This window comes from Silurus aristotelis (assembly GCF_946808225.1).
Source record: "Silurus aristotelis genome assembly, chromosome: 17".
Classification (NCBI taxonomy): Eukaryota; Metazoa; Chordata; class Actinopteri; order Siluriformes; family Siluridae; genus Silurus; species Silurus aristotelis.
Genome location: NC_139590.1, coordinates 3,742,900 through 3,814,988, shown reverse-complemented (window position 1 = coordinate 3,814,988; position 72,089 = coordinate 3,742,900). Strand labels below are relative to the sequence as shown.

The 72,089-nt window shown below is 39.3% G+C and overlaps 3 protein-coding genes across 3 annotated transcripts; 2 read left to right on the top strand and 1 right to left on the bottom strand.

Annotated features, from left to right (window-relative positions):
* Positions 1 to 15,097: 15,097 nt before the first annotated feature.
* On the top strand, positions 15,098 to 40,132 carry mylk5 (myosin, light chain kinase 5). Its single transcript, XM_083566871.1, has 17 exons — positions 15,098 to 15,575; positions 18,693 to 18,824; positions 21,288 to 21,440; positions 21,638 to 21,799; positions 23,588 to 23,623; positions 26,182 to 26,312; positions 28,178 to 28,331; positions 29,061 to 29,375; positions 29,698 to 29,797; positions 31,016 to 31,219; positions 31,526 to 31,743; positions 32,993 to 33,116; positions 35,533 to 35,685; positions 35,778 to 35,907; positions 36,867 to 36,954; positions 38,165 to 38,287; positions 39,539 to 40,132. Exons 1-17 carry the CDS (start codon positions 15,440 to 15,442, stop codon positions 39,751 to 39,753), a joined length of 2,574 nt encoding a protein of 857 aa, XP_083422997.1. The 5' UTR covers positions 15,098 to 15,439; the 3' UTR covers positions 39,754 to 40,132.
* Positions 40,133 to 52,798: 12,666 nt separating this feature from the next.
* Positions 52,799 to 61,370, bottom strand: ccdc47 (coiled-coil domain containing 47). Its single transcript, XM_083567001.1, has 13 exons — positions 60,881 to 61,370; positions 59,189 to 59,498; positions 58,169 to 58,261; positions 57,920 to 58,094; positions 57,717 to 57,838; positions 57,213 to 57,278; positions 56,980 to 57,081; positions 56,785 to 56,895; positions 56,563 to 56,648; positions 55,614 to 55,672; positions 54,421 to 54,530; positions 54,147 to 54,314; positions 52,799 to 53,882 (listed from the first exon to the last, which is right to left on the bottom strand). The coding sequence occupies exons 2-13, from the start codon at positions 59,471 to 59,473 to the stop codon at positions 53,802 to 53,804; spliced, it is 1,458 nt and encodes a 485-aa protein (XP_083423127.1). The 5' UTR covers positions 59,474 to 59,498; positions 60,881 to 61,370; the 3' UTR covers positions 52,799 to 53,801.
* A 2,620-nt stretch (positions 61,371 to 63,990) lies between these two features.
* On the top strand, positions 63,991 to 70,448 carry dcaf7 (ddb1 and cul4 associated factor 7). The gene is made up of 7 exons (XM_083566796.1): positions 63,991 to 64,540; positions 65,831 to 65,989; positions 66,091 to 66,202; positions 66,417 to 66,535; positions 67,507 to 67,716; positions 67,813 to 67,930; positions 69,076 to 70,448. Exons 1-7 carry the CDS (start codon positions 64,403 to 64,405, stop codon positions 69,246 to 69,248), a joined length of 1,029 nt encoding a protein of 342 aa, XP_083422922.1. The 5' UTR covers positions 63,991 to 64,402; the 3' UTR covers positions 69,249 to 70,448.
* The last annotated feature ends 1,641 nt before the right edge of the window (positions 70,449 to 72,089 follow it).

The following is a 72,089-nucleotide window of genomic DNA, read 5'->3' as shown; positions in this document are numbered from 1 at the left end:
TCAGAAGATTAAAAATAATTAAATATGTTTCATGGATGTTCCCAGACTTTATTATGGAAAAAAGTATCTTTTTTCAACCAAATGTGGTTCTTCCACAAACCGCTACAACAAACTTGGAGGTACACAACTGAAAACATGATAATGCCCCTGTGCACAAAGCACGCTCCAAAAAAAATATGATTTACATAGTTTGGAGTGGAAGATCTCCTGCTATAGATCTCTGAGCCTCAACCATATTGAGCACATTTGGGCTGAACTTTTCACACTGACTGCACCCCAGGCCTCCTCACCTTACCCAAATTACTACCTGACTTTGCAAAACTCTTCACACACAAATCTCCACGAGCACACAGAATCTAGTAGATCATCTTCTCAGAAGAGTGGAGGCTGTTATAACAACAAATCAGAATCAGGTTTATTGACACAAGGAATTTGGTTCCGGCTGTTGGTGTCTCTCAAAAGTACAGACATAAATGACATTATACATTTGGCTTATAGACAAGACAATACAAGACTTTACACACAATACAGATTAAATAAGCATGTAGCACAATGTACAGAGTGTATGCCAGATCAGTAATGTATATAAAGTGCGAGAGTGCATGGTAGTGCAAACAGCAGTATTTTGCATCACATAAGGTAAAGAATGTACTTTAGGACTTTTGTGCAATATACAGCAGCAATAGTGTGTGTAACGTACAGTATGAAGATGAAGTAATGAGTGGCTGCTCTTGAAATGCAGCACTTATAGATATGAAGCAGGGCATAAAATTAAGGTCAGTTTTCACTTGGTGATCACAGTAATTGCCTGAGGAATGAAACTGTCTCTGAGCCTGGAAGTTTTAGTGATCAAAGTTCTGTAGCGCCTGCCAGAAGTGAGGAGTTGAAAGAGGTTGTGTCCAGGGTGTGAAGGGTCAGTAGTGATTTTTCCTGCTCATTTCCTGGTTCTTGCATAGTACAAGTCATGGACAGTTGGCAGGGGAACACCAACGAGTTTTTGTTCCTGTTCTGTTTTGTGGCTGCTCCAAACCAGGCGATGATGAATGTGCACAGGACGGATTCAATGACTGCATTGTAGAACTTTATCAACATCTCTTGGACACAAAATGTGGAATGGGATGTCCAAAAAGCAATCTTTTTTGATTTGCTAGCCTGACCTGGCGTTAGCGAATAAAACATGCTAATTATCTTATATAAATATTATATTAGAAAATTACACAAGCTTACCTACACATGCTTTTTTTATATAATAAGATGCCATTCATGCTTTCTAGTCTTTTAAGGAGTTTTTCAGTCTTTGCTTACTTGAGCATAAGTTCATCCTGTAATTCAAATGCTGACAAATAGCTATAGCGCTAACCAGGCATGGGCAGTGTATAAATTTGATGGGGTTGATGAAAATGGCTTCATATTTTGTATCAAAATACCTGTGTTTTGTGATTTTTGTAGTTTTTAAATACTGTAAAATACGTTGTAAGAAGTTCTACATGATGACATCATAAAAATGCGGCCTCTGATTGGTTAATACTAAGTATTTTGCCCAGACATGTTGAGATCAGAACAGCAGATGCAGCTGCCAGCTTTCAAATAGGTGTCCAGTGATCGATAAATACATATTTGATTGCCGAATATTGTACCTTAATTGAAGTAGATGTTTAGTAGGACCATGATTTTGCAAACCACTGCATGAATGACTGTATGACACACAATATATTATTATATTAATGATTAACAATCAAATGATTCATTAGTAAGAAAGTAGTTGCTACAGTATGAATGCAGGTGCCATCAGTCATCTTCTTGTCTTGTGATACACTTGAAGTTGAGATATTTGGTATTTTATTTTATAAAATACATTTTAATGTAAAACCTTATTCGATAGCATACAGGTGTTGGTTGTGGAAGAGTCTTGAAGACATGACGTGAATAAAAAGGGGTGAGAAGTATGTATTTTTTTCTGGAAATGCCATTTTTGCAGAAACGTGTGTAGTGTAATGACGATATGTTTCTTCTCTATGCGTAAACAATAATAGCATGTTTAAAACAGGGTCACTACTTTAGATCTTCTCATCAAAACTCAATGTTTGGAGACATCAGCAGACCGCCCACACGCTGGAGCACGGTGCTCAGATATGGAGGGCGGAGGCTGGGGTGGATGTGTAACTCGACCCCCTGGTCTCGAGGCCTGTTGTGCTCAGTTTCAGGTGATGAATTACAGCCCCTGGCTCCAGGCAGACGGGCCAAACAGCGCCGCTGCTTTAATGGAGGCCTTCAAAACAGCTCCTCCTGAGGAATTTACAATCTAGCATTTACATCCATACACACACACACACACACACACACACACACACACACACACACAGGAGAAACATAAGAGAGGCAAGTTAATATATGACCACATATTCCGGACTGAGGTTTAAGTAGATATGTAGAGCTCCAGGCAATGTGTGTGTGTGTGTGTGTGTGTGTGTGTGTGTGTGTGTGTGTGTGTGTGTGTGTGTGTGTGTGTGTGTGTGAGAGAGAGAGGGTATGTGTGTGTGTGTCTGTGAGTCTGTGTGTGTGTGTGTGTGTGTACATGTCAGACCGGAATAAAAGTGTCCTGTAGTTTAAGTGTGTGTGTGTGTGTGTGTGTGTGTGTGTGTGTGTGTGTGTGTGTGTGTGTGTGTGTGTGTGTGTGTGAGAATCTGATGGCTTGTACATTCACTTTGTAATTTCCTCCTCCTGGTGTAATCACTTCCATGTGGGACCTGCCTAGAGAGAGGCCCCCAAAATGGAGGTGAGCATTAGTTCATACACGCACACGCGCACACACACACGCACATGTGCACACACACACACACACACACACACACACACACACACACACACACACACACACACACACACACACACACACACACGCACATACGCACGCACGCACGCACACACAGAGCCGTGCAGTCACTCTAAACCCACTCTGAAAAGACGTGTGCTGTTGTGTTATTTGTGTTTGCCAAACACAAACTATTCCTTGAGGGCTTCACTATTATTTTTGCCCGATCAAATTTGTTTAAGATATTCAAATGAGAGACTGATTAGCATATTAGTCATGTTTTTCTATTGATATTTAATCGAGGAACAAGTGGGAAGAAGAAGAGCCACAGTAGAAGTGTACAGCTTGTGAGTGTTCTTGCAAAACCTGACCAATGAACAGGTTTTTAAATTGTTTACAGTTATTCAGAAGTGTACTCATGAAATCTTCTCTTCTCTTCTCTTCTCTTCTCTTCTCTTCTCTTCTCTTCTCTTCTCTTCTCTTCTCTTCTCTTCTCTTCTCTTCTCTTCTTCTCTTCTCTTCTCTTTTCTTCTCTTCTCTTCTCCTCTTCTCTTCTCCTCTTCTCTTCTCTTCTCTACACTTAACTTCTCCATATATCTCTTCTCTTCCCAGTATATCTCTTTTCTTCACTTCTCTTCTTCTCTTTTTTCTCTTGTCTTCTCTTCTTTTTCCTCAACTCTTCTCTTATGTTCTCTTCTCCTCACATATCTTTCTCTTCATGTCGCTTTTCTTTTCTCTTTTTCTCAGATCACTTTTCTTCTCCTCGTTTCACTACTCTTGTCCTTCCATTTCTTCTCTCCTTTTCCCTCCTCTTTTCTTTTCTTTGCATCTCTTCTCTTCTTCCTACATCTCATCAATTTTCCCCACACCTCTTCTCTTCACTTTAGTTCTCCTCACATCTCTTTATCTTACTCCTTTTTACTTCTCATCTGTCTTCTCTTCTTTTCTCTTCTCACTTCTCTTCTCTTCTCTTCTCTTCTCTTCTCTTCTCTTCTCTTCTCTTCTCTTCTCTTCTCTTCTGTGGAGGTTCCAGTTTGTGTGTAGTCCTGGGTGTTGAGGAGAATAACACCACCGCCCCCTGCTGGACTCATGCTGCTTTAAATGTCTTCTCGTTTTTTGAAGTGGAAATCAAATATCAATTAATGCAGCAAAGGAGTCTCCAGTTGTACCAAAACATTTCATGATTGAAGGTTTCTTTAATTAGGCTGTAAGTGAAACTTTCTAAAGTATAATTTTATTTATTTGATGCTTTTGCATTCACTCACGTTTATTTGTATTTTATTACAACGCTTTTGTGTTCTTCTGTTGTTGTGATCCGTATAAGCAGTGCTTCCATTTCAGTTTCTCGCTGACATCAGGCCTGTGCTTCAGATGCAACATGTTCACAAGGGAGTGCTTTATTTTGAACTGTGGTTAGTTCAAGGCATTGTTTTCATGTAAGAACAAACACGACAGGTTTTACGAGAGGATGCAAAATATTTTGGGAGAAGACAAAAAAAATATTTGAGAGAATGCAAATACCTTAACGAGTAAATGTAAAAATGTATTCAGCCCAAAATTGCTTTGCTTTTGTCAGAATGTTCCTCAGATCTTCACCAATCTCTGGAAGTCCTAAGAGGCCATGGATTATAATATTTGATATATATATATATATCATGACTTAATTTTCTCATGCTTTTGAACATAACGAATTGTTTTTTTTCGTGGTCACGACATCATTTTCTCATGTTTTCTAATATAACGTTGTTTTCCCGTGATCTCAACATGACAGAAGTTGTTTTCTCGATATCATGACTTAAATCTTCTCGTAATCTTGACATAACATTGTTTCCTCGTGATCAGTTCTTAATTTTCCTGTGTATTCGGCATAAAAGCACATTTTAGTTGATTAGGGATGACTCTCACTGAAATAGCTCTGTTTTTTATATCATATATACTATATAAGAACAGGAACGAAAAATATACGATGAGATGTTATCAAAAAGTTATGAGACTAATGTTGCAAACTGGTGCTATTCCGACAACGTCTGCGATTTCATCATAGACAGCAAGTTAGAGCGTGAAATTCCGCGTAAAACTGAGCAAAACTGCCACAAAGATGTTTGAGATGACATGCGTTTGACATACGGCGATGCTGCAACGAGTCGCTCGAGGTGTTTTGAGGGGCACGTGCGCTTCCAGAGCGGACGAACATCACTGGAACACGACGAGAGATCAGGAAGACCTTCAACGAGCTCAATCTCAGAAAATGCTAAAACCATACGGCAACTTGTGCTTGATGATCGTCAGAGAACATCCACATGATCTCACTTCCACACCCAACCTACTCACCCGATTTGAAGCTTAAAGGAGTTCCCAAAGGTGTTGAGTACTTGTTGGCTGCTTTACCTTCATTCTCAGAACATCTCAATTGGATTTAGATCAGGTGATTGTGGAGGCCACATCATCTGATGCAGCACTACTTCACTCTCCTTCTTGGACATATAGCTCTAACCTAGAGGTGTGTTTGGAGTCATTGTCCTGTCGGAAGACAAATTGTGCAAACCAGCTGGGATGGCATGTCACTTTAAAAAGATGCTGTAGCCATACTGGTTAAGTGTGCCCTAAATTTGGACCACAAAGTTACCAACAATATAACTAGCAAAACATCCCCTTTGCACCTTCTATATGTCATGGAAGCTAGAACCAAAAATCTCAAATTTGGACCACTGATCTAATGTGTAATGCTTCTGCTTCTTACCCCAAACAAATCTATTCTGCTTGTTGTTCTTCCAAAGTAATAGTTTCTTTGCCACACTTTGACCATAAAGGCTCCTGACTCCTCTGAACAGTGAATGTTAAATAATAGAAACTTTCTTTCAGCTTCTCCCATTAGGGGTCGCCACAGCGGATCATCCGTATTCATGATCCGCATGTTCGATTTGGCACCCTGACCAGGAATCGAACCCGGGCGGCGGCGGTAAGAGCGTCGAATCCTAACCACTAGACCACCAGGGAACCCGTGGATGTGAAATAATATTACATTTAAAGTGCTGTAAATCTGAGGCTGGTAATTTATCTTCTGCAGCAGAGGTAGCTCTTGGGCTTCCTAATCTGGGACAATGCTCATGAGAGCCGGTCTGCATGTTTTATAGCGTTTGATGGTTTTGGACACTTCGTAATTTCTTGCCATAATATAAATTGGTACAGTAGTTGTAGTAGCACTAATAGAGCTATTGACTCTGTACTCACACTTTCCTCTGCACAAGACAACTGGTGGTCTAAAGCAGATTAAAAGGGCAAAAAATTTCACTAATGATCTTTTGAACTAAACTGAAAATGAATCGTTCCAGGTGACGATCTAATGAATCTAATAAGAGAATGTCATGAGTATGCCAATCTGGTATCAAAGCTTAATGTAGCTTCTTTGGACAATCTAAAATATAAAACATATTCTGGGTTAACGCTTTTTTTGTCTACTACATAATTTCATATGCGTTCTTTTATAGTTTGGATTTCCAGTATTAATGAACAATGTTGAAAATAATAAAAAATAAAAACGCAACACTGAAGGACAAGGTGTGTCCAAACTTTTGATATATATTCTTAAGAAGAAGTTTGATTGTTTTTAAGGGCCAATGTCTCCCAGATGTGACCAGGAGTGTTAGAATGTGGGTGTGATTAAGGGAAGGGTGACTGTGATGATCCTTTCAGTTTAGTTCCTCTCATAACCACCATAGGGAGACATATTCCCACTGACTTTGGTGTACACTTGCAAACATTCTTTCGGATGGTTAATGCACTTTATATTGGCAAAAATATGTGGACTCCTGACCATCCCACCCATTCGTGGTTCCTCCATAAACTTTTGGGAGTACAAAAAAAACTCTAGAATGTCCTTGTATGTTGTACTATTTATTATTTCCCCTTCACTTAAACCTTTCTTTCTTTTTTCTTTCTTTCTGTACTTAATGTCAACAGTCTGCTACCCTAACTCAAGACTACAGTCTGAATCTGATTACATCACTGCACACCTCAACATCGTTTAGCTGTAATAAATAGACATTCTGTGCCACCATTCTGTTCCCTCTTGAGTCTGGTTCCTCTCAAGGTTTCTTCCTTATGCCATCTCGGGGAGTTTTGCCACAGTCACCACTGGCTCAGGAAAAACTTCAAAAGATCAATCGTATTCATTCTTTATTATCTGTGTAAAGCTGCTTTGAGACAATGTCCATTGTTTAAAGCACTTTACAAATAAAAATGAATTGAATTAAATTAAATTGATTTGAATTAGATTGAATTGAATTTTTTAAGATTCAGGGCAGGGCAGGGTCACAATGGCAGGGTGACTATTTGTCTGTCACTTTGTCTAATGATTCACTGAACCTGGCAGCACAAAGTACAAGCATGAAATCCGATGTTTCTAACCAGTTATGTTGTTGTTTTTGGACACCCACGCTTTCTTCCATGGAAGATTACGGAACTTTCAGTGAAAGTGAAATGTAGGGCAGGACAAATTATGAGTGAGCTGCAAAACTTCACTGAAATTACATCATATATTCAATTCAGTTCAATTGAATTTATTTTTTTATTTGTTTTGCGCTTTTAACAATTGTCTCAATGCAGTTTTACACAGATAATGTGGTTATAAAGAATGAATAATATGGTTCTATATGTGTATATTTGTCCCTAATGAGTAAGCCGGTGGCGAGTGTAGAAAGGAAAAACTCCCTGAGATGTAGCAAGGAAAAACTCACTAAGGAAGGAAGAAACCATGAGAGGAACCAGACTCAAGAGAGAACCCATCCTCATCTGGGTGGCACTGAATGTCCATTTATTACAGATAAATGATATTAAGGTGTGCATCAGTGATCAGATACAAACTGTAGTCCTGAGTGTAGCATGTTGTTGTCATGCACTACAGTCCAAATCCAAATCCTTGAAGCTCCTGTTCTTACTCCGTAATTTCATAGATCCCCAGGGTGTTGATAAAATAAACATCCCAAGCTGCACAGAGTGGCCTCCAATTGAAGAGAACACCATCCAGGGGCAGGCCTGGATGAAGCGGGCAGATCCAAAAAAAAGAGCGGAACATTGTTCACTATTTCCTCAGGAGCATGTTTAAGAGAGAGAGAGAGAGAGAGAGAGAGAGAGAGAGAGAGAGAGAGAGAGAGAGAGAGAGAAAGAAAGAGAGAGAGAGAGGGGGGGGTGACAGGAAGAGAAGGATATGGATTATTATGTGTCCTTATTGTTGTATGAAAGTTAAGGACACTGTGTAGTTGGGACTCCGGTAAGACTCGGTCTGGCAGTAAGACTCGGTCTGGCAGAAGAACTAAAAGGGAGAACCAGAAGGTAACACAGACATGAGGGATCTCTGGGATAAGAGACGACCCACCACACCACCGTCAACAAACCTGAGTGAAAGTGTGAGAGTGAGGAAAAGACAGCATACAAATATCCCATGTCCAGAAAAATCTACTAATAAAAGACTTGATTATAAATAAATATGTTTTCAGCCTCGACTTGATCACTGAGACTGTGTCTGAGTCCTAAACACTGATTGGAAGGCTGTTCCATAACTGTGGGGTTTATGAGAGAAAGATCTGCCTCCTGCTGTAGTCTTTATTATTTGAGGTACCAACAAATAGCCTGCACCTTTTGATCTAAGTAGGTGTGGGGGATCATATTGGTACAGAAGTTCACTCAGATACTGCGGTGCGAGACCGTTAAGTGCTTTATACATCAGTAGTAGTATTTTATAATGAATGCAAGATTTATTTGGGAGCTTATATATATATATAAGTTACCTCGACAACCCTATTAAGTCGACGTTTTTGAAGTGGAACCGCCAAATTCTCGCTTTTTCTAAGCATTTTTTATCGGTTATGTCGAAAAATTTGCCATTTAACGTCGGTTATCTCGGTGCAGCCGCAGAACAACTCGCGGAAGTGGCGGAAAAATCAAACCTTACAGATGCTACAGGTGTTGTATTGTATACTGGTGAATCTCTGCTGTTAGTTAGTGCTAGTGTTCGTAGTGTTAGTAGGGGCGCGGTGCGCTTTGGGAAGAAAAGAGCAGCCGTTGAGAGAGTGCCGGTGGGAAGACACGTACCGGGATACGCATGAGCGATAACAACGACCGCCGTGAACCAACATATACCAACAATAACGGACAGTGGGAGTGTGGAAGTTTAAATAGGAGCTGGTGATGATGCTAAACGAGCACCAAATGTGCGCGATTGAAGCCGGGAGCTTTAGAGAAAGCGGCCAAAAAAAAGCAACTGCACGCCGAAGGGGGTGCCGAAGGGGGCGGGGCAGGTGGATTCCTGACAGATAAACATGTACTGTATGTATTTTTATAGCATGCCTTTATCAAACAAATAGTGGCAACGCTGTTGTGTAAATACCCGTCCAAAAACACGTGCATGCACATTCTCATTTATTAACGCACATCATGTACATAAAGAAATTTCAAGCATGTTAATATACTGCCGCCATTTTGATTTTCGTTTATCTCGATCATCGGTTACCTCGATGCTTTTTGGCGACCCCCTAGGACATCGACATAACCGGGTTCCACTATATATATATATATATATATATATATATATATATATATATATATATATATATATATATATATATATATATATATATATATATACCGGGTTCCACTATATATATATATATATATATATATATATATATATATATATATATATATATATATATATATATATATATATATATATATGGCTGATAAACTTTAAACATTTTTTTACTTTTTACATTTATTTATTTTTAAATATTGTAATAATATTGTCTGAATTTGAAAAACTGGCATGTCAATTATTCTCAATGAAAAGTGTGTAGTCAAAAATATCATACAGTTTTCCCCCCAATGTTTTTTATTTGACAGAAAGATTAACGTTCTGATTTGGTGCATTTCTTGTAATAATCTTATTATGGCTTGTTTAACAGGATTATCATGCAGTATCATCTAAACAGCTCATGACCTGCTTTTTACAGTCCAGAATTCCTTTTACTTAAGGACGAAGATAAACATTAATTATCTCTTCATGGGAAATTCATTCTCGTTTCTTCTCAGGGGGTTAACTCCGCTGCTGATATGATATGAAAGATGTCTTCATTTTTTCTTGAAGCACAATGTTAATTGTTTTTATTTTTCTCCACCTCATAGCAGCTGCTCCAAAATTTGTTTAAATTATTTACACAAAAAAAACAGAGACAGTTGATATTTTAACCTACACAAACCAACCATTTGGTATTTGTAAATGTCTTGTTGATATACAATGTTTTTTAATCAAATTATTAAAGGATACATTTACATTTATAGCATTTGGCAGATCTTATTTATACAACTAAAGGGTTCAGGGTTAAAGGATTTGCTCAAGGAGCCAGGAGTGGGAACTTGGTGGTGATGGGATTAGAACCCACAAGCTTCTGATCAGTCCATCACCATAACCACTAATCTACCATTTAGATATATAGTCTTAGGACTTAGTACTTAGATGTAAAATCCATGCAAATGTTTGTGGTATAATAGGAATAAAACATTTTAGGAGTTGTGTGGTTGTATTTTTTGCATGGTAAGAGTATCATCTTAATACATTAGAATTTTTGCTTTTCTGCTTGTGAACGATGTCATTGTTTTACTCTTGAAGCAACAATCAGGGGTAATGATGCCAACTTACAATTATCTCATTTATACAACTGAAGGGTTCAGGGTTAAAGGACTTGCTCAAGGCGCCAGGAGTGGGAATTTGGTGGTGATAGGATTTGATCTCATAGTCTTCTGATTAGAAGTCCATCACTGTAACCACTATTCTACCATTTACCACTTTACCACAGCATTAGATATGATCATAAATGGATTAAAAGTACAGCTTCTTTTTAATATTTAGGTATAATCAGTACCCTAAATATTTTTGGGGTTGTGCGGTGGTAACTTTTGGGTGATAACAGTAAATCCGCTGGGAATCAGGCTGCATCACACCGCTTGGTTTTATCTGAGAACGTTTGAAGTTTCGGCTTTTTTACTACAATGTGTGTGGCTTTTTTTTTTTTACTCTTGAAGCAACACCCAGGGGTAAAACTCCAATGTATATTAGATTAGATTGGATTAGATTAGATTAGATTAGATTCAGCTTCATTGTCACTGCGCAAAGTACACGTACAGAGCAAACAAACAATACCCTCTCAAGGTCCAAATCAGTGCAGTTGCTGTACCACACTTAGATGCAGTTTGTGACCACACCACCATCAACAAACCTGAGTGAGGAGACGACAGCATCCAAATATCCCAGTTCACCAAACACTCTACATCCATGATCCCTCCAGAAAAATTTACTGATAAAAAACTTGATTATAAATAAATATGTTTTCAGCCTCGACTTGATCACTGAGACTGTGTCTGAGTCCTGAACACTGATTGGAAGGCTGTTCCATAACTGTGGGGTTTATGAGAGAAAGATCTGCCTCCTGCTGTAGTCTTCATTATTTGAGGTACCAACAAATAGCTTGCACCTTTTGATCTAAGTAGGTGTGGGGGATCATATTGGTACAGAAGTTCACTTAGATACTGCAGTACGAGACTGATAAGTGCTTTATACATCAGTAGTAGTATTTTATAATCAATGCAAGATTTATTTGGGGGCCTATGTATATTAGATTAAATTAGATTAGATTAGATTAGATTAGATTAGATTAGATTAGATTAGATTAGATTAGATTAGATTAGATTAGATTCAGCTTCATTGTCACTGCGCAAAGTACACGTACAAAGCAAACAAACACTACCCTCTCACGGTCCAAATCAGTGCAGTTGCTGTACCACACTGTTGTGTCTTTCTGATCAGGAGAGAAGAGTTCAGTGACCAGGTGAGCTCCTTAGAAATGTGGACTCCAAGAAACTTAAAGCTGGTAAAGTTTAAATCCATGATGACCACCTTCTTGTTCTTGGTGTCGATTTCTTGGTTACTGTAATCACATCATGCTACAGTACTAGGTGCTAGATCTCCTCTCTGTAAGCTGTCCCTGTAAACAGTTTTCCCTGGTCAGGCCTACCACTGTGGTGTCATCTGCGAACTATGAGGTTTGATTAGAATTTAGTTATTTAATGTACATTGTGATGTTCCCAACATGTTAGTGCCTGTGCTGTGGTGTTATATTACATATGGGAATTATCAGATTGATCAGTAAATACATTGTGCTGCTGTAATGGATGTGTCTGGCAGGTCTGAACAAGTCCTAGTGCCCTGAATTTCCTGACTGCATTCCTGGTCCTTCCAGATGGCCAGTTTCCGGCATTTACACACTCACACACATTTAAATGCCTACCATTAAATCTCTCAGCAACATAATTGCTGAGTAGGATATGTGTATGGAGAGCAAGCAAAGCTGAACATTACTCATTACACATTTCTCATTGAATAGAAGTTGTAGTAGTATTTATTTTGATTATTTAATAATGTGAGCCCTTTTATCTAGTAATGGCTGCATTCATAATATTTAATCAGCGTTTTAAAGATCAGTACAACAAAAACAAAAAAATTATTTGCTTTAAACAAACAACTTCCAGTAAATCAAATTTAACAGAAGAATTCAAAACACAATGAGTTTTCATGATATAACTAAAAAACATGACTCTTCCCTGGTGGTCTAGTGGTTAGGATGCGGCGCTCTCACCGCTGCGGCCCGGGTTCGATCCCCAGTCAGGGAACCGACCCCAGCCATTAGGGTTGCACAAGCCAGTGCACTCTTAGTGCCGGTCCCAAGCCCGGATAAATGGGGAGGGTTGCGTTAGGAAGGGCATCCAGCATAAAAACGTGCCAAATCAAACATGTGGACCATGAATACGGATGATCTGCTGTGTTGATCCCTAATGGGAGAAGCTGAAAGAAAGAAACTAGAAAACATGACTCAGGAATTCATTCACTATGAGTGCTGTTTGTGGGTTTCAAACTAATGAGCTACAGATTTGTTTGATTTGTAACTAGAGCTTTGCTCACCAGGAGTCTCAGGGTACAACTATTTAAACCAAACCATATGTCTTCCAGAGTCAGGGATGGTCACTGTGGAAGTCATCAGCGTACCCATAGTCCAGGATATTGCTGAGCCACAGACTGAAGTGGTCCTACAGACTGGCAGGTGGATGCCAGCAGAACTTATGTACCGGTCCCAGTGCTCTGAATGAAAAGTTTAAGAGATTCTAAAATGATTTGGTAAATGTAAACACTTTGAATCTGCCTGGACTATGTGGCTAGATTTTCTTCAATAACTTTGATTTAGTGATCCACGTGCAACTTACCAAGGTCCCTACTAAGTTTGCTTGCATGCCCTCATTCGATTATTGATTATGGCATTTTGCCAATGTCCTTATTCAGAGAGATTTACATTTATTTGATTTATGCAACTATCCTAACGGGTTATAGGCCTTGCTCAGGAGTGGCTGCACCTTGGATTTGAACTCAAGACCTTCGGATCTAAAGTCTAATGCCTTAACCACAAAGTTACCACCTCCCCACACCCAAGTGAAGCATTGTTGATGGGAATAATAAAGAATAAAAGCTGAGTAGAAATTGTTAAAGAGAGGCCACAAGGTGTGTGTTGGGAACTTTCTGGTATACTTGCAGCAATAGGCAACGAAGCATGTCTTATGGAACCAGGTGTACCCAGTCATCATTAAGTGAGAGCAGATTTGGGCTGTAGGATTTGAGTCCAGTCTTAGAATCCAGTCAGTGATTAAGGCGCTGGGTTACTGATTGGAAGGGTGGGGGTTCAAGATGGGTTTCACCAAGCTGCCACTCTTCGGGCCCTTGAGCATGGCCCTTATCGCTCTGTGCTCCAGCAGGGCTGTAACATGGCTGACACTGTGCTCTCAACCCAGCTTCCTAACATCACTGCGATATATACGGAAAGACTTTCACTGTAAAGTACATTTGACAAGTATAAAGTTTCTTTCTTGACCATTGTTCTTGCTAAAAAATTGGTCTTGGTCATAATAAGATAAAAAAAAAAAAGTGTTGTCTTTTCTTTTCTCACGTATTCAATGAGCAAACCAATGTATTAATGATAGTTGTTGACAATGGCAAGAAAAACTTGTTTATCAGTGACAGCATGGGAAACTACCTGTTTAAAGTAAAGGCTTGGCCTTGAAAGTATTTGACAGTTTTCAGTCTTGAGCTTAACTTACATTCGTTCGTTCACCTTGACTCGCTTAATGCAAAGTCCAAACTTTACTCTGCTGGTCTTTGTCTTGGGCATAAAGGTGGTCATCTTGACAACAGTCTCTACAGTCCTAGCATTGATTATGGCATTTATGCTACTATAAATTAATCATAGTGACCTGAGGTCATGAAATAGTGATAGTGTGTGTGCCATAGAACCTTGCTTGAGCTTTGATTATTATCAGATGGTATGCTCTAAAAAGAGCTTGCATATTGAAATTATTGGCACACGAGTTACAGTGTGAGATATAGATACAGATCTTCAGCTTTTCTTTTATTGTTTTTGATGAAATTTCCAGAAGCAATCAAAGACAAAAGAAAGTTTAGAAGTTTAGAACTTCAGTAAAACTAATCAAGAGTGCAAAGCTAATAAGGGAAAAGATATACTAGATCTGTAACTATAACAACTGAACAAAGAACCCACTGAGGCGTATGGTGGACAGGAAGTGGACATTCCATGAATTTTTTACCCTGTGCAAATCAATTCCTTGTGGTCACTCTTTCTCAAGCTTATCGTAAATGCTACCTTGTAGTCCATGCTTCATGAGAACCCGTTTTTGTTGTGGATTGTGGTTTACTCACATGCCCCTGTGAACAGGGGGTTGCTCAGTTGCCTGGGGTGATTAAAGTCTTCTTGTGCTTTTCTATGTTCATTGTTGCTTGGGTTTGTTTTTCTCTTGGGTTTGACACAGTTGCTTCCACTTCTTTTCCCTACACACACACACACACACACACACACATACGGGTTTATGTGTATTAAACACTACCGGCCCTGTCCTCATAGTTCAAAATGTCCTCGTAGTGTGGCGTGTATTCATATGAAATGTCCTCGTAATACACAAAAACCAACACACACACACACACACACACACACACACACACACACACACACACACACACACACACACACACACACACACACACCAACTACCTAAAAATCTTTGCATTGCTGATTGTTCTGCACAATGCTATGACAGAAGGAGTGTTTAATTACTGCCTGACAGCACCACACTCTCTCAACATTTCTTGGCAGGTTTAACCATGTAGTCCAGTGTTGCAGAGTGATGTAACCATGCTAAAGTTCACCTGATTACTCGGTGGTTACCTGGCACAGGGAAAAAGTCAACAAAATCTGTACAACAAAGTCCCCCAATGTGAAAGAGACCCTGAGGCTACTAAAGAGAAGGGAGGGAAAAAAGAGAGCGAAGAGGAGGGAGGAAGGGAGGCGTGAGTTCAAAGAGGAGAGAGTGAGCACAGCATGAAAAAGAAGATCGTGAGCTTGTAAGAGAAAGTCAAGACGGGGCAGAAAAGAAAGGGAGGAAGTCTAATTAACAGATAAGGGAAATGTGTTTGTTGTCTGATTAGGTCGAGCCAGCGTTTGTTTATCCGCCCGGTTAAAAATGGCTATGAGGGTGTGTGGGGAACAGAAACGATATGTGTCTACTCTCAGAATCCAGCTGTCAGCACCAGCATCTGGAGGAGTATCACACTACATCATTTCACAGAGAAAGACCCGAGACAGTCCAGTTAACTCTGGTAAGCTTATGTTCCTTTACATGCTTCACGTCATGTTAATATGAAGGGTTTCTGTTAGGTGTCATGCTGAAGGTAAGCCTGGAATCATTAATACACATCACTCTCACTTTCTTTTGCTGTCCAGATACTTTTAAAAATTAGATTTTATAGAGTATTTGATTGTATTGAACAATAAGTGCAGCTGAAATGTTTGTGACTTTATTTATTGAAAAATGTCCGTGGATTTATAGAGGTCTATTAAACAGAGGTCAATAGGTCAGGGGTGTTATTTTTTTCTGATTGACTATACAACGGTTTTGTCAGGTTTTTCTCGATTTGAAATGTACAAACGTGCATGACACAGAGGTTTATATACTTACCTAATCACAAATAATAGCATGGCACCTTTATTTAATTTTTTTGTAAAGACACGCCCCTGAGAAGATTTTCCTCACATGAGCATAATAAAATACAAATGAAAGCTTTTGTTACATTTAATGTTGTGGAAGAAGGCAGTTCCTCCTAGTATTACCAGATTATCCGCTAGTTTCTCTCTTGTTAAGGAAGATTTTTTCGATTATGTTACCTAGAAACCATAAAGTGCACACTTTTCTATCCTGTCTGTTTTGTCTTGTCTTGTCTGTTTTGTCTTGTTTAGTCCAAGCTTAATGTATAGCGTTATTTATATCTGTACCTTTGAGAGTCACTAACAGCTGGAAACAAATTCCTTGTGTGTGTCAACACACTTGGCCAATAAACCTGATTCTGATTCTAAATCCAAAGACTTTCCCACAGTGGAAAAACCTGCGCTATATCAACAAATCTAGATTTTTCTTTGTTGTAACCATGAATTGACTGAATGTAAACTTCAACATCTAAATTCACACAGTTTCTGCTAAGATCATTTTTTGATGTCAGAAGTTTGCTTCCTTTTTTTATTGCTGTACGAATAGCATGGTGAAAACTGCTGAGACTTGCTGATGTGGTCAGAGAGCAAGCATCACACTCTGGTAGAAGGCATGTCCTAATTTTAAAAGCAAAATTGAGTTTGAGAGCGAAATTGCCGATGCTGTCTGAGTGGGAGGGGCATACAAACACTCTTTTGTTAATCACAGTGACACTAGCCAATCATGTGCATCCGTGAGGAAATGTATGCAGTAGAGGGCAGATAGCGCTTTTCACTGAGTGTGTTTTTCTGCACTGCCATAGGAGTTCATAAAGCTTGGTGGTTATCTACTGTAGTGTCACAGTGTCTCAAAGGAAGCATGTCTCAGCCTTCACCCTTCCACCCAGTTATGTGCTTGTCTGATGTTTTAGAGTAAAAAATGTTAGCACTGGAGTCAAGTTCATTCAAATGTTTTTCAACGTGAGTTTAAGAAGGTGCTATGCATCATGCTTAATTACAAGCATTAACCTGGTAACAACTAAACAAGCATGTTTTTTAGACACAAAATTATATCTTTTTTAATCAGATCCAAACCAACTTTTATATGTGGGTCTAGAACGGACAAATATCCCAAAATAAAGTGTCATGTGACCAAAATGGGAGTTAGAAAGGCTCAGAGGTCAGGGGAGAATAGCAACTGTGCATTGGGAGGATAAAGAAATTGGTGATATATGTGATATTATGGGAACTGGTGCAGGCAAAAAAATAAAAATACACATAGCATGAGTCAAATTTGGAACAATTACGCAACATATCAGTGTGTGAATGCAGGGAGTTTCAGGAAACAAACGCATTTATATTAAAGACATATACGTGTGAGTAAAATGGAATTGTTCAATGAAGCTTGAAATGTAAACGTACCTTTGAGCTTATGATCCTCATGATCCTGATTCGCTGTCATATCAGGAAAGTGAAACGCTATTTGCACCAGGAAATGCTAAAAGTTTCTATGGCGACCAATCGCTATGCCTACTAGTGGCTTCATAATACATCATTCTGTGACTTCCAGTGATAAAATCGTTGTGCACATACAATTAGTGTAACTGAGCAAATCTGGCTGAACTGTCACTTGTTTCCTGTTATCTTCATGTGATGTTCTGCATACAGGTGTGTGTAAGTGTGTGAGTGAGTGAGTGGGTGTTTTCTGGGCCTCATGTTCCTGATAAGTTGTAGGAAGAAGAAGGAATGATAGTGGGTGCTGCATGGTGACTCACTAGTTATGTGAATGAATTGTCTGTCGAATTCTTGTAGGCTTTAGACAAAACAACAGCCGCAAAACAAGAAGAAAGAATTTTGTCTCAACCTCAATCTTACTACTGCTGCAGGCAGTACCAGCCGAAGGATCTTAAATCAGTCGACAAATAAGAGCAAAAAAATTGCCACCTGGTAGATATTAACTGAATTTCCTTATACCACCTTTCTTCTGGCATGCATGGAAGCCTATAAGGCACTGCATCTCATGTTCTCTAGGCCCCCCAAAAGGCACTTTTTTCAGACACTTTGAGGGTAATTCATGATATTTCTGTAAGTAAAAGCCCCTAGACATAATCATATTTCTTTTTAAATAGCAGTAATTATGGTACTTCGTCACTCTTGAGCACTACTCTAAGGACATTATAGAAATTATTTTTTCATGGGGCAAGTTTTGGGGGTGCACCCAACTCTTCCCAAGGAGTACTTGCATAAAACAGGCTCAAACTATAATAAAACATAAAACTGCAGGTGAGATAATGTCACTGTCAGTGTAGACAAAATAAATGTGCTCACAGACAAAACAAACCCCACAGCTCAGAAAGCACTGTCGCAAAAAAAGGATACCTCTGTAAGGGAAGTGATAGCTCAGTGATTAAGGCTTTGTGTTACAGATTGGAAGATTGGGGGTTTAAGCCTCAGTGTCACCAAACTGCCCCTCTTGGGCCCTTGAGCAAGGCCCTTAACCCTCAGTGCTCTAGGAGTGGTGTATCATGGGTCATATCTTCCTAAAATCCCTGGGATATGCACTGAACTAATTTCACTGCACTGATTGGTCATTAATTCTCTTAACCAGCAGCACTGACTGTACTGTACTAATCCATACGGCAACAAAGTCCACACAGACTTGTATGGCAGTAAATTGATTTAAAACAAGTGCAGTTAATGAAGTTTATGCTCTGTGCTAATTCTTTTTTTATCTCTCCGTCTACTAAACAAAGCAAAGAACGATGTGGATGTGCCAGTTTTCCTTGAACCTCTGCAAGACTGTGTGGCTGACAAAGGAAGTGACATCACACTAAAAGGCATCATCACAGGGAGTCATCCGATCAGGGTGTCCTGGCTGCATAATGGTGAGCACTGAACATTAATTAACATTAATTTAACTAATTAAACATAAAATAGCATTATTTTTGTCATACATTTTTAGAAATAACAATAAAGTTAGGTGTTATTATTATTATTATTATTATTATTATTATTATTATTATTATTGTTGTTGTTGTTATTGTTGTTATTTATTAGTAGTAGTATTAGTAATAGTAGTAGTTAATTATGATTGAAAGATCTGCAAGAGTGAAAAAGAAGGTTTTGAAGACAGTGGTGAGACCTGCTTGTATGATTTTGAGACAGTGGCATTGACTATAAGACAGGAGGTGAAGCTGGAGGTGGCAGATAGAATGTATTGGAGAGAATCTAAGAGATGTGTGATTGAGATGGTTTGGACATGTGCAGAGGAGGGACATGGGGTATATCAGTAGGAGAATGCTGAGGATGGAGCCGCCAGGAAGGAGGAAAAGAGGAAGACCAAGGAGGAGGTTTATGGATGTGGTTAGAGAAGACATGCAGGTAGTTGGGTTAAAAAACGCAGATGTAGAGGACAGGGGGGGATGGAGACGGATGATCCACTGTGGTCACCACTAAAGTGTGCAGCCGACAGAAGATTATTATTATTATTATTATTATTATTATTATTATTATTATTAATATTAATAATTATTATTGTTGTTGTTGTTATAATAATATAATGAAGTATGTTTTGTAAATCATGTTTTTTTTTATCTTTATAGCTATTTGTTGTTTATGATGAAATATTATTTATACAGTATATATATACATATACACACAATTATATATATATAAATATGTGTGTGTGTGTGTGTGTGTGTGTGTGTGTGTGTGTGTGTGTGTGTGTGTGTGTGTGTGTGATATAATTATTTTTATTTGTGGACACTTTTTTATCATATTGCATCTTATTTTAATACACAACCTCACTACTCTTCATTTTGAATTTCAAGGCAATTAATGAGAGAGAGAGAGAGAGAGAGAGAGAGAGAGAGAGAGAGAGAGAGAGAGAGAGAGAGAGAGAGAGAGAGAGAAAGATAACAACAGAGAAAGACAAAAAGAAAGACAAAGTTTCTGAATGACAGTATCTGTAATAAAACCAGAAATCCAGAAATCCTGGCTGTACCCCAGGCCTCCTCACCTCACCTACATCAGTAATGAAATGAAAGTGTACCTGTTACCCTGTGCTTGGCATCATGGTAGTCATTGTTTTGCAGATTAAGTGATTACCTCAGAGCATCACACTGGATTCTGGTTTATACTTGCAGACCTGGCAACCGTGGACATAACCTCGAGTTCATGTTTCATGGTGAATGACTAAATGACTGGTTTTGAAACAGTAATAAAACCAAAAAAAGCAGGAAAAATCTGAAGCATCACTTTTATATGGTTGTTCGAGAGCAGAATAAATACACTGGTGTATCGTAACAAAGCCACATGCAGCGGTTGGCAAGTCATGTGAAGATTTCGTCAGTCCTTCAGTAGAAAATGACAGAGCACTTGAGGCTGCGTGTTGGTGATAAGACACAAACTTGAGCGTTGTTCAAACGATGAGTAAGGACAATTACAGCTCTCTTACAAAATGTGTTAATACTTACAGTACATGTCTGGAGTTTGGCAGATGCCTGTATCCAGAGTGTCTTATAAAAGGGTTTTATAGTCCTTAATCAATCAATACATCCTGATACTGGTTCAGTAGGTCATGTACTAAGAATACAATGTCTCAATATGCTGTTTGGAGAGAAAATAATGAGAAAGGTCATTTTCTTTTTTTTTTTAAAGAAGTGCTAATGTTCAGATACTCAAAAGTCTGGAAATACAGAGTCTTTTCTCCTCACCACATCTGACTTTGCTAGCACCCTTATGGCGGAATGAGCACAAACGTTTACAAACACACTCCAATGTCTAGTGGAACATCTTCCCAGAAGAGTGAAGGTTATTCTTACAACAAATAGGAACTACATGTGGAATGAGATTTTTGTTCAAATAGTGTATAGATGCAACTCTTTTTTATAATTTTTTTCGTCCTGCCTCATGTAACTCTCTTGTACAGAGAAAACAGGTCCCTTTCACAGAATGCTACAAAAAAAACCTAGGGATTGAGAGTCCTGTAGGCGGACACGCCTCGTAGATGATTGAGTTCCAAGGAGAATTAAATACTTTACATGCTCTTGCTTTTTTGACCTGCTTTCTCCACACAGCTTTCCTTCATTTTCTCCAGTCATTGTGCGTCCACAAATCCAACAAACCGATTAGATCTTATCAGTATGAACTAATTGCAGCTAAGGTCTCGGAGTAGTAGTGTCATGAAACGGCCTACTTGGAAATGGGTATTAAATCATGAATGCAAAAAATAAATGGGAGGGTTTTTTTTTTTTTTTTGCCTTTGTCATTGTCCCTGTTTTATCCCCTCTTATTATTTACAAGAGTCCATCTTTATCTTCTTTTTTTTTTGTATCCTTCTCTCTCAGGTCAGCCAGTGAGATTTGCTAGATGCTCATTTGTGAGTGGAGAAGCGAGGCTGGTTGTTAGGAAATGTGTCCCCGAGGACGGTGGAGCTTACACATGTGTAGCTGAAAACACCTCGGGAAAGACGTCCAGCAGCTCGGCGGTGTGTGTCAGAGGTAACGACAACAATAATAGCTGTTAAGACCTTTTGCTTGGAAGACTTCCTGAGCAAGAGGTGACAAGTCTTTTCTTGTCCTCCTTAACTTGACCTTGTTTCTACTGTACTTTCAAGACCTTGTGGAATGTTTCTGCATGATATAATTTCAGTATATGATTCGCTTCTAATCCTTCGTTTCCTTTTTTCTTTCCTAAGAGCCCCAACATAATCACGCGCAGTCTCCTTCGTCCTCGCCTCGTACCCCTGGTGTAGAAAATTGCGTCTTTAAATCACCTAAAAGCACTTTAGAGGACATCAGCGTGTTCAGAGGAACATCGAAATCAACGCAAAGTCCTCGAACGCCAACCAGCCCGAGAGGTGAGTTTGCACAATCATTTACACAACATCCTTTTTTTAGCGTTTAAAAGTCAATAAGAAGTTGCAAAATTTGTACAAGAATTCGATATCTTCCTCAACCCATACCATGGTGTTCACCGACGTCACATCGACTGATTTTTTGTATATGATGTGTTCAAAACATCACCAAATATATTCTAATAGTTTAGAACTAGGAAGCAAACCGTTTCATTTCCAAGTAGAGAATACAACTTTTGGAGACCTGCTGTTTCATGGAAACGATCAATAACACGATGATGTGGCGCAACCCAACATGGCCTACAAAACAAAGTCACCTTTCCCTCCCTGAAGTGATTTTTTTTCAAGAATAGCATATTCATCCTGCAGTCTTTTATTCATCTTATACCACAGCTTTTTATTCACAATTCTGGGAATGTCTGCAAATCACAGAACTTGTCAAAAGTGTGGAAACACCCAGTCTTTTCTAACTACCTGAAAGTCAAAAAACGCACAAGTATTAAACTGCGAATGAGTAAATAGGGAGTAAGTTGTGTAGACAGATGAGTCCAGATGTGATCTTTTTGGCCCTAACAGAAGAACTTCTTTAAGATGGAGACCATGAGAGAAAATGTTAGCAGACTGTCTTATCCTCACAGTCAAACATGGAGGATGAAGCTTAATGGTTTGGGGTTGTTTTGGAGACTTATTCAGGGTGAAAGGAATCCTTAACCAACATGGCAACCATTCCATACTTCAACTAACACTATGCAATTCCGTCTGGACTGCGGTTCATTAGAAACGACTTCTGAAGTTAATTTAAAGGGTAAACACTTGTCTGGAGTGATATTTATCATAGAACGGCCTGCCCAGTCACCACACCTAAATCCTATTGAACTGCTCTGCGATGAAATGGCTTATAAGAAAGAAATCTCCAACTAGTGAAGAACATTTTCGGTAGGTTTTACAATTGACTGTTGGAGAGACCGTTTGGAGAAATAAACTGTCCAGATGCCGAGTGTGTGTGTAAAGCTGTTATTCATGCTAAGGGAGGATATTTCATTGAAAAGAAATTATTTAAATATATTTGTTTTGTCAAAGTAAATCTTAATATTATTACACAACCGAGTTTGTTGCATAGGAACAAAAGGAGCATGCATGTGCCTCTCAAAAACCATAAAAGTCCAAGTTTCTTTAAAGTAATGATGAGTACTGTATAAACAGCTAAACAGTTGTACCTTCACTAGAATTTGTTTCGATCTTTTAATTTTTTTTGCAGGTAATAAGGCTAAAAAAATTCTCTTCCAAAGAGCAGAAAATGGAGACTTTTTCCATAAATGTTACTTGTTATGTTCTAAATGTTTAAGAAAATGCTATTATGTTAATGTAAGTTATACAAAACGAATCAACCAATTATCATTTAGCATGATTGTGAGATTCCTACATAATGTGTGTGTGTGTGTGTGTGTGTGAGTGTGTGTGTGTGTGTGTGTGTGTGTGTGTGTGTGTGTGTGTGTGTAAGCAGATGTATGATGCAAATAGAATTCTCATAATCATATGAACAGGAAGTGATTTACGTAACATAAGCTGTTATTCAGTGTAGTATAACGAAGACTCGATGTCTCAAAGCTTTTCGTATCATGTTTTGTTATGCATAGTTGTACTATGGACCTGCGTTTGAGACAAATGCATATCGCACACTCTGACTCAAACACTGACACACACAGCACACACACAAACCACCATATTTTAAACCCCTCCCCTGACCGTCTGTCTCTTTGATCATCTGTGTCTCTTCCCCATGTTTCTCAGAGCTCCCTGTGAAGAGGAGAAGCAGCTCAGGGACAGGTAGGACTCCACTTTCTCTAACACTTCTCCTCCATCATTTTTATGTTTATTACTAGTAAATCTCAGAATCTGCCTCTGGTGAGAGTCTGAAAGCTTTCCGCCACCTGCAGTTGTTGTCCCTTAATTCACTTTACAGTCATGCAACATTAATACCGTTCATGTTACACAAGTTAAAGTCGGTTAAACTGTAACTGATATGATCTTGATAAAGAAAATATATACAGTTCAAAAAGCTGCATTCGCTGCTCTGCTGTGTTCGGCTGCTCATTTTTTTAAAGCCCTGGTTTCCATCGTGCTCGTCTACGTCTGACCGTCTAACCTCCAAAAATGTTGCCTCACGGGTTTGTGGCCTTGTCTGACTTAAATGAACCTGCCGTCCATTTCAAAGAAAAACTACTCTCTTCTCTGCATTGACTGCATCAGTAGCATGTGTTTAGTCATCACAGACGTGTTCTACCTGAAAAAAAGTCTGTTTACTTAAAAACCTAGGGGTAAAGGCACTGAGTCAGTGTTTCAAATACAGTTATTTCATGTACATGTACATTTACAGCATTTGGCAAACACCTTTATATTAAAGTGACTTACATTTATCTCACTCATACAACTGAAAAGCTATTGGGTGTTAAGGGCCTTGCCCAGGGGCCCAGAAGTGGCATTTTGGTGTGGCTCATAACATTCAAATCCAGTGCCTTAACCACTAAGCTAAAATTTCCCCACGTACATTTAATACTACTGCTAAATATGCATTATTTATTAGTGATTTAATTATGTATATACAGTGGGTACGGAAAGTATTCAGACCCCCTTAAATTTTTCACTTTTTGTTATATTGCAGCCATTTGCTAAAATCATTTAAGTTCATTTCTTTTCCTCATGAATGTACACACAGCTCCCCATACTGACAGAAAAACACAGAATTGTTGACCTTTTTGCAGATTTATTAAAAAAGAGAAACTGAAATATCACATGGTAAGTATTCAGACCCTTTGCTGTGACACTCATATATTTAACTCAGGTGCTCTCCATTTCTTCTGATCATCCTTGAGATGGTTCTACACCTTCATTTGAGTCCAGAAATTTTTGATTATACTGATTGGACTTGATTAGGAAAGCCACACACCTGTTTATATTAGACCTTACAGATCACAATGCATGTCAGAGCAAATGAGAATCATTAAGGTCAAAGGAACTGCCTGAAGAGCTCAGAGACAGAATTGTGGCAAGGCACAGATCTGGCCAAGGTTCCAAAAAAATCTTTGCTGCACTTAAGGTTCCTAAGAGCACAGTGGCCTCCATAATCCTCAAATGGAAGATGTTTGGGACGACCAGAACCATTCCTATAGCTGGCCGACCGGCCAAACTGAGCTATCGGGGGAGAAGAGCCTTGGTGAGAGAGGTAAAGAAGAACCCAAAGATCACTGTGGCTGAGCTCCAGAGATGCAGTCGGGAGATGGGAGAAAGTTGTAGAAAGTCAACCATCACTGCAGCCCTTCACCAGTGGGGCTTTATAGCAGAGTGGCCCGACGGAAGCCTCTCCTCAGTGCCGGACACATGAAAACCCGCATGGAGTTCTCCAAGATGGTGAGAAATAAGATTCTCTGGTCTGATGAGACCAAGATAGAACTTTTTGGCCTTAATTCTAGGCGGTATGTGTGGAGAAAACCAGGCACTGCTCATCACCTGTCCAGTACAGTCTCAACAATGAAGCATGGTGGTGGCAGCATCATGCTGTGGGGGTGTTTTTCAGCTGCAGGGACAGGACGACTGGTTGCAATCAAGGGAAAGATGAATGCGGCCAAGCACAGGGATATCCTGGACGAAAACCTTCTCCAGAGTGCTTTGGACCTCAGACTGGGCTGAAGGTTTACCTTTCAACAAGACAATGACCCTAAGCACACAGCTAAAATAACGATGGAGTGGCTTCACAACAACTCTGTGACTGTTCTTGAATGGCCCAGCCAGAGCAATGACTTAAACCCAATTGAGCATCTCTGGAGAGACCTAAAAATAGCTGTCCACCAACGTTTACCGTCCAACCTGACAGAACTGGAGAGGACCTGCAAGGAGGAATGGCAGAGGATCCCTGAATCCAGGTGTGAAAAACTTGTTGCATCCTTCCCAAAAAGACTCATGGCTGTATTAGATCAAAAGGGGGCTTCTACTAAATACTGAGCAAAGGGTCTGAATACTTAGGACCATGTGATATTTCAGTTTTTCTTTTTTAATAAATCTGCAACAGTGTCAACAATTCTGTGTTTTTCTGTTAATATAGGGTGCTATGTGTACATTAATGAGGAAAAGAAATGAACTTAAATGATTTTAGCAAATGGCTGCAAAATAAAAAAGAGTGAAAAATTTAAGGGGGTCTGAATACTTTCCGTACCCACTGTATGTATTTATGTATATAATTGGATAGCTGACTTTTTCAGCCATATGTGGTTCTTCCTCAAACTGTTACCACACAAGTTAAAGCCCACCATTGTATAGGAGGTCTCTGGATGTGTTAGTATGAAATTTTCCCTTTACTTCCCTTCACTTTCCTTCTCTTGTCTATACAGCTATCCCTCTGCAGATTGCGTGTTCAGATGGTGCTCAGGTGGAGGTGCACAGCGGCGAGACGGCTCGTTTGAGCTGTACGTTCACAGGGAGCTCGCCGATCGTCGCCTGTTGGATTTATAACAAAAAAGAGGTACAAATAAACCTTTACACACATACAAATCTTTTCCCATTCTCTTTATCATCTCTGTCCACTCTGGATGTGATTACTGTTATCTCTCTCTCTCCAGAGTTCAGGTCCAAGTACTGGAGAATTGCAATATGTTACCTAAAATATTATAATACATAACAGGTGTGGGTGAAAAAATCAGTGGACAAACTGGTTAAACAAAATCATAAGCAACAGAAAGTCCATCGCTATTTGTTCTAAAAAATATAATAAATCAGCTATAATCGGTGAAATTTGAGGCTGTGATCGCAGCGATCGTTAATATTTCATGTAATTGTGCCACATTAGTGAGAGTTTTTGTGATCATTTAATGCATTAAACTATACAAGGTGATTTTATTTTCCAGCATGTCACGGTATGTTTTTATTATTCTTTTTTTTTTTTTTTTTTTATAAAACAGCGAATTGTCAACAATAAGAATTGTTTATTTAATAAAGAATGGCATGTACAATTTTTATCGGTTTGCAGGTACATTCGATTATCTGGAACGTTCATGAAAGAACTTTCATGCAACTCATATGGTCCGTCTAAATACCCGATTGTGATTGGTCGGAAGTTTGTGTGTGTTCAGAGCGTTTATGATAGCTTATAGTCAGTTTTTTATATATAAATACTATAGTAACATACAAATTCAGTTCTTTACAGTTATTTGTCATGTAAACATTTTCTAATGGAGGATTTTTACATGTGGTTTCACTGTTATGGTAAATACGAGTCGAGGCACAAGATGAATTGCACGAACTGGAGAAGAGAAACGGCATGAGGAAATAACTCCAACAGCTTCCTTATGAGTATGATTAGTTTTATCTAGTGATGTAACAGTATACAAAATTCACTTTTAGTTACGTCCATCGGTTTTTAAGTCACGATTCGGTTCAGTTTTGGCCTGTAGTTTTTTTTTATTAACGCAGTTTATTATTATTAACATTTGTGAACATTTCAAAAAACAGTCTTAAATCAAATAAAATATATACAAAGAAAATAAAATAAATCAATTGAACGCAATACACTTGTATTATATTGATAAAATTGAGCAGTTGATTAAATTGGCACAAATTAAATTGATTTAATAAAATGAAGTAAATGGAAATGTATTCAATTGTTGATATTCGTTAGACCCTATTTAGTTAAACCGATATGTATAATTGCTTTAAATGTTTTACATTTATATTTAATTTTCAAAAGAAATGTTTAACTAACTACTTATTTCAGAATTGTTCAACAAATGTTTTCATTCCTTCCATCCTTCATTCATTTACTCCCTCGTGATATATGGGGAATATGGGGAATTATCAGTATTTTCTTTTTCCTGTACATAAAATGCGAAAGAATTCATATTGCTAGACAACGGAAGTGGTAAATTTGCGCATGCGCAAACGTACATATGTGCACTGAGTGTTGTTGCACTACATTTACATTTCGACCATTTGGCAGACGCCATCCAGACTTACATTTATCTCATTCGTTTAACTGAGCAGCTATGGGGTTACGGAGTGGCAGCTTGGTGTGACTGTGATTTGAACTCATGCCATTCTGATCTAAAGTCTAATCCCTTAAACACTAAGCTACCAATTGTAAAAGTGTTCAAAATAATTAACAAAGACCAATTAAATGTAAACAATACTTGACCTTACATTAGTTCGGGTGTCTTATTTTAAAAATAAATAAAGGGTTATGAAAATAGAGTAAAAGTAAATGTCTTACTTTTAGTTCTATTAGTAACATTTTCGATACATTATATTATATTATGACACCCCTGAACCCCCTGTCCATCCACTTAATCATCACCTGATAAAAAGTAATAAAAGATGTAAATTAAATGTGTGTAGGTCCTCCAGGACTCCAGGTTCAGGATCGAGGACAGCAGTGAGAACAGCAGTCTGATCATTTCAGAGACTCGACCCGAGGACTCGGGACGGTACACGCTAGTTGTGCTAGACCGTAGAGGCTCCGCCCAGCACTCAGTCACACTGTCTGTCATCGGTAATCTCCACCCACAATGCACTTCAGCTCTATTCTCTGTTAAAGCGCTGCTGAGTGTGTTAAGGATTATAATTTGTGTACACAATCTATAGATGTCTCATTTTTAAAAGGAAATTTGGTTTGAAATGACACATTTCTGTTGGTAGCTTAGTGGATAAAATGTTGGATTTCTGATCTGAAGGGCATTATTTCAAAACCCAGCACCACCAAGCAGCCACTGTTGGGCCCTTGAGCAAGGCCCTTAACCCTCAACTGCTCAGTTATATAAACAAGAAATTGTAAGTCACTCTGAATAAGAGCATCTGCAGAATAGTATAAATTTAAGTTGTAAGTAACAGATGCTGTAAGTTGTATGTAACATTTATTGAGAAAAACATCAAATTTTAACTTTTGGGATCATTGGAACCGTACAAATCCACATTCCAATTTTTTGGGGCATGTCTCCTACCCAAGTTACTAAAGATGCTTTTATGAATTGACATATAACTTTCTTCTAAGATTTATTCTCGGTCTGGGATGTCCTTCTGTCCATTTTTAAATATTAAAGGGGAATATAGGGACAGAAACCCCATTAATAAATGTATTGAGATTATAAATATGCTTGCATGCGGCTAAACTGGTAGCTACACTCTTTCCTCATTAATGAACAGCATTTATTCTGGTCTAAAACTAAAAGTTTCAAAAATTCAATATGAAATTTGTGAGATCTATGTAATGTGTGTGTTATAGAGAGACCACAGCGTCCTACCTTGCCCCCAGTGGCCCACATACTCTCCTCACACTCCCTGGTCCTCTCCTGGTCAGGCCCGTGCTACGACGGTGGTTCAGCCATTACCCGTTACGTGGTGGAAGTTCAGCAAGTCAGCTTGACCGGGACAGGTTGTTGGACCGAGCTCTCAGACAGCTGTAAAAGCACTTCTCTCAGGGTGACCACCGGACTCCAGCCCCAGGCCAGGTATCGCTTCCGGGTCAGAGCCGGCAACGCCGTGGGACTGAGCGACCCAAGCCCAGAGTCTCAGGTGATCAGGATGGACAGCGGCGCAGGTAAGAACCATTCAGGTCAATGAGAAGACAGTGAGGTGTGCAGACTAAGGAAAATAATCAAATTCCAAATATGTATTTATAATAATGTCATTGGATTGGACAATGGACAAAATATTGCCATTACAGTATATACATCGTCAAATACCAAAGTTTGGCTTCCAATGATTCCCTTTACCTCAAAATATGTATTTTTTTTAAATTATAATTGTCAAACAGAATCTGAATTATTGATAAAAACCCGACTTTCCACTTACCCCTGTCTTATGTAATGGTTTTGTCCTCTGTGCTCATGGTTTTTGCTGATCTTCTATGTTCTTCAAAGGGGAGCCACATGTAGAGAAGAGAAGCGATTACATCACCGTGACCATTGACGAGAAACACAAAGTCACTGACCACTATGATGTGCTGAACAAACTGGGAGTGTAAGTAAACAAGTAAACATACAAAACGAGATGAACGAAACACAGCTTGTGTCAGCTCTTGTTTCGGAAAACAAAAGTGCGCCAAGGAATGAAACTGAACCCTTGAAAAAGCTTAAGCGTGTGTATACATGCGAGTGTAAAGAAGACGGGGGAAGTGAACTCGATTTTCTAGCCAGATCCGAATCATTTCGGCATTTTTAGGAAAAGAGGCCCCGCGGAAATCTGCTGGAGGTCGGGATTTAAAATAGCAGAACGTGTTCGGACAAATCGTGCTGCCGTTCTGCCAAATCAATTAAACCAACATTTTGTATACATGCCTTACAGCTCCGAGGGATTTCTGAAAGCTTTAAAATGTGAATAGTACATTAAATACATTTATGGCATTTGGTAGACGCCCTTATCCAAAACAACTTACAACTGAGCAGGAGAGGGTTAAGGGCCTTGCTCAAGGGCCCAGCAGTAGCAGCATGGTGGTGGTGGGATTTGAACTTGTGACCTTCCATTCCAAAATTCCAATGCTTTAACCACTGAGCTACCAACTCCACCATAGTGTACCATAGAATAGTAGCCTCATGGAGGGTACACCTACAAAGTTACATTCCGCACCTCTAAAATTCCTGTGTCTAGTTCATATCTCAAAGTTTGCTAGATGGTTTTTCAGTGGAAGCCTGATGGGGGGTACAAGTACTAAGTTACTTATCACAGCTTTAATAAATAAGACTGATTAGTTTAGACATAGGAAGGGAACACAGAGAACGTTGTATTATTTTTAAAGCTGCGGTATGTAATTTTTTTGCAAGTCTGAACTAGACACAAGGAACATCAGTCTTATTTTTAAAGCTGCGGTATGTAACTTTTTTAGCTGTGCCTTCCATCAGGTTTCTATTGAAGGACCATCTAGTAACCAGCTACAAAGTTACATACCCCAGTTTTAAAAATAAGACAGATGTTCCTTGTGTCTAGTTCAGATTGCAAGAAGGTTCTTCAGTAGAAGCCCAATGGAGGGTTCATCTCAGAAATTCATAGCACAGCTTTAAAAATAAGACTGGTGTTTCTTGAGTCTAGGAGCCGGATGGAGTATAAGGTTACAAAGTTAAATACTGTAGCATTAAAAAAATAAGATCTTTTGTTCATTTGCATTTTTCACCAAACATCTTAATTTTGCTTTTAACTCAATATCCGCCATCTTGTCTTAAATCTTTACTTTGTGTCCTGCAGAGGGAAGTTCGGTCATGTGTATCGCTTGACACACAAGGAGACTGGTCACGTGTTTGCTGGGAAGTTCTATAAAGGTCGGCGTGCAAAAGAGAGAGACGCAGCCAAGAAAGAAATCGAGCTGATGAACTCCCTCCATCATCCCAAACTGGTGCAGTGTCTGGCAGCATATGATAACAAACCTGAAATAGTGATGGTGATGGAGTTGTAAGTATCCACAGAGCAAAGAGCAAAAAAATACACTAGTATTTGTTAAAGCTACATGTTTTCAGGTGACAAATTCCAAGTAATTTTTGAGCTCCAAATCCAGATTATGAAAACGTTCTATATCTAGGTTGCTCCAAGATGTTCCTTGGGTGAAACTGACAGAAACGTGTTTTTGTAATGATCATTGTCATTAAACAGTACAAGGGACTTTATTGTTAATTAAATAATGCTGAATCTAATGTGTGTGTGTGTGTGTGTGTGTGTGTGTGTGTGTGTGTGTGTGTGTGTGTGTGTGTGTGTGTATAGTATTCCAGGCGGGGAGCTCTTTGAACGTATTGTAGATGAGCACTTTGAGCACACAGAGCAATCCAGTGTGGGTTACATACGTCAAATCTTGCAAGGAGTTCAGTACATGCACCAGCAGAACATCGTGCACATGGATCTGAAACCAGAGAACATCGTGTGTGAGGACAGAACCGGATTTCAGATCAAGATTATTGACTTCGGGCTCGCCTGCAAGCTGGGTGAGTGTGTGTACAAGCCGGTTTGTGTGTGTGTGTAGAGATAAGTGTGAGAGTGCATTTCACACCAGGCCTTCAGTGTTGTCCTACCTGTATGAGTTCACCTCTTAACACCATCATTATGAAGCCACGTCTATAGAAACTATCAATATGTAGAGAAACGCAGTAGTACAGAGCGTTGCATCACACACAGGAATCTCATACAGGGAGAGCGAATGTCGTCACTAAAGCACGAAACCCAATAGACACAATTCAACACGTCTCCTTTCACTGTAGCCACAGCTGCACCTCCACATACATCTTTTCTAACAGAAACATCGATATTCACCTCATCAAATGATTCTGGGTTTTGTGGGCATTTTGTTTATCTATTACGGATTTAAAATGAAGGAAAATTGTGCAAATTCTACAGTAAAGAAACTGCAAAAGTATAAATGGTTCATGAAAAAGCACCTGTTTTCAACTGTTTTGTTGAACTTTACTCATGATGATGTCCTGCTTTTCTTAAAAAAAGTCTGTCTTGTAAATATCCTTGTAAGTGTAACTGCTACCAAATCAATTTCTCTGTCAGACCCTGAAAAATGAAAATCAAATCCACACAAATATGTTTGAGCTTGTGCACTCTGTGCCCAACAGCGCTCTCTGACCATCCAATCAAAGGACTTGAAAATGCTGACGTATTTGGACGCCGGTGAGTCGGTGATCGACTCGCAGTCTGTTCGGTTAAAACAACAGCTTCAGGCAACATGGAGTTTATTCTAAAAAAATAAAAAGCTTTCAGTCCTCACAGTGGAAACTATACAGCGGACAGAGACCTTTGACTACGGCAACATGTAATGTGACGGCTGAAATTTGATTGGATTTCAACGTATACAGACAGAGAGAGAGACGCTATGAGAAAAAACTATTGGGAATTGTTTAATACATATTCATGAACAAACGTATATAAAAACGTGTCAGTCAGTCTGATTTTAGCAGTGTAGCAGATCTAGCTTGCCCTGATGGCCCGCCATTGGTGTATGTGCCGGGATAAGTGTTTGTGTGTGTAAGGGTGAGTGTGTGTTTGGTTCAGTGTGTGAAGAGGTGAATTTGAACGATTGCAAGTGTCAGTGTGTGTTCTGTTGAAGTCTGTTTGGCTGCAATGTCAGAGTGTGTTCAGTTCAGTTTGACTTATTTGACTGTGTGTGTGTGTGTGTGTGTGTGTGTGTGTGTGTGTGTGTGTGTGTGGGTGTGTGTGTGTGTGCATTTTCAGATTCCTCCATTCCTCTGAAAGTGATGCATGGTACCCCTGAGTTCGTGGCTCCGGAGGTCATCAACTACGAACCTGTGCATCTGAATACTGACATGTGGAGCATTGGAGTGATCTGTTATATACTGTAAGTTCCAGTAGTGTGTGTGTGTGTGTGTGTGTGTGTGTGTGTGTGTGTGTGTGTGTGTGTGTTTCCAAATAATGTCTTTATGACCATGAAAGAACCCACCCTCCGTCTGATCTTACAAAACTGAACGGTTGTAATGAATCGCTCGCACGATGACGTCGCAGCAAAACAAACTCGTATAAAACCAGTTTCGCACCACATCATAGGAGACCTGTTTATTTTTTTGCTTTAGAACTGATGCTAGAACACTAAATCCATGCACCTTTATACGATATACAGACAAAAATATTGGGACACCTGACTTTTCCAACCACGTGGTTTTCCCCCAAACTGTTCCCCAAACACAAACTTGGAGGCACACAATTGTATAGGATGTCGGTGGATGCAGGACAGTTTCCCTGTGAACAAGTAGACCCACACCTGTTCCAGCATGACAATGCCATCGCTGTGCACAAAAAGTCACCTCCATACAGAAGCCCAGGTGAAGCTGCGATACCAGACGCCATCATCTCCAGACTGCTTAAGACCTGTGCAGACCAGCTGTGTGGCATATTGTTTGGTCTAAGCCTGAAGCTGCGGAAGGTGCCACAGTTGTGGAAGACATACTGCATGGAAGACATACTAAAGGTTTATCTTAACTTATTTTATCTTATGAAGATCTGCTTTACATGGGATTGAAGTGGAAGATCTCCAGCTCTAGCGCTCCGATCTCAACCCTATTGAACATGATGAATGTGAACGCTGACTAAACCCCAGGCATCCTCACCTCACCTACACCAGCACCTGACTTTACTAAAGCTCTTGTGGCCGAATGAGCAAAAGTTAAATTCAGTTTTATTTGTATAGCACTTTTAACAATGTACATTGTCCTAAAACAACATTTTTACCATTGTTGAGCCAGTGGCGACTGCAGCAAGGAAAAACTCCTTTTGGATGGTACGAGGGAGAAACCTTTAGAGGAACCAGTCCTCATCTGGGTGGCACAGAATGCCCATTCATTATAAATCTCCAGAAGCACACTCCACAAATTAATGGGACATCTTTCCAGAAGAGTGGCGGTTATTATACCAGCAAATGGGGACTAAATGTGTAAATTTTGTGGTGTCGACAAAAATTCAGAAAATTCTTTCTGCTCCTCAGAATAATTTCTCCTTAAAAGATTGAAATTTAGTTTCTTTCTCTCTGCCTGTGTTTTCTAAGTAGCACTGTTTGCAGCTCAGAGTACGCATGACAGTTTAATGTATTAGCGTTCAGTGACAAAGTGCTGAAAGATCTTCTCATGCTGAAAGATGTTCTCAAGTTCATACGCGGGCGCAATATAATGCGAACAATAGGAACAAGTAGATCTGGTTAGTTTTACATTCCTGAAGATCAAACAGGTGAACTAGGAGGTACATACTACACATAAACACAAACACACTCAAACACACACACACACACACACACACACACACACACACTCAAACACACAAACGCACACACGCACACACACACACACACACCGCTGGTATTAAATCATAACCAATATTTTTTTTAAGAATTATTTCAACAATGGATCCGAAGTCAGGATTTCTGTTCTTTTTGTTGATAAATTGTGGTTTGGATTCTGGTTCTAGAAAAATCCCAAAAAAGACGCATTTGCAAGTCTGCCCTCTATCGGTTCCCACTATAAATGCATGAGGAAAAATTTTAATCTATTAACATGAATATCATTTAATCAGAGAATTAATGTTATTGTATTTTTTTATTTTATATTATAAAAAAACTAAAAACATCATATTTAAATCAGTTAAAACACAACAATACCTTTTTATACACAACAATAATTATTTATCGTGCTGTAAAAAATTAAATTTATTAATTGGTTTAAAAAAAATCATATCAAGAGTCAGTCGAAAGTTTTTGGCGACCCCTAGTGGGAGTGGGGGGAGTTTGCGACCCCCAGGTTGGGAACCAGTGATATAAGCAAAAGTATTGGGACATCTGACTTTTCCAGCATATCTGCTTCTTCGCCAAACTGTTACCAGAAAGCTGAAGGTACACAATTGTACAGAAAATACTTTCGATGCCCTAGCATGACATTTTCCCTTTGAACTGGGAAACCTAAACCTGTTCAAGCATCATATTGCCCTTTTGCATAAAGCCAGCTCCTTCAAGAAATGCTTTACATAGGTTGGAGTGGAAGATGAATGGTCTGCTGTAGAGCTCTGGAACCCTATGGAACACCTTTGGGATGAATGTGAACACTGACTGCATCCCAGGAATCTCAGTATATAGTGAAACATCTTCCAGAAGAGTGTAGGGTACCATAATAGGGACTAATTGTGGAATAGAATGTTTGAAAACAAATGGTTAGGTGTCCACAAACTTTTGTCCATATTGTGTAATAATGTAATTGTTTGCGTTGTGTGTACAGGTTAAGTGGTGAATCTCCATTCCAGGGAGACAGTGATACAGAGACACTGGCGTTAGTGACCGCGGCCCAGTGGGAGTTTGACGAGGAGAGTTTTGAGGACATCACAAGCCAAGCCAAAGACTTCATCAGCTCTTTACTGCAGAAGAATGTCAGGTTAGACACAAGGACTTTGAAACACACTCTTTCTCACACAAAGACATAGACAGGAACTCGTACCATAACATGCTGCTTGTCTCTGCACACAGGCACCGGATGTCCTGTGATGAAGCTCTGGCTCATTCCTGGCTCGCGACATTAGAGTCAGCAGACCCTTCCGCAGCCAAGAACCTCTCCAAAGACAAGATGAAGAAGTTCTTAGCCAGGCAGAAGTGGAAGGTATTGAGAATTTATCTGGGAAGGGAGCAATTTTTTGGCTGCAAACCTTTTGTTTGATTTCCTCAGGGTCCTTAGGTTTCTCAGGGTTACTCTTAAATAAGGGCATAGAGAGTGAGAACCTTAATGATGTTATAAGAAACCTGATTAACCTGATTACTCTTTGAAATTTTATTTTTCTGAGCAAAATCTAAATACAGTAGCACTACCTACAGGTTTGGGGAAAACAACCACAGCCTGATTTCTGGGGGGAAAAAAAACCAAGCTCACAAACTTTGCTGTATCTACTTCAGCTTCCTTCCTTCCTTCCTTCCTTCCTTTCATTCTTTCTTTCTTTCTTGTGGTTTTTCCATCCACCCACCCATACATTCTATAGTACCGGTACACAGCAATAATATCCAGTTAAGTATCTGGATATCTAGTATCTTGTGAGAGTGAAAGGGAAAGTTTATAGGACTGTGGTGAGACCTGAGATGTTGTATGGATTAGAGACAGTGGCATTGAGTAAAAGACAGGAGGTGGAACTGGAGGTAGCAGAGCTGAAGATGTTTAGGATTTCGTTGGGAGTGACGACGATGGACAGGATTAGAAATGAGTTTATTAGAGGGACAGCGCATGTAGGACGTTTTTTGGAGACAAGCCGAGGAAGGCGAGATTGAGATGGTTTGGACATGTGCAGAGGAAGGACATGGGGTATATTAGTGGGAGAATGCTGACAATTGAGCCACCAGGAAGGAGAAAAAGAGGAAGACCAAGGAGGAGGTTTATGGATGTGGTGAGGGAAGACATGATGGTAGTTGGGGTGAAAGAGGCAGATGTACAGGACAGTGGGGTATAGAGAAGGATGAACCGCTGTGGCGACCCCTAATTGGAGCAGCCGAAAAGATTAAATTACGACACTATGATGGTTTGTGAGGAGTAAAAGAGATGTTCATCCGAAGACCTTCTTCTTTTGTGTACAGAAAACAGGCAAAGCCGTGCTGGCTCTGAAAAGGATGGCCTTGCTGTCCAAATCTGACAACTCCTTATGTCTGACCAGCCCTGTGGATGGTAAACACACACACACACACACACACACACACACACACACACACACACACACACACACACACACACACACACACACACACACACACACACACACAAATCCTGTAGTAAATGTACTCAAGTATCCAAAGTACTGCGATTTATTATGAATATAATGTTCCTATTATCATTTTTCTCACAGACTCTTTGCTCAATCAATGTGAAAAGTCTCTGATGTGACTCTCAGCACACTGATCTATTAATAGAACGATAATAATGACTCAAACACTGATTGATTTCTATTACAATAAGACCACGAGTGTTGTGGCAACATAAAATCAGGATTTTCTCATTTATTACTCTTTTAGTTTGTCTCACTAACCCTGGAAATCAGTTTATTTAGAAAGTGGATGTGGATGTGTGAATGTGTGTGTTAGCACAGAGCTTTTAGATGTTTACTCAAACCCTAGACTTGCGAATGCGCTCTGGTGATCGAATGACTTCTCATTTGAAAACACTTTGAACTCTTAAACGTGATTTCACATGATCCAAAGAGAATCCACTCTTCATTTGTATATACAGTACAGACCAAAAGTTTGGACACGCCTTCTCATTCAAAGATTTTTCTTTATTTTCATGACTATGAAAATTGTAGATTCACACTGAAGGCATCAAAACTATGAATTAACACATGTGGAATTATATATGGAATTATATACATAACAAAAAAGTGTGAAACAACTGAAAAATGTCATATTGTAGGTTCTTCAAAGTAGCCACCTTTTGCTTTGATTACTGCTTTGCACACTCTTGGCATTCTCTTGATGAGCTTCAAGAGGTAGTCACCTGAAATGGTCTTCCAACAGTCTTGAAGGAGTTCCCTGAGAGATGCTTGGCACTTGTTGGCCCTTTTGCCTTCACTCTGCGGTCCAGCTCACCCCTTAACCATCTCGATTGGGTTCAGGTCCGGTGACTGTGGAGGCCAGGTCATCTGGCGCAGCACCCCATCACTCTCCTTCTTGGTCAAATAGCCCTTGATGCCTTCAGTGTGACTCTACAATTTTCATAGTCATGAAAATAAAGAAAACTCTTTGAATGAGAAGGTGTGTCCAAACTTTTGGTCTGTACTGTATATATTTTGTGCATCACTTACAAGACTGTGTTTAATCCAAAAACCTTTTTTCTGAGTACCTTCTCTCTGGTCCATGATAGTCTCCGTGTATCCTTGCTGCAGATACAGAGCATGTCCTCAAGTCCCTGGAGAAGAGGATGCAGTCGAAACCCGAGTTCCTTAAGACGCTGTGCGACGTGAAGGTCTTTAAAGACTCCACCGTGCAGCTTATCTGTCGTGTCACTGGTAGGACATGTTATCATTCTAAAAAATACACACATCCTCCTGTTGTGAGGAGACTACAGTTAGAGATTGCATGGACAGAGTTTTGGGACACCGGGATTTTCCAGCGATATGTGGTTCGATCCCAAACTGGTAGCACAAAGTTTGAGGTGCACAGTTGTATTGCACGCCTTTGGTTGCTGTGGCATGAAATGATGCCTTCACTTGGACTAGGAGAAACCAAACCGGGTTTCAGCATGACAGTGTGCATGAATCAGAATCAGAAAGAGTTTTATTGCCAAGTTTGCACTTACAAGGAATTTGTTTTGGTGACAGAAGCTTTCAGTTGCGAATGGAAATAAAAAAAATTTAGAAAAGCAAAATAAAAATAAAAATTTGAAAAGGATAAAGAACGTTTTTATAAAGAAAATAAAAAGAGTATTATTGCACAAAAAATGTATAAAATTAAATGTACAATAAATAAATAAATTAATTAACATTAAATTGATAAAAGTGGTATTGCACGTATATGTTTTATTTTATAAAATGTAAACATAAAGATATGCTTTACGTGGGTTGGACGATGTGGAAGATCTCCTGCTAACCCTTAACCCCATTAAAACCTCAACCCCCATCCTCACCTCACCTTCATCAGTACCTACATCTACTGAAACATCTTCCCTGAAGAGTGGAGGTTATTATAACAATAAATAAGGATTAAATGTGGAATGGGATGTTCAAGAAAGAAGCACATAGCAATCTAATGATCAGACAAACTTTTGTCCATATGTTTTATAGAGTGGTTCTTATCCAGGGCAACTTATTGAAGTGCAGGTTAATTCCAATGCAGGTTAAAAAAAACAGGTCAGGACATAAAGTACCGAGTGCAGGAAGTACACGTGTTTTATGTACAGTATTTTCCTGTCCATTTACATTTATTGCATTTGGCAGACGTCCAGAGGGACGTACACAAGTGCTATGAGTCTCTTTTTAGGAATAAATCTACACTGTTACACTGGTAGATTACAAACTTGAGATAAATCAGCCAACAACTAGGTTAAAAGATCAGGTCTTCACCAGTCGCTTAAAGATAGCCAGTGTTCGGACATCTAGGGAAAGTTCAGTCCACCTTCTCGGTGCCAGAACAGAGAAGAGCCTTGAGGTATACTAACCTCTTGTAGATATGTAGATATCTTTGTGTCTATTAGGAGTGAAGTACACTGACAAGATGTGTAGAGAAAAATATAACAAACAACCACTGTATATGTGTGACAGGTTACCCAGATCCTGATGTGCTCTGGCTGAGGGATGGTGAAGCCCTGGAGAAGCAGAAAGGCCGTATACAGGTGGATTATGAGGAAGACGGGATGTGTTTCCTCACGCTGGATTGCGTCTCCCTGCAGGACACCGGCACATACACCTGTAAAGCTATCAACGTCCATGGAGAGGCGCTCTGCTCAGCTAAAATCAATGTAGCGGACCAGGACTAAGACATTTTGATGATCCTTAGATATATATATATATATATATATATAAACTGTGTCTTACTGACTGTCACTTTTTATATTCCTCTTTACTGAACAAAAATGTTGACATACACATATAGTAGTTTGTCTTTTTTGTAAATGGAAGACTTCCCATGGTGGACAAAATGTCTAGTTTATTTTCAATTAAAAGCAATGTAAAATTATACTTTTAAAAATGTGGAAATCTGTAGCATTTTCATGTTTTATTGTTGTTGATGTTTGAGAGCAGTTGTTCACGCATCCATTCGCTTGATGGGTTTGTAACATCCCACTTTAAGATTGTATTTGTATCCAAGTTAAATGTTTTTGCTTCTCTGCCAAAATACACAAATCAGAAAATGGATTTGAACCTGAAGAATTATTCCATAAATGCTAACACTTATTATACACAGCAGTGCCGGTGATAGATGCTCGTGAAATCTGGTTCAGGCCAACACACACATCAATGCAGCTCCACATTTCATTTACTTTTCTCGTATTTGGCAGACACCTTTATCCAGAGTCAAATGAGCAGTTTGGATTCATGACCTTCCAGTCAGCAGTCTGACATCTTAACCACTGAGCTACAACTTTCCATCACATGTGGAGTTTCCGGTTTTCATGCATTTTGTGATTTCAAATTTTCGTGAAATGTGACGCATTGTTCCACATGATGCTACTGCAGGTTGAACACTGTTAAACACTGCACTGGACTCATCAAAAAGAAGAAGATGCTCTTCTAAAATAGTAGTAATGGATAATTTCTGGCTGGTCACCGCATTCACACACATCATTCTCATCTCATAAGTGTATTGTTATAATTGCTTCTCGTTCACATTTTTCACTTCCGCTATATTAAAATCCAAATCCTATGTAATTGGAGAATCTGGTGTCTTTTAACCACAAAGGAAAGCGAACATGGTCACGTTCGGCCGAGAGAACTGACATCATCATGCAAATTTTGACACATCTTTCATTATGTGCAGATGAAATCCTAGCCGTATTTTTATACAAATAAATCAAACCACCGATTTCTCAGCATTCTTAGTGATTAGAAGAGAGAAAAAAAACGTCGATTAGTGACAGGCATCTACATGTTTTCTGTATGTAAAAGGGGCGGGGCTTTGCAGGAATCATCAAAGAGAACTTTGGCCAATCGGGTTTGTTTGATGGCATATATGCTTATTGAGAAGACGGATCGACGAGGAAAGAGCTACGAGGATCAGTAGAGACAAAAGATGGATTGGGAAATGGACAATCAGACTCTAAACAGGACTTTCATGATTTGCAGCGAGTCGTACAGTATCGTGTGTTTGGTGCTGAATAATGTTCAGCTATTCTTCGATTTGCCCAGCACCGTCGTTGTTATGGTAAAACTCCTGAGCAAAATCTACAAAACGAGGAGCGTCTCGCCAGCCGAATCCTTCCTGCTCCAAATCAACTTCACTAACGTTTGCCTCTCCAGCTCTCTGCTGCTGCTTTTTCTCAAAACCATAAACGTTGCTCACTTCTACAGTGACCTCTACCTGTTTTTTCAAATCCCGAGCATAACCGCCAGGCCATTCTTTTTACTCGCGATCAGTGCCATCTTTTACACGGCCATCGTTTATCCCATTACCTACATGGCCACCAAAAGCTGCCGGCGCTGGGACTGGCTGGTCATTACATTCATCTGGATCTACACCTTGGCCATAGCTGTATTTATTATCTTCAAAAAATTAGACCTTTCCCACCCTTTTTTCTTTATCCTGTTCTTTATTAACTTTCCTCCAACTATCTTTTTCAACATTGCAACGCTGAGAGCCTTGTCCTCCAGCGGACCCGGGAACAGCTCTCAAACCCTCAACCTGGCCAAGAGAAAAGCCTTCCGGATCATTCTGAGCATTCTGATGGTTCTGCTGGTGTACTACGTGCCACGACTCTACGTCAACCTTTACGCTGTCATAGCGCCGAACGACTGGAATTTTCTCTGCTACGAGGTCATGATCATGTTGATCCCTAAGTTTTCAGAGATTGCGATGCCTGTAATATTTTTATACAGTCTGCGTAAACTAGGCGCCTGATCGCAGCAGGTCTAATCTTTGTCTTTACATTCATGTGTTTTCTTTGAATGTAAATGTATAATGTAATTTGTATAATGTAGAGGACTTGACCTTTAGATTCCGAATGATTACTTTATACAGCTTGATTTATTGAGTTGTCGTGGCTTTTTTTTTGCATTATACTCTGCAGCTGTACACCTATTGCAGGAAAAACTATTGCAGGCATTTCAGTGTATAATAAGTGTTATGGTTTTTGGCATTTAAAGAAACGTTTTTTTTTTTTTTTTGGTCAAAACCATTTCTGGATTTGTGAATTTTGGCAAAAATCACCCCTAACACAATGATTGTTAAATTACAGCTTTATAGCAGGCCATGCAAGATCTCATTCCAATCCATGTTAACGACATCATAACCAGATATGAATCATATCAACGATGTTACAAAAACAGGCTTCTTCCACCTTAGAAATATTGCTAAGCTAAGAAACATGTTGCCTATGTCTGATGCAGAGAAGCTCGTCCATGCGTTCATGACCTTCAGAATAGACTATTGTAATGCATTACTAGGTGGATGTCCTGCATCATTAATAAACAAGCTACAGTTTGTCCAGAATGCAGCAGCCAGAGTTCTTACAAAGTCGAAAAAATATGACCATATAACCTCAATCTTCTCATCCCTACACTGGCTTCCTGTTAAGTTTCGAATCAACTACAAACTACTGCTACTTACTTACAAAACACTAAATGTTTAGCTTTCATGTATCTATCCAGTCTTCTAATACGCTACAATCCGTTACGTTTCTTGAGATCTCAAAACTCTGGGCTTCTAGTAGTTCCTAGAATATCAAAGTCCACTAAAGCTGGTAGATCATTCTCACATTTAGCTCCTAAACTTTGGAACAGTCTTCCTGACAGTGTTCGGGGCTCAGACACACTCCCAGTTTAAGTGCAGATTAAAGACGTATCTTTTTAGCGAGTTCTACACATAACACACATCACATATCATAACCTTGTGCTTCAAAACATCTGATCACATGTACATTATTAACTAAATATCATGAACAGCAGCTACGCTAATTCCTCTCCACTGCTTCTCTTTCTATCCCCATCCCGAGGCATCCTGAGGTTGCTCCAGCCCCAGTCACGTCCCACTTAATGAGGATTATGGACCTTTAAAGAAGTAGATGCCGACCCCGCAAACATCCCGAACCATCTAGAGACGTACCGGCGCCAATTGGATCCCACTTCATGTGGAGTTTGGACATTGGACCTACTTAAGTGTTTAAAGGCTCTGGCATGGAGAAGCTGGTGTTGGATCTGTGATGATTGCAAATGTTGAGCTATTTTATGAGTTGCTCAGTAGCTCCTGGTTTTATAACCACAAATGACTGTAAAAGACTGTCGAAAGAACATTACTCATAATCACAGATTCCAGTGCTCATGTTAGTTCTCACTCTCCAGTGTTCTGTATTGTTGAAAGATTTATGATCACACTCTTGATGTCACCCAAATGAGGATGGGTTCCCCTTTTGAGTCTGGTTTCTCTCAAGGTTTCTTCCTCATAACATCTAAGGGAGTTTTTCCTTGCCACAGTCGCCACGGCTGCTCATCAGGGATAAATACACACCATTCACCTTAACTCTTAAAAATTCTGTAAAGCTGCTTTGAGATGATGTCTGTAGTAAAAAGCGCTATAGAAATAAACTTGACTTGGCTAGAACAGATTTGGGTCTCCTAGTCAAGTAAAGGGAATATTTAATTCTACAGCATCCAAAGACTTCCAGTACAACCATGTGCCTCTAAATTTGTGGGAAGAACAAGATATGGCTGGAAAACTCAGGTGTCCCAATACTGTGTATATATATATAAATATTTGCCTGTCATCTCTCATCCTTAACATGCATTGAGATTACCAGAAAGAGAGATGGTAGCTCACAGGTTGTTGTCGAGCTCTAAATCAGAAAGTCACAAGTTCAAATCCCAGCACCACCAAGCTGCTGGGCCCTTGAACAAGGCCGTTAACCCTCAACTGCTCAGTTGTAACCTGCTCCAGCCAAATGCGGTAAATGTTGGTGTAATATACATTCCATTTGGATTACGTCGGGTTGAAATATTTCACTTGTTCAAATAAAACTATGAAATCCGAGAAGCTGCAACAATTGAACCCGTAGGGATTATAATATCACTCACATGGTTTACAGAACCGAAGGAACACTAAAGTATGTAAATGCCATTGTTTGGACACCAAAATCCATACGATATGTCGAGTTTTATTCAAAATGAATGGAGCCGCAGGGCCCGAACGCGGAAAGAAAATAGTGGAAAGATCTTCGCAATAGGGATTTTCAGGTTTTCCTTTTCGAACTGCAGTTTTTGCATTTGATTTTAATAGACGGAAAGAGGCGGGGTTTTGTGGGGTCATGAAAAAAAACTTGGGGAATATATTAGTTGGCATATATACTTGTGGAGAAAAACCTTGTGTACAATCGACTAGCGAACTAGGATCAGTAGACATAAGACGGATTACAAAATGTACAATCAGACACCAAACATAACGTTCATTTATTGCGACCAGCCGTACGGAATCGTTTACTTAGTGCTGAATAACTTCCTGCTTTTCTTCGGTTTTCCCAGCACCGTCGTGATCATTGTAAAAATTTTGATCAAAGTCTACAAAACCAGGAGCGTCTCGCCGGCTGAAGCCTTCCTGCTTCAAATCAACTTCACAAACGTCTGCCTCTTCAGCGCTCTGCTGCTGCTTTTTCTGAGTTTTGTGCAAGTCTGCCAAATCTCAGGCGTCCTCTACATGTTCTTTTTCATCCCGAGCTTAACGGCGAGGCCATTCTTCTTACTCGCGATCTGTGCCATCTTTTACATAGCCATCGCTCATCCTGTCACCTACTTGGCTATCAAAAGCTGGCTGCGCTGGGACTGGCTGGTCATCACACTCATCTGGATCTACACCTTGGCCACAAACATAGCAATCATCTTAGAAAAATTTGATTATTCCAGTCCGTATTTCAGCATCATCTTCTTCGTGAACTTTCCTATAACCATGTTCTTCAACATTGCAACCCTGAGAGCCCTGTGTTCCAGCGGACCCGGAAACGGCGCTCAATCTCTCAACCCGGCCAAGAAAAAAGCCTTCCGGATCATTCTGAGCATCCAGCTGCTTCTGCTGGTGTACTATGTGCCAGGAATCTATGTCAACATCTACGGTGTTTCGGCACCAAATGACTGGAATTTCCTTTGCTATCAGATCCCGATGATCATGTTGATCCCGAGATTTTCGGAGTTCGCGATGCCTGCGATATTCCTGTACAGCCTGCATAAACTAGGCGTCTGATCATGCCATGGGTTAATCTTGGTCTTTATGTTCATGTGTTTGCATTTATTTTTTATTTTATCCACCAGCATTAGAGTAAAGATGGAAATGTAAAAATAAATAAATAAATAAATAAATAAAAAGCTAGTAGGCTAAAATTGTGCAAATAAACATGCTTTATTTTGATATTTTCTCCTGCGATTTGTCATTTCTGTGTCTCGCTCATGGGTTTGAGGATGTTTCCTTTTACAGACATTTTAAATTCAATTCATTTCTGTTTGTAGAAATCCTTTTTAACAAATAACTAAACATCCATGAGGTTACCATGGAGAGTTACACTCGAGATTTATATTTACATTTATATATTTAGATTTAGATTTTGGTAGACGCCCTTATCTATAGCGACATAAAACTGAGCAGGTGAAGGGCCCAACAGGCAACATGGTGGTGCTGGGATTTGAACTCATGACCTTCCGATCATTCCCCCAGTGCAAAGACCTCCAGGATGCAATTCTTCAAACAGCTAAATTCACATCAATCACATTTACATTTTATTGCATTTGGCAGATGCCCTTGTCCAGAGCAACTTACAACCGAGCAGTTAAGGGTTCTTGCTCAAGAGCACAGGAGGTGGTGCTGGGATTTGAACTTGTGACCTTTCGACCTAAAGTCCAATCCTTTAACCACTGAGCTTCCACCTGCACAAGATCCATGAAAATGCATTTGAACTTTAATTAATATAAACAATTGATGAACAAAAAGTTATTTAATAAATAGAACTATGAATAAATGAATAAATGGACATTCGGCGCCACCCAGATGAGGATGGGTTCCCTTTTGAGTCTGGATCCTCTCAAGGTTTCTTCCTCATGCCATCTCAGGGATTTCCTTGTCACTTTTGCCTTAAACGTACAGGGTCTTTATAGAGAATTTTGGCACTATATTGCCAAAAGTATTGGGACACCTGCCCTTTCCTGCTCTATGTGGTTCTTTTCCAAATCGTTACCACAAATCTGGAGGCACTCCATTGTACAGGACGTCTTTAGATGCGCAATAATACAATTTTGTATTCACTTGAACTTGGAAACCCAAACCTGCTGCAGCATGGCGATGCCCCGTGCACAAAGTGAGCTCTTTGAAGATCTGGTTTAAATGCTTTGGAGAGGAAGATCTTGCTGCTATAGAGCTCTGATCTCATCCCTACTGAACACCTTTGGGAGGAATATGAACGCTGACTAATCTAAATCTAGTGGAACATCTTCTAAGCAGAGTGGAGGGAATTATAAGAGTAAATTGGGACTAAATGTAGGATGCAATGCTCAAAAATCACATACCATACTTATGACCAGGTGACCAAATACTTTTGGCAATACAGTGTATTTCTGAAGTTAAAATTGTATTCTATGTACTCTGGAAAGTTGCTTTCAGGCAATGTGTATTGTTCAAAGCGCTACACAAATACTACTGAATTGAGCTGAATGACTACATTTTATATTCGTACATTTTTCCCAATAAAAATGGGTTGATAAAAAGTAAATGTGGCCATTTTATAAAAAGTTGTATTACTACTGAGCAAACTTTCTTTACATAAACCAAAGATATTAGGAAGCTGGGGTCAGATCGCAGTGTCAGCCATGATACAGTTTCCCAGGAGCACAAAGGATTAAGGGCCTTGCTCAAGGGCCCAAGAGTGGTAGATTGGCGATACTGGAACCTGAACCCCCATCCTTCTAATCAGCCTTAGCCACTGAGCTACCACTTCCCATAGCTCTGTGATTAAACTCTTGGATACTGTAGGTCATGATATCAAATCCCAGCTCCACCTACCTGCCATTGCTAGATCCTTAAGCAGAGCCCTTAACCCTCAACGGCTCAGTTGTATAATTGAGATAATTGTAAATCAGTCTGGATAAAAGGTGACTGCCAAATACCATAAATATAAAAGTTCTGCCACAAAGGTTTAGGATTATAATTCCATGAACATTTAACACTCAAATGTCCATCAGTAAACAAGTGCTAACCTTAATAGTGATGGAACTATAATGTATTGTAACCAATGATAAATAAAAACCTAGAAAGAAATCTAGAGAGGAGCCAGACTTAAAAGGAAACCCATTTTTAGCTGGGTGATTCCAAACATCCATTCTTTATAATTCCATTATTGTTGAGAGTATCAGATGTTTCCTGGTGGACAGTTGAGTGCAAAACTGTTCAAGCGAATTATAATCCTAAACCGTTATTACATTTAAGCAGACACACTTTATCCAGAGTGATATCCAGAAGCTGATGCTGGATCTGTGATGATCACAAATGCTGAGCTCATAAAACTAGGAGCTACTAACCATATAGACTGTATAAGACAGCAGAAAGAACATCACTTATAATCTTATACTCCAGTACTCATGTTAGTTCTCACTCTCCAGTGTTCCCCTTTTGAGTCTGGTTCCTCTCAAGGTTTCTTCCTCATAACATCTAAGGGAGTTTTTCCTTGCCACAGTCGCCACGGCTGCTCATCAGGGATAAACACACACCATTCACCTTCACTGTTGATTTCTGTAAAGCTGCTTTGAGACAATGTCTGTTGTGAAAAGCGCTATAGAAATAAACTTGACTAGACTTGATATACAACCATCCCATTTACACAACTGAGGGGATTTGCTCAAGGGTCCAGCAGGGGCAGGGTGGTGGAGAAGGGATTTGATATCATGACCTTCAGAGGTACAACATCTTAACCAGCTTTTTTTTTCTACTAAACTTCGTTGATTCTTTGCTACAAAATGTAAACAAATGTGTTAATTCCAGTGCAGCGGTGGACAGTAACAAAGTAAATGTAATTCGTTACAGTTCTTAAGTAGCTTTTTCATGTAGCTGTTTGTTTAGCAATCAGTGGTTCATTAATATCACTCTATTAATAGATCAGTGTGCTGAGAGTCACATTCAAGTATTTTTACTTAAACTGAGTTGAGTAAGTAAAGAGTCATGTGACAAAAATAATAACAGGAACATTATAGTTATAATAAATCATAGTACTTTGGATACTTAAGTACATTTGAAGGCAAATACTTTAGTACTTTTGCGCAACAGTTTAAAGGGACACTTTTACTTTTACTGGAGTCATATTTTACGGAGGGCATCTCCACTTTTACTTAACTACATGGTTTGTGTAACACTAGTGAATGAGCTCAGGCCCCTACCACATTCCCCCTAACAGTCACACCACTATTCTCCAGTATATTAAGTGATCAAGCCTTGTTAATAGGGTCTTCTTTTCAAGATGGGTTTGTTCACCAAGAAGTAGCAGTGTGCTATTTATAGTGTCAGTTTCAAAGATTGTACTAAAGTGCAAATGTTAGTTAGTTTAAACATTATTTAAATAGCAATATTAATTTCTCTTAAGAAGCTATTGGAAATTGCCTTGTAAAGGTGTTTAATAAAAAAAAACCAAAGTTGATTTGTTTTGTTTTACTTCAAAATGCACGAAATCCCAAGACAAATAGCAGAAGACCTAAAAAAAAGTCTTTAGACATGTACATGACATCGACAAAAGTATTAAGACAGCTGACTTTTCCTGTCACACACACATCCTTCGATGCTGTAGCATGAAATTGTCCCTTCACTTCACAGACCCAAACCTGTTCCAGCATGACAATACCCCTGTGCACAAAGCCAGCTCCATGAAGATCTGCTTCATCCTCAACCCTATTAAACATAATGAATTTTTTATGCTGACTGCACCCCAGGCCGCCTCATCTCACCTACATCAGTACCTGACTTTACTAACACCCATGTAGCTAAATGAATCTCCCACATATCTCCATTTTTCCCAGAATAGTGAAGGATATTATAACAGGAAAATGGGGACAAAATGTGGAATAAGAGTTTCAAAGAAAGTCCACAAATCTTGTCTGTATAGTGTATAAAATGAAGGCTACATATAAGTCTTTGAGCTTAAAGAACAATACACAGTATGTAAATGGATTTTACCTGCTTATTTGAATAACATTCATTCTCTTCTAGTCAGTGTATTTGTATGCGGCTGATAAATGATTTCATTTTTCACATCCTGTAATCCAAACCGAATCCTATGTAATTGGAGAACCTGCTGCAATTCAACCACAAGAGAACCGAAGAATGTCACTCCAATCCAGAGGACTGGCGGCATCATGTAAATTTCGACACGTCTTTCAGTATTTGAGACGAATAATGAGGGTACTTTGCGTAAATTTTCATAGCGATAAACTGCAGATTTATCGCCTTTTCTCGTCATTAGAGGAGGAAAATCTCATCAGTGAGAGTTGGGTCTGAATTTTTTATGGACAAAAGGGGTGTTTTTTTTTTTTTTGTTGCAAGGGTCATTAATGGGAACATTCGGCACCTGTTTGCGAAAGGTCTTAAAGGACTACACGGGTAAAAAAAAAAGAAAATTGCTTCAAAATGGATTATGTAATGCTGAACCAGCACCGAAACTCGACCCTGGGTTCCTGCGCCAAGCCGTACGATAGCGTTTATTTAGTGCTGAATAACATCCTACTTTTCCTAAGCTTTCCCAGCACCGTTCTTGTCATCTGGAAACTTCTTGTCATCTGGTTCTACGAAACAGGGCGATCCATACCAGCCGAAATCTTCCTCCTACAAATCAACTTCATTAACATCTGCGTGTTCATCTCACAGCTGCTCATTTTCCAAGATATCTTGCACGCCGGTTTCTTCTCAAATAACCTCTATATGGTTCTCTTCAGCCCGAGCTTAACCGCGAGACCCATCTTCTTACTCGCTATCTGCGTGATCTTCTATTTAGCCATCGTCCATCCAGTGACCTACATGACCACCAAAACCTTACACCATTGGGAATGGCTGGTCACCGCTCTCATCTGGCTCTACGCCCTAGCAATCAATTTAGCCATTATCTTCTACAAACTTGACATTTTTCAACCCATCTTCATGCTGGTGCTCTCCAGCATTATGTTTCCCTGCGTGTTCTTCTACATCGAGAAGCTGAGAGTCCTGTTCTGCAGCAGACAAACCCTCAACCCGGTCAAGAGAAAAGCCATCCGACTGATTCTGGCCACCTTAATAGTCTTGTTCTTCTGCTATATTCCCAGACTGTACTTCCTCATCTATCTGCATCTAGCTCCAAATGACTGGCACAGGTTCCTGTGCACTGAGGGCTTGGTGTTTATGATGCTTTCCTAGTTTTCGGAGGTCGCGATGCCTGTAATATTCCTGTACAGTTTACGTCAACTGGATGTCTGATTGCCTTCAAACTAAAAAAAAACAACTCACACTTTTGTCATGTTTTTTTTATTTTTATTAAATTTCTGGATAAAGTAACTCTTGAACTCTCTGGATCTCTTAGACGTTTTTTTGCTTTTTATTATAATTTATATTTATTATATAATTTATAGATTATTAACAATATATGAAATTAGATTTATAATAGTGGTTAAGATGCAGCGCTCCCACCGCTGCGACCCGGGTTCGATTCCCGGTCAGGGAACCATCCCCAGCCACTCTTAGTGCCGGTCCCAAGCCCGGATAAATTGGGGAGGGTTGCGTTAGGAAGGGCATCCAGCGTAAAACATGTGCCAAATCAAACGTGCGGAGGATCCGCTGTGGCGACCCCTAACGGGAGAAGCCGAAAAGAAAGTTCGTTCGTTCGTTTTATTCTTTAATAATTGTACATCTAACTGATGTATAACAAAGTAAGGGGTATGCAAACTTTTGCACAGAGCTGTAATCCAATCTCTGGCTGTCATTGGGTTAAAATATATTCAAATCAAACGCTATGTAACGCGAGAACTTGCGAAAACGTAACCACAAGAGAAAAGAATGCAGAGACACATGCGAGTCAGTCATTATTTAAATAGTTGTTTCCACATTATTTCTAAATCCGGGATGATTTAAGACGGTAGATATTTTTATTTCTGGTCAAACAGATCAAGCCGCAGGACATTGACGCGCCGCAGCAGAGATAACGAGCGAACAGCGATGCTGATCCGTCATAATGACATGCTGACAGAAATATAATAAATGTAACTTTTTCACCCATGTGGTTTTTTTTATTGTTTTTTGCATCTATATATTCGGGGTGTGAAATTGTACGTTTAGCACATCGTGAATGAAGATCTAAGGATGGACATCCTCATGCTAAACTTTACCCAAAACGAAACGTTAATGGAGTGCAACCTGTCCCTAGACGACATTCATGTAGTCATGAACAGCGTCCTCCTTTTCTTCAGCTTTCCCGCCACCTTTGTCGTGATCGCGACACTCGCGATCAGAATGTACAAAACGATGAGCTGCTCGTCGGCCGAACTCTTCCTCCTTCAAATCAACTTAGTCAACGTCTGCCTCTTCATATTTAATTTGCTGCTTTTCCTGGAAGTCGTGAACGTCCGCACCGTCCCTGAGACCGTCTACGTGATCTTCTTCGGCCTGACTTTAACGGCGAGGCCCGTCTTCTTACTCGCCATCTGTGTGATCTTCTACTTAGCCATCGCTCATCCGGTGACCTACCTGACCGTCAAAACCCTTCGCCACTGGGAGTGGCTGGTCATCACGTTCGGCTGGCTCTATGCCCTGCTCATCAATCTGCTGATTGTCATTTATGAAATTGACATTTTTCAACGAGACGTCGCTGGACTGTTATACACCGCCATTCTTCCCAGCATGTTCTTCAACATCGCAACACTCCGAGCCCTTTCCGCGAGCGGACCTGGGAACGCTGGCCAAGTCCTCAACCCGTCCAAGAAAAAAGCTTTCCGGATCATTCTGGGCATCCTGTTGACCATGATCCTGTACTTTGTTCCCAGAATTACTTTCCTCATCTACCCTTTAATCGCCCCGTTGGACGGTTCCAGGTTCCAGTGTCAGGAGGGTTCAGTGATTTTGTTTCTGCCTAAGATTTCAGAGTTGGCGATGCCTGTAATATTTATGTACAGTTTACGTAAACTAGATGTTTAATCGCACCGTAAGACTTTACAACTTCTGTATATTTGTCATATAAAGGCAGCACCATGGAACAGTCGATCTCTAAATATGTTCAGACCCTGAACTGGGGAGCGTTAGAGCAATAACACCTACTGACTGATCTTTCCAAAGATTTTGACACATTTTCCTCGAGACCTCGGATATACTGTAAATGTTATTTCTCCTGAGTAGTACAACTGAATTGAATGTGTCGATTAATTAAATAGCTGGGGGGGGGGGGGGGGGGGAATAAAAATCGTACAACTCGTTTGAGCTAAACAGTTTAGTGCATGTTTTATTCCGTTTTGTTTGGCGTGAAACTGAAGTGCTTCTTGTGCGCATGAACCAATCAAGAAAAAAATAAACGCATTAAATACATAAAGTAAGTGCAGTGGGTCAACGATGGCATGGACATGGAGTCTACAAATCTGTTCGGCTCGTGGTAAAAACCGGGTCGGCTGGTAAAAGCAGGGCACCTACAGCTCTGAGACGAGACGAGACGAGACGGGAGACATCACCCTCTGACGTGGATGAATCCTGACACGCTGAACAGATCAGCACACGAACAGGTGATGCGGAAGTTCTGTATTGAGCTACAGGGGAGATCTGGTCGATATCCTTAAAGAAGCGGTATGTCAACCGCTAAACAAGTCCTCGAGATGAAAAATGGAAATGAAAATGTCAAGCCTTTTCGGTTTCTTTGATTAGTCATTTGTATATTTATTTAAAAAACAAACAAACAAACAAAAAAAAAAAAAAAAACACCAAAGCAGATCTGAGAAAATAAGGGTGGTTCTAATCTGAGGGACAGAAATGTTGAGTCAGCAAATTCAGATCCAGTGCACGGCCATAATGCAAAATCACAGAATTAATCTTTTATTTGTTTCAATAGTTATTCATTTTTTGTTATAAAAGCAGTTACTGGGAATCTAATATTATTGAAGGGAATCTATTTAAAAAACTCGTTAAACTGGAATACGAGGGAGAGAGGGGGAAAAAAAGGACGTTCTTCTTTCTTCAGTGGCAGTTCAGTAGCTTCAATCGTAACTTCTCTCTTCGTCTACTACATTTCAAGGGAGCGCATTTGCTTTCACGCGATACTACATACTAACATTCAATAATCTCTCATAAATAAAGTGTAGAAATGAAAGGCGACTGCTCAGACGCTGCTAAACCAGGAGTGTGTTTACATTTCCCCTGCAAACAGCAGGTTTTATTCATGCGGTGAAACTCGTGTATTACAAATTTTTATTCCAAAGTCGTTTTTTTAAAGTGTTATTATTATTATTTATTTTTATTTCTTTAATTCGTATCAAACCATCAGAAATTGCATTGAAATTTCACCCTGTGATTAAATGCTTGAAATTCAAACTATAAAATGATTCGCTTTGTTGAAAGGGGTTTGTATGTTCGATTTCTACACCAGCCCTTTGTTAGAAACAGTGATGTCAACGATATTTTAATGGTTGGAAACATTCGCACACACGCACACACACACACAATTAATCTGACTACGATAAAATTCCACTCTCTCGGTCAGGACTGGACAGCGGCGGAGCGTTTTTAAAATAAAACATGACCCGATAGTGAAGTATCTGTCCAACAGGTACAGGTTTGGATATTAGCGATCGATGGAAGAAGATACATTCTTAGATGCCAGCAGCTATGGAAGCAGTGTGTGTGTGTGGGTTGATGGTTTTACATGGCTTTCACTTTAATTTGCTTCATCTTCATCTGCTTCTTCTCCATTTTCTTTTGCTCTCGGCGCTGAACGGCCTCCTGCGAGACGCACGCACAGATAAGAAATTAATATCGGTTAAACGTCAGTAAAAATATCTGATATCGAGATCTGATTTTAGGTGCAACAAAAACAGTTAAATCAAATCATTTTTAAAGACTGAGTTTATGATGGAAAAACGAGTTCAATGACAAACGCAGCATTTGACTGATTGGACTTCGCCCGATCGCTGGTTTATTCCGTTAAAACAGGGCTTTTTCTCCTATATTATCTGCCCAACCGCCATCCGCGACTTTGTCTCCTACCTCTAGACGGCGCTGTCTCTCGGGGTCCTCCTCGTTCATGATCCGCTCTTTCTCCGCTCTCTTTTTCTCCTCCCGGCGTGTCTGCGCAGCTTCCTGCCTCTGAGCGTGAGTCTGCTTCAGGAAGTTCTCCTCAACCCGGGCACGGTTCTTTTCTGCCTTCATCTTCCCCTACAAACACACACACACACACACACACACACACACACAACTTATTATACTATTCTGTTATGAAAGTACACACCTTGTGCATGTGTGTGTGAGTGTATATACTTGCCTCTCTGTTGAGGCGCAACTTCTTGACTTTGTCAATGCTGTAGATCACCATGTTCATAAGTGGCAGCAGGCCGTCCATGTCTTTGGGAGAAGTGTTACCCATTCCAGGCACTACACACACACACACACACACACACACACACAAACACACAAACACACACAAACACACACACACACACACACACACACACACACACACACACACACACACACACACACACACACACACACACACACACACACACACACACACACACACACAAACACACACACAAACACACACACAAACACACACACAAACACACACACACAAACACACACACACACACACACACACACACACACACACACGTCAAACTTCCAATACCAAACCTAGGCAGAAAACGCTCTAGTTGGAGCAGCAGGATTTTTGGTTTTTGAGAGTGTTTTGGATGTAGCTACCTCACACGGGATTCCTTGGAAACCATGCTAACTCATTCTACACATGTACGCTAAATGGTGAAAGGAATCCTGAACCAACATGGCTACTATTCCATACATGAAATTCAGTCTAGACTGAACCATCTAAACCGTTATTTAGAGAGCAGACTAAATCAGCACCCATAGTTAATCACTGGAACTATTTGCAAAAATCCATCTTAATAGTTTTTCCGGGTAGCGTCCGTTGCTGGAGCAGCTGAGGAGGTCTGCTGTCGTTACAAATCATAAGGCAAATTACTGACACCACGTGCTGTTTGTTTTTACACGCGTTGCACAGAGAGCGCTATATTTATTAATTAATAATTATCATTAATTATCAATTATTATATATATTTATTTATTATATTTATCTCCTTTAGCACATTTCCATGATTCTGCATGTTTGTTTATTTCATATCCAGTATTTATTAAAATAACTATTGGTTGATTTATTTGATATAAAGTAGCTATTGGTATCAGTAAAATCGGGCGACTTTTCAGAAATATCTCTGACTAGTGGAGAACATCTTGGGCGGGATTTACAAAAAGCACGCCAAAGTGTTTCAGATAAACGTTTGGACATTTATTTGTTTGGTCATACCTAGTTCATACAGAGAATCTAAAAAGGAACATGCATGTGTCTTTTGAAAACCATAAAGGGGTCCAAACTTTTGACAGGGACCATATCTGTAAACAATCGCTAGATGATTATGATGTCCTGTTTGCGGGTCTCACCATTAAATGTAAACAGCAGCGTTTTCTTGGTCTCAGGGAGCTTTAAGGGCTGACCCTCCCTAAAACACACCACAACAGCAAGAAAAAAAAAGATGAATAATTATCTTGGTCGCACCTCTTTCCCACTCTGTTCATTACATACCAGTATATTGATTTAAACGTTTACTTCCACACCACGTCATTGTATTCCATTTAACTTAATCACACGTTCTAATGTTCTAGCCGTGCTTCCGTTTTCCGGGCGATGTTAACGTTTTAAAGTGTCTTAATAATGATGATAAATGGATTTGCATGTAGGGTCTCCACTTTTTGTTTAACATCTGGGACAGGTTGTGTGTGTGCTGCTCTCGGGTTGTCAATCGAACTACATTTGTTATGTACTAACAAAGTGTTATTTTGTTTTATTTTTTCAGTATTTTAACTTCTAGCATCACCTTTCCAAAGCTCGGTTTTACAGATCAGTGCTCTGAGGCACACATCAAGTAGCAAACCAGGTCTGGTCTCCCCGGGCCGAATCACAGCACTAAATATTTTACCTTTAGAAGAAAAAAAAACTACCTGGACTAAAGTAGTGGTTTTTGAACTTTTTTTGACATTCCTCTCAGCTCCATGAAGATCTGCTTTACATGGGTTGGAATGGAGGATCTGCTGCTATAGAGCTCCAACCTCAACTCTACTAAAGACCTTTGGGATAAATTATAAAGCTGACTGCACCCTACTGCCTCCTCACCTCACCTACATCAGTACCTGACTTTATTAACACCCTGATAGCTGAAATCTCCACAAGCACAATCCAGAACCTAGTGGAACATCTTCCCAGAAGAGTGGAGGCTACTGTAAGAGCAAATGAGGACTAAAGATGGAATGGGATTTTCAAAAAAGGAGCACATAGCAAATCTTGTGGTCTAATGTATTGTATAGAAGTGTATAAAAAATGGCAATCACTTACTCTTGCATAACTTTTGGACCAGAAAATTGGTCCGAGAAATGGATGGACTCTATTTTGTCGGCATTGTTAGTGATGTAATGTACCATCTAAAAAAAAAAATAAAAAAAAAAGAAATCATTAAGAATTCAAAATAAATAAGCATTAATCAAAAGCAAAACACAAACAATAAAATGCAAAAAACAAAAATTAAATGTAATACGTGGCACACTTCCACCACCTCACCTTGTTGTCCATCACTCCATCCGTGACCTCGCCCATCTCTGATAGGATGGTCAGAGACTCAGGGAGGTTGTACTTCGCCCCCGACTTGGGCTTGTCCCCGCAGAACTCGCTCTGGAGGAAAACAAGACAGATACACAGAGGAAGTTAAAACAATTTCAGGAATGATCTCGCAGAGGACAGAAAGGGGGTCCTCACCAGGTCCTGCATCTCCTTCTGCATGCGTCCCATGGCCTTCCGGTGTCCCACTGCAAAAACGAATGTGTCCATGTCCTCGTCATTTAGTGTTACTTTGATTTGCTGACAAAGATTAAAAAAAAAAAAAAAAAAAAAAGCATCTAGTGAGAAAACGTGCCAGCTATGCATTTGGGTATATATATATATATGTGTGTGTGTGTGTGTGTGTGTGTGTGTGTTATATATACACCTACCACTTGGTCACAAACAGGTCTCATCATCCTGGCCAGAACGTTGAGCAGATCCTGTCTTTTAAGAAACTGCAACAATTCAATGAGGCAGTATTTAATATTCTGTAACATCACACAACATCGAAACAGCATTCGAAGACCAAAACCTTTGGAAATAATAAATTATATATTATATATATGGTTACTTTTCTGTGAAGAAATCATCATTCCTCCTTTCTTTTACTATGTGCAGTCACCTAATATTATAAATAAAAAAAAAATAAAAAGTTTGCCAATACCCTATTTAGAAAATCTCCAAAATATTGGATATAAATAAGTAAAAGTGCCTGATGAACACACGTACTCTGCCATCTACTGGTCATTTATGATTCTGCATCATTGATAGCTTCACTAGAAACCGTCAAACATTTAAAACACAAAGATCAGTATCTTCTGTACACAGAGGCTTTTAGATTCTCATGACGTTAAAAAAGTCTTTCTTGAGAAACAAATATACGTCCAGACTACCTTGAGCTGAATGAGCATGCCTTCACAGCAGACACGTCCTGAGCACCACAGGTTGTAGATGTGCTCGTTCTCCTGGTTCAGCTTCCCTGTGCTGGTCGGCTCCTTACTCGTCCCGTCATCACCTGCGCAGCAGAAAATAACACCGCTAAAAAAAAAAACGGAAATCCGGGTCGGGGAAGTTTCAAAACGGTTATGGTTCTCACCGACGAGGGCGAAGTTGCTCTCCAGCAGCTCCCTGTGTGAGTTAAACCAAGCCTGGGCAAGCCTGCTGTTCTTGTTCTTGCCAATGATGTAATTCATGATGTACGCCAGGAGGCCCGTCACCATCAGAATCTCCATGTAGTAGCTCTCCCAGCTGTTCTGCAGATGTGCTGGGACCTAACGAACATCAGCATCATCAACATCTGTCATACCGAGTATGGGTGGGAAAGTGGTACATGTGCAATTTTTACCTCCCGGTAGATGAGCGTGTCCTTGTTGGACGGGTTGGTCGTATCGTGGCCCTCAAACTCCTCGTTGTCGTACATGCTGTAGATGTCTTGATCCTATATAAAAAAACAAAAAAAAGATAAAAAAAAGACCCGTATGGCCATAACGGCGAGTTCGGTTATATCAAAAAAGATCCTTAATCTTTTATCACTTGCTAATGAAAGCATGATTCTTCGATCCAGGGACAGAACGAACACAGCAGAAGTAAGGTTTGATCACCACAGAGTAACGAGCCGCTCCCTGAAGAACCTGCTCACACCCGCATGCTTTCGAATCAATGACATCCGTCACTTGCGCCATACTGATTTTTCCCTGTGACGATTTTCCTTTTAAAAACATCTTAAGTAGGGTTGAAAAATTTACATTTTCAACACTGGAAACTTCCCAGGGGAATATATGAGAATTAATGGGGGGAATAAACTGGGATATAAGTGAGGAATATATGGGAATGAATGTGTGTAATAAACTGGGAATTAAGTGTTGAATATATGGAAATTAATGTGGGAATAATAAACTGGGAATTGACTAAATTGAAAGGTTGAAATTACTGGGAATTTATATGGAGTTTAAGTAAATGTAGATGCACTGTGAATTCCTCCAAAACATAAGACGCATTATTACTGAAATCCTAAACGCAAAATAGTCAAAAATGTCCATATTGGCGAGTTTTGGTGTAAATTACTCAACATAAATTTATGTTTATAACGTCCATGTACAAGCTATTGTGCGACAGAATTACACGAACAATTGAAAAGTAAATATTTTTTTAATCTGTATTAGTTTGCATGCATGTCTGCTTATGACCGAAACGAGAGTTTGAGACCGACATTGAGAGTAAAATTTTGTGCTAACAAACTCAAACGTGTCTTTCGCATCATTTTCCACTTTAATAAACTGATTTGTTTTGCAGTTGGTCTTTTTGTCACTTTATAAAAGACAGCAGAAAGAGGTATCTCAGGACATTCAAAGAGCATCAGACTCACCTGTCCATCTCCGTCCTCAAACTCATCTTGCCCGTCCTCGTTCTCCACCGTGGCTTCGTCCTCATCATCCTCCTCGAGATCGGATGAGGGCGGCGGTCTGGTTGGAGGCTCTTTCTCCACCTCGACCGCCGCCTCTTCTGCGACGTCCTCGAACTCGGCGAAGTCGTTGTCGTCGAACTCAGTCAGGTCTTCGCCGTCATCGAAGTCATCGTTATAGCGCCCCCTGGTGTCCGGCAGAGCCAGCAGCAGCAGGAGTGCAGGGAGCAGCAAGAGACAGTGCCTCATCCCTCACACAACCTGGAAACAAAAACTAAAACAAGACAAATATTTCTTTTAAAGACTGCAGAACAGTATTTACATGTATGACCTTGGTGAAAGGCTAGGTATACACTTTTTGCACGGCCTGGGGGAGAGTTCTGTGTATATCAATGTTTTAAGCATAGACATCGTGTACAGCGTAAACAAGTGGCCTCTTTCATACAGCAACAGCTTCCAGCCAACAACATGATTACCAGTGAATGCACCAGAAAGAATTGCGAGAGAAAAAAGTCGGAATAGTGAGACAAACATCGGAATTGCGAGAGAAAAAAGTCGGAATTATTAATTTTCAGAGACCCATCTCTTTTTTCCTTGTGTATTTATTATTGATTTGAAAGAAAAGGTACTTCCTATTTAATTACTCTAATAATCAATAGATTAATCGGTAGGAAACTCGATTATTAAAATAATCCATAGACACAGTCCGAGTTCAGACACTAAATTTTAGTCAAATAGATTAACAGGGACGAGTTTGACAGTTAAAGCACCCTGATTCCCCTCATGTTCACTTCCTGTTATTGGTAAAACATGAGACAACGTTAGTAATCAAACAAATTCAGGGCTTCCCACATATTCAGGGCTTCCCACATCCATACTGGGTTCCTCCCTCATCCCCAGTTTCCTCACATAATCCACCAAAAACATGTTGATCGGTGACTGAATTAACCCCAGACGTTTGTGTGTGAGGTGACCAGTGATTCCCTTCTCACACCTGGCGATCCCTGGATAATCTCCAGATCCACCGAGACCTTGATCAGGACTAAACTAGATGTCTATTTAGTGATGTGTTGTCTTTCAGTCAAGGATCTGGGCTCCCAATGGATCAATGATTCCTGCTCAGAATGTCCCTTTAACCTTCACTTTAAATGCTTTAACAGAGAATTAAAAACCAGAAGAAGGAATGGAAGTCTCTTATAAACCATTGAGTTGACGGAGAAGAAGAAAAATCTTCACCTGGGTAAATAAAAACTATTTTAAAATCAGATTAACAGCACAGCTTTTGGACGTGGGTAATGCTAAGATTACCCTGACCTGCTTTATCTACAGTGCGCATGCGCATATTCCCGAAGGTAACGTTCATAGTAGTTAGCATTAGCGGTTCCTTTTTATTCCTTACTCGTTTGCTAATGCTACATACACGCCTCCACTTGCTTTTACGGTGTCTATAAACGCATAAACTATGCACATGAACCTCGTGACAGAAATAATGAAAGCCAAAAGAAAAGTTTTAATAACATGACACTCGACTATCCAGTTTAGCCAGGCTTGAAGCACATACACGCCCGGAATAGCATGAGAACTTTGACTTTTCTCAACATTACCTGTAACCCGACGTGCTAGAGAAGAGCAACACTTGGCAATTATAATATTTACCTGCAATGTTTAATCCTTTAATAGGGAAAAATGAAATCTTGGCCCTCGGGTCGCAGCGACGAGTTTCCTTAACAGACTACCAGGGACTATGAGAGCCAGATTTACTTTGCGCATGCGCATTGGTGCTCCATTCTCTTTCGGCTCATAATCGACTCACTGTATTATTATTATATATTTTTTTTCTAAATCTAGTTAGACCAAAATAAACAAACGGGCATTACTTTGCATCTATTAAAAATCTTTATTTCTACATATCTATATATAGACAATACAAATCTTCATACGGTCAGTAAAACTTATAAACATCTTCTGGTAAAAATGTGCTGCAAATTGGTTTGTATTTGATCATTTGGAAGGAAATCATACCTAAAAAAAATTTATGATTTATTTCCCAGCTTTATTTGATAAAAAAAAAATGATGGAAGTCGATTCCTTTTATTGCAGAGCCGACTCAAAGAGCCGACTCGTTGTCGATCGACTCGTCTTTAATGCGCGTCATGTTCGCGCATGCGCACATGTGCATGTCAGGGAGCTGCCATGCTGGATTGTAGAGAGGTTCAAAAATATCTCGGTGTAAGAGTCGGACCATATTTAACCCATAGCTATAGATAATCAGCCTCCTGTTTTAAAGTATATATATATATTGCAATGAGTTTATTTAAGGTAAAAAAAATAATTCCCCTTAGCTCAGATGTAATTGATCAGCAGGTGATATGGTGGGAAACGTTAATAACAGTAACTGTAATGATCTGTTCTGCTAAAATAATAAATCACATCGAGTCATTCGGGGAACACAACATCCCGGTGTCAATTAGTTTCCTATAACAGCATTCTGGCTTTAATTCATTTCATATCACTTAAACTTATCAGATTTATAACGTTTCGATAACGTCTGACTACATTTGAAAGACATTTACATGTACATTTGTGGCATTTAGAAGTATCCAGAGCGACGTGCAAAAGTGTTTAGAGTCTGTAGCAATAAATAAATCTACACTGTATTACAAACTTAATATAAATCAGCTACAACTCTGTTGAACTTTTTAAAAACTTTGCAAACTTGGATTTATTTTAACAACGCAGACCTGGAAAGTGCTTGTTTAAGTGTTTCAGGAAGACATCATGATCTTGGTTGGTTTAAGTAACACAACCTCCATAACATTCACAACATTCATTTCCTCCATGTGACATGTGACTGGTGTATTTATTTATTTTAATTTACAAAGTTCTGTTAAATGGATTACACCGTTAGGTATTAACTTTATATGTTATAATACAAGAGTTTTTTTAATGGTTATGATCAGTGGTATCTATCTATCTATCTATCTATCTATCTATCTATCTATCTATCTATCTATCTATCTATCTATCTATCTATCTATCTATCTATCTATCTATCTATCTATCTATCTATCTATTATAGATTATATCATTAATAACAATCTATTATTATAAAGTTATAATTACTGCTATTACACTTGTCTATCTATCTATCTATCTATCTATCTATCTATCTATCTATCTATCTATCTATCTATCTATCTATCTATCTATCTATCTATCTATCTATCTATCTATCTATTAAACTATTATAGATTATATCATTAATAACAATCTATTATTATAAAGTTATAATTACTGCTATTACACTTGTCTATCTATCTATCTATCTATCTATCTATCTATCTATCTATCTATCTATCTATCTATCTATCTATCTATCTATCTATCTATCTATCTATCTATCTTTTAAACTATTATAGATTATATCATTAATACAATCTATTATTATAAAGTTATAATTACTACTATTACATTTGCCTATCTATCTATCTATCTATCTATCTATCTATCTATCTATCTATCTATCTATCTATCTATCTATCTATCTATCTATCTATCTATCTATCTATTATAGATTATATCATTAATAACAATCTATTATTATAAAGTTATAATTACTACTATTACACTTGCCTATCTATCTATCTATCTATCTATCTATCTATCTATCTATCTATCTATCTATCTATCTATCTATCTATCTATCTATCTATCTATCTATCTATTATAGATTATATCATTAATAACAATCTATTATTATAAAGTTATAATTACTGCTATTACACTTGTCTATCTATCTATCTATCTATCTATCTATCTATCTATCTATCTATCTATCTATCTATCTATCTATCTATCTATCTATCTATCTATCTATCTATTAAACTATTATAGATTATATCATTAATAACAATCTATTATTATAAAGTTATAATTACTGCTATTACACTTGTCTATCTATCTATCTATCTATCTATCTATCTATCTATCTATCTATCTATCTATCTATCTATCTATCTATCTATCTATCTATCTATCTATCTATCTATCTATCTTTTAAACTATTATAGATTATATCATTAATACAATCTATTATTATAAAGTTATAATTACTACTATTACACTTGCCTATCTATCTATCTATCTATCTATCTATCTATCTATCTATCTATCTATCTATCTATCTATCTATCTATCTATCTATCTATCTATTATAGATTATATCATTAATAACAATCTATTATTATAAAGTTATAATTACTACTATTACACTTGCCTATCTATCTATCTATCTATCTATCTATCTATCTATCTATCTATCTATCTATCTATCTATCTATCTATCTATCTATTATAGATTATATCATTAATAACAATCTATTATTATAAAGTTATAATTACTACTATTACACTTGCCTATCTATCTATCTATCTATCTATCTATCTATCTATCTATCTATCTATCTATCTATCTATCTATCTATCTATCTATCTATCTATCTATCTATCTATCTATCTATCTATCTGCCTATGACACGACCACACTATAAGTAGGCGGGGCCTATATAGTCTAGAAAGCCTTTTATTCGCCAAACACAGGATTAGTACAGGATGATTCAGGAAAAACATATATCAACAAACTAATATTATAAAATGATTATAATCACTACTACTACTACTACTACTAATAATAATAATAATAATAAACATGATCATAATAATAATAATAATTTCGATCATCAACAGGACATTGTGTTTTTGTCGTCAGGTCGCGACTTTTATATTGAAAATCCCCTCCGACAGAAAAGAAAATCCTCTTCGCGCTTCGGTCTCCTGCTGCGAAGCCAAAAATAAAGAGCCTCATGATTTGATTATCGCATCAGTGATCTGATAGAAAAGCTCCATGTTGAAGAAGAATGTGTGAACATTAGTGTTTTCGGTGTGAACCGGCAGTAAGGAGAAGGAGAAGAAGCAGAAGGCCGCGGCCGCTCAGGCGCCTTTAGTGATCTGCAGCTCGGTGTCGGTTCTTGACAGTCGCTTTGTCTGGAGGAGAAACAGCAGCGTGGAACGGGTTCCTGGGTTCCTCTATTCCTCTCTCTCTCCTTCTCTCTCTCTCCCCACATCTCTGAGTGTCAGTGGGGTTTGTTTATTTGTTTGTTTGTTTGTTTGGTCTGAATCATGTCTCTACACGGTAAAAGGAAAGAGATTTATAAATATGAGGCTCCGTGGACGGTGTACGCCATGAACTGGAGCGTCCGGCCTGATAAACGCTTTCGGCTGGCGCTGGGCAGCTTCGTGGAGGAATATAACAACAAGGTAAACCTTAAAATCTCTTTATTAAACATTTAATTCATATTTAATACAAATAAAAAACTCTCCAGTCTCAAATCCGCTCTGAAATGGAGGAAACCTGGAGCTCGGCATCAAATCCTCGTGTTTTTGTTTTGGTTTTGTGTGTTGTGGACTTTAAAATGCAACTATAATCCAATTTTATTGAAGATTTGTCTTTATTTTTATGTAAATAATCATCTTTAAAGCGACCCGGAAATATAACCGTGTTTCAAAGCGTCCTGTGGTTTTATTGACCCCGACTTTTATAAATAATAATAAAAAATAAAATAAATGTAAACAAAGTTTTGGATTTATTTTTACTGTGAATTTTTTATAGTTCGTCACTTTTCAGTAGGTAAAATTTATTTAATATTTTATTTTCAATCATCCTGTACTAATGATGTGTTTAGCGAATGAAATGCTTTCTAGACTTTATAGGCCCCGCCCCCTTACCATGTGGGCGTGTCATAGGCAGATAGATAGATAGATAGATAGATAGATAGATAGATAGATAGATAGATAGATAGATAGATAGATAGATAGATAGATAGATAGATAGAAAGAACAGTTAATCTAGGATATAGGAATGATCTAATGCTGTATTGAGCAAATTAAATGGTTTCTAGTCGGTGTATGAGCATGTCCTTTATGAACAGACGGATGGATAGATGGATGGATATATAGATAAATAAAGCCATAAAATGATTAATGTTTTTCCTGGCTCATCCTGTACTATTGCTGTGTTCGACCTATGAATATATAAACCTTATTGGCCCCGCCCCCTTAATGTTTGGGTGTGTCCTAAGTGGATAGATGGATGGATGGATGGATTGTTTGTAAAATTCTGGACTCTATATTTGTTTTGTGGGCGTGTTATGAATGGGTTGATGGAGAGAGAGAGAGAGAGAGAGAGAGAGAGAGAGAGAGAGAATTAAAAATGTTTTCCTGACTCATCCTGTACTAAACGTGTTTCTCCTTTTGAAATGTATTTATTTGGAGTGTTCGTTTTAGTTTGTTTGAATTTGTGTCTTTTATTCTTATCAATGTTTATGAACATAAATAATATTTTATATTTTATAAATACTTTATTTTAAAATATATATAATTATTTGTATTTATTTTTGTAATAAAGTTGTTATATATTATAGAATATTTTACAACAGTGTTATAGGTTTCTTTGTTTTAACTGTCAAATAACTATCAAAGTGTGTGTGTGTGTGTGTGTGTGTGTGTGTGTCTGTGTGTCTGTGTGTGTGTGTGTGTGTGTGTGTGTAGGTGCAGCTTGTGGGTCTGGATGAGGAGAGCAGCGAATTTGTGTGTAGGAACACGTTCGATCACCCGTACCCCACCACCAAGATCATGTGGATCCCAGACACCAAGGGCGTTTACCCGGACCTGCTGGCTACCAGCGGAGATTACCTTCGTATCTGGAGGGTGTGTGACCTTCACCTCTCTCTCTCTCTCTCTCTTTCTCTCTCTCTCTCCCCCTGTGCACTTGTTCTCACTCTGTGCGTCTCTCGCTCTTTTTTTCTCAGGTAAACGACACTGAGACACGCCTCGAGTGCCTCCTCAACAACAACAAGAACTCGGACTTCTGTGCTCCTCTGACTTCTTTCGACTGGAACGAGGTGGATCCCAACCTTCTGGGTGAGATTCAGTTCAGACACGTCCAGAGACGTCCAGAGAATCTCATCCATGGCTTTTCAGCTTCATTATAAACAATTAGAGCCGTATTCAGCACTTCCCAGAAGAGTGGAGGTCATTTATAACATAAATGGGGACTAATTGTTAAAAAGTGTTCAGGTCTGGTTAGAGAGTGTGTTATTTAGAGTTGGTTACACGTGTCTTCATGCTCCTTTAGGCACCTCTAGTATTGACACCACCTGCACTATCTGGGGTCTGGAGACAGGACAGGTGCTGGGGAGAGTCAACCAGGTGTCCGGACACGTCAAGACGCAGCTCATCGCCCACGACAAAGAGGTGAGGCACCATGTTCTGCTCAGGATGCTGCACTCCTCAGCTGTTGCTACGTGTATAATAGGGATTAAAAATTTACCGATTCACATAGAGATTAACATGGCAGAGGTAGAGCTGCATCTTCCTTCAGACAGAACAGGAAAAGAAGGTCTGGTTTTATTTCATCTTTTTATTTTATTAATTTATTTAATTTTTTGCGTTACAGAGGCGTGTTTGTGAAAGAGCCATACGCTAGAAGTCAGACGGCACTTAAGTAAACTGATTATTTGGTGTCTGTCGGAACCAAAGAAATAAAAGCGAACATATTTATTTCCCGTCGAATCGCGTTGAATATTCGGGCTGTAAATCGAAGAAAATATATTTTCACGATTAATCAAATGATCGCACATTTTCATCTCTACCTCATAAATGAAAAGTTTTCAATACTAATCAACATGTGATAGACAAATATGGATGCTTTATGCAAATGTATGTTTATTATTAGTAAGAACCAAACTCAACACAGAGCACGAAGACGAAAACATTCTTGTAAACGTTTGAAAGTAATGACGGCGTTTTTTAAACGAGGAAATTCATCAGGACATCAAACGAAATCTTCGCTATGTTTCCACACGGACGGTTTTATTTGCCGCACGGTGGATTTTGTTGCTCGATTCGAGACCCGGTAAAACAAATCTTTAGTGATTATAATTTTTTTTATTAATGATAATATTTTTATATCTGTTTAAATAAAGGAAGTTTTAGTTTTTTGCCTCTTTTATATTTATTTATTTATATTTCGACTAAAATTGCTAAAAAACGGAAGTGAAAATTCCGGAAATGAATTTGCGCTCACGCGTTATTAACGCCTTCGTTTCTCGCAGCCCCAGATGAATCGAACGGAAATCGGATCACACTATGCAAATGTATGCATTTACGCGGATGCACGTCCCTAGTGTGTTTACAGCGTAACGTGTGTGCGTGTGCACGTGCAGGTGTACGACATCGCGTTCAGCCGCGCAGGGGGCGGCCGTGACATGTTCGCGTCGGTCGGAGCCGACGGCTCGGTGCGCATGTTCGACCTGCGACACCTGGAGCACAGCACCATCATCTACGAGGATCCTCAGCACCACCCACTGCTCCGCCTCTGCTGGAACAAGCAGGACCCCAACTACCTGGCTACCATGGCGATGGACGGCATGGAGGTGACCTCACGCGCGGTTGGGATATGGTTTGGGGGGAAGGAGGTATCAATCGGAAAGATGTTAATGTGTGTGTGTTTTTCTTTTTTTTTTTCTCAGGTGGTCATTCTGGATGTGCGTGTGCCGTGCACACCTGTAGCTCGTCTCAATAACCACCGTGCCTGTGTGAACGGCATCGCCTGGGCCCCTCACTCCTCCTGCCACATCTGTACTGCAGGTAACACCAACACACATGAATACAGTATATTACAGTTATTCATACAGAATTACAGTATGAATAAAATCAACGAGAAATGTTGGTTTTTTTTTTTTTTATTTAAAAGAGAACATTTGATGAACTCATTTAAATTTGATAGTAATAAAAAAAGAAACGTGTGAAAGAATTAGGACTTAAATATGCCTTTTATCCAAATGTATTGTAAAAGCACAGGCTTTCATAGGGTGCCATAATTTTTTCACATGACTGTATTTATAAATAAATAAATAGATGTAATAGATAAATGTCTTTTAGTTCTGATTTTAATTTACATTTAAATCTTAATTATAAAAAGAAAATAAAATAATTTTATTATTAGCCAATTATTAATTATTAATAACATTCTTTTCTACCTGTATATCATTTTTTTTTTTTTTTAGTCTGTGAAGTTTATAACACGTGTAAGACCTCAAAACTCCTCAGAATAAAGCTGGAGGAAGTCGTAAGACATCATCACTTGTTGTAATGGAGGAGTGGCTAAAGTTCTGGTTTACACATCCCTATCGCCAGGCTGCCACTTTTAGGCCCCTGACCAAGGCCCTTAGACCTCTTGTGCTTCAGGGGTATTGCCAAAAGTTTTGGGACACCTGACCTTTCCTGCTATACGTGGTCCTTTTCCGAACTGTTACCACAAAGCTGGAGGCACTCAATTGTACAGGACGTCTTTAGATGGCGCTATAATAAAATATTGCATTCACTTGAATTTGGAAACCCAAAACCTGTTCCAGCATGGCGACGCCCCTGTGCACAAAGTGAGCTCTTTGATCTGGTTTACATGATTTGGAGAGGAAGATCGTGAGCCGCCTGCTATAGAGCTCTGATCTCATCCCTACTGAACACCTTTGAAATGAACACTGACTGCACCTCAGACCTCCTCACCTACATGACTTTATTAACACCCTTGTGGCTGATGAACACAAATGTACAAGCAAACTCCAAAATCTAGTGGAACATCTTCCCAGAAGATAGAAGGAAATTATAAGGGCAAATCAAAAAAGCCCCCTTTTTTTCACCCCCTTTACTTTAATATTAAGGTAAGAAAAAGGATTAGTATCTTCTCATGTATTCTTACCCCCCCATTTTTTTCTCTTTTCCCCCCTACATAGCGGACGATCACCAGGCCCTGATCTGGGACATCCAGCAGATGCCGCGCGCCATCGAGGACCCAATCCTGGCCTACACGGCCGAGGGCGAGATCAACAACGTGCAGTGGGCGTCCACTCAACCCGACTGGATCGCCATCTGCTACAACAACTGCCTGGAGATCCTGCGTGTTTAACAGCGCCGCCGAGGTCGCCGCTGCTGCTGCCCCAAGCTCTCCCACCACCACCACCACGGAGAGCCGGGCCAGTCCCAGCGAGAGCCACGACAACGGAGCCGCCGCAGGAGCCAGACCTCGAGTGGGCGCGGGAGCCGGGGTCTGGTTTCTGTGTTGCTGCAAAGGAGTGGAGATGGCAGGAGGACTCGGCTAATGGACAGGATTCTGGGATTGTGTACGTATGTGTGTGAGTGAATGTGTTTATAGGTGCATACTTGAGCGTGCGCGTGTGTGTGTGTGTGTGTGTGTGTGTGTGTGTGTAGTTTCATTTGTACATCATAAAGTGTTGATCAGTACGTGTTCGAGTCACTCGGACCCTCAGTTTGGAGTGAAGTTGTTCTGCCACAGTGTTTCTAAGTCGTTCTGCGTTCACAGACCAGAGCGGGGTTTTCTTTGTCTTGTTTTTCATTTCTTTTTTTGTTTTGTTTTGTTTTTTAAATGCGATGTTGCTTAGTGTAACGCATCCCGCATTTCAAGTAGAAAACTAGTTACCGAGCAGCAGCACTGATCTGTAATTAGCTTATAATAAAACGCAAAAAGGAAAAAAAAAGACACAAAGGTGCCATGTTTGTGTTAGAAGTTTTCCGACAATGCGTTCGCGCATCATGACCGCAAGGAATAGTGTTTTTTTTTTTTGTTTGTTTTGTTTTTTTTACCAATACGGTGCTGATGCTTTTCCTCAAAACGTTCCCCAAACATGTTTCGGTTTCTCAAAAACCCTTCACTTTGTTCACAGCCATCAGGGAAGGGAGTAGCTTGTTTCGCTTGGTTGCCATAGCAACACGATCATGACATCACTAAACTGGAGCACTAGGAAAGTAGTTTTTTTTTTTCTTTCATACGAATGTGTGTTACAAAATGAACAAAACAAGACCTTTTTTCCCCCAACTCCTGTTTTTTTTTTTTTTTTTAAAGCATGTTTGTGCTCGATGTAAGAGATGTACATACATATATAAATATTATAAATAACCTAGAGGGCGGAACGTCCGTGGCGTAAATTTAACTTTTTTTTTTTGCATCCGGATTCGCCGTTCTTTACCGTCCGTTCACCAACACGTGTGGACCAGAAGAACTTCGGCCTCTTTCGGAAAGAGTGTGTATTGTGATCTGTGTGCCCTGTTTTTTTTTTTTTTCTATTAATAAACTTGCATTGTTCTTCCACGCAGGTCTGATAGTCTTTTTTTTTTTTTTTTCTCATCCACACATTTTAGCAGAATTTTGCAAAATTCTCATTTATACAGTTGAGGGCCTTGCTCAAGGGCCCAGCATTGGCAACTTGATTGTGCTGGGATTTGAACTCGCAACCTTTTGATTAGAAATCCTGGACACCTGATCATAAGATTGGCGAGTTAATGTGCTCCTTTTTGGACCTCCTATGCCAGTCCTTATTTCCTGTTAAAAGAAAGGAAGATGTTCCACTAGATTTTGTCAAGAATTGTGTGAGTCATTCAGCCGCAGGGGTGTTAGTAAAGTCAGGTAGTGATGTAGGTGAGATGAGGAGGTCTGGGGTGCAGTCAGCGTTCACATTCAATCACGTTCAGTAGGTTTGGAGAACAATAGCAGGCAGATCTTCCATTCCAACCCATCTGTAATGCAGATCTTCATGGAGCTAAGCTTTGTGCACAGGGGCATTTTTATGCTGGAACAGGTTCGGGTCTTCTGGTTCAAGTAAAGGGAAAAATTTAACAGTTTTGGAGAAGAACCACATGGCAGGAAAAGGCAGGTGTCCCAATACTTTTGGACGTGTACTGTATAATAACCAGGTTTTTGTCCGAGTGCCGAAAAAAGATTGAATTCAAAATCGGACATCTGCAGGAGGGAAATGTAAAAGTCATAAAGCAAACGGTTCTGATTTCACCATCGTGATGTAATAAATAATCTTTAATTACAAAGAAAAACTAATTTTTTTGCTTTATTAATTTGTGAACCGTTAAAAGTCTGAAAAGAGGTTTTTGGGTTGAATCTGATTCTAATTCACATCCTTTAGACATCTTTTAATATATAGTGTCCTCATGTCTCTCTCCCTCTTACACACACAAACACACTCACACACACACACACACACACACACACACACACACACACACACACACACACACTCTACATTTAAATCATACTGACACTTTAAATACACAGTAAAAAGCTTTATCACACACACACTATAATCAGAAGTGAGAAAATAATGAGTCTACACTGAGACAAGGCCTGAGATTTCTGCTTACTGGGTCTGAGTTCTCAGGGAAGAGAAAAAGGTGAACGAGAAGCAAGAAGAGAAAAAGGTGTAAGAGAAAATATGGAGAAGAAATGTGTATTGGAAGTAAAAGGTGAAAGAGAAGAGAAAACGAAGAGAAGTAAGGAGAGAAAGAAAATGAAGAAGAAGAGAAGAGGGAAAAATAAAAAAAAGGAAGAGAATTAGGAAAAGAAGAGAAAGAGAAGCATTATAACAGATAGGTAAAGAGAGAAAAAACAAGGGAATGAAAAAGCAGAGAGAACTGTTGAGAGAAAGCGAGAGAGAGAGAGAGAAGCTGCTAACTGATGCTCCCAGCTCTCTCCAACTCCAACTTTTTCTTTCTTTTCCACACATTCACTTGTTCTCTCACTTGTCCTCTCTCCCTCTATTTTCATTGTTTCATCTCTCTTCCTTTCATTTTCTCACTCTTTCATTCTTACCCTCCCAAATTTCTTTTTCTCAGGTTTGCTCTCTCCTTCCATCACTTTTTTTTGTGTCCTACCCAATTTCTCCCTCCTTCTCTTTTAATCTTTTATTCTCTCTGTCCTTTGCTCTTTCCTTTATTCATTCTC

What these genes read in the sequence shown, in the direction of transcription:
- ccdc47 (XM_083567001.1), bottom strand. Translation starts at nt 59,473, where the DNA reads ATGAGGCACTGTCTCTTGCTGCTCCCTGCACTCCTGCTGCTGCTGGCT. An exon ending in ACACGCTCATCTACCGGGAG is followed by an intron (nt 58,095 to 58,168) that starts GTAAAAATTGCA and finishes GATGTTCGTTAG; the next exon opens with GTCCCAGCACATCTGCAGAA. An exon ending in GGTCCAAAAGTTATGCAAGA is followed by an intron (nt 55,673 to 56,562) that starts GTAAGTGATTGC and finishes GGTGTGTTTTAG; the next exon opens with GGAGGGTCAGCCCTTAAAGC.
- dcaf7 (XM_083566796.1), top strand. Translation starts at nt 64,403, where the DNA reads ATGTCTCTACACGGTAAAAGGAAAGAGATTTATAAATATGAGGCTCCG. An exon ending in TGGAGGAATATAACAACAAG is followed by an intron (nt 64,541 to 65,830) that starts GTAAACCTTAAA and finishes GTGTGTGTGTAG; the next exon opens with GTGCAGCTTGTGGGTCTGGA. An exon ending in ATTACCTTCGTATCTGGAGG is followed by an intron (nt 65,990 to 66,090) that starts GTGTGTGACCTT and finishes TTTTTTTCTCAG; the next exon opens with GTAAACGACACTGAGACACG.
- mylk5 (XM_083566871.1), top strand. Translation starts at nt 15,440, where the DNA reads ATGGCTATGAGGGTGTGTGGGGAACAGAAACGATATGTGTCTACTCTC. An exon ending in CTCGGCGGTGTGTGTCAGAG is followed by an intron (nt 21,441 to 21,637) that starts GTAACGACAACA and finishes TTCTTTCCTAAG; the next exon opens with AGCCCCAACATAATCACGCG. An exon ending in GCTTATCTGTCGTGTCACTG is followed by an intron (nt 38,288 to 39,538) that starts GTAGGACATGTT and finishes TATGTGTGACAG; the next exon opens with GTTACCCAGATCCTGATGTG.